Here is a 60,948-nt window from a genome sequence, read left to right as displayed (position 1 = left end):
GTGTGTGTGTGCACATGTGGGTGTGTGTGTGTGTGTGTGCACATGTGGGTGTGTGTGTGTGTGCGCACGCACATGTGGGTGTGTGTGTGTGTGTGCGCACATGTGGGTGTGTGTGTGTGCACACATGTGGGTGTGTGTGTGTGCGCACATGTGGGTGTGTGTGTGTGCGCACATGTGGGTGTGTGTGTTTGTGTGTGTGCGTGCACGTGTGGGTGTGTGTGTGTGTGCGTGCACGTGTGGGTGTGTGTGTGTGTGCATGTGTGGGTGTGTGTGTGCACATGTCGGTGTGTGTGTGGGTGTGTGTGTGTGCACATGTCGGTGTGTGTGTGGGTGTCTGTGTGTGCATGTGTAGGTGTGTGTGTGTGTGCGAACATGTGGGTGTGTGTGTTTGTGTGTGTGTATGCACATTGTGTGTGTGTGTGCACATGTGGGTGTGTGTGTGTGCACATGTGGGTGTGTGTGTGTTCACATATGGGTGTGTATGTGTGTGCGAACATGTGGGTGTGTGTGTGTGTGCGAACATGTGGGTGTGTGTGTGTGCACATGTGGGTGTGTGTGTGCACATGTGTGTGTGTGTGTGTGCACATGTGTGTGTGTGTGTGTGCACATGTGGGTGTGTATGTGTGCACGTGTGGGTGTGTATGTGTGCACATGTGGGTGTGTATGTGTGCACGTGTGGGTGTGTATGTGTGCACGTGTGGGTGTGTATGTGTGCACGTGTGGGTGTGTATGTGTGCACGTGTGGGTGGGTGTGTGAGTGTGCACATGTGGGTGTGTGTGTGCACATGTGGGTGTGTGTGTGTGCACACATGTGGGTGTGTGTGTGCGCACATGTGGGTGTGTGTGTGTGTGCGCACATGTGGGTGTGTGTGTGTGTGCACATGTGGGTGTGTGTGTGCACATGTGGGTGTGTGTGTGTGTGTGTGCACGTGTGTGTGTGTGTGTGCACATGTGTGTGTGTGTGTGTGCACATGTGGGTGTGTGTGTGTGCACATGTGGGTGTGCACATGTGGGTGTGTATGTGTGCACATGTGGGTGTGTATGTGTGTGTGCACGTGTGGGTGTGTATGTGTGTGTGCACGTGTGGGTGTGTATGTGTGTGTGCACGTGTGGGTGTGTATGTGTGTGTGCACGTGTGGCTGTATGAGGCGGGGAGAGGCGGGGAGTGTGCACGCATGTGTGTATGTGTTGGGGAGTGTCGGGGATTGTACACGCGTGTGTGTATGTGGTGGGGAGTGTGCACGCGTGTGTGTACGTGGTGGGGAGTGTGCACACGTGCGTGTATGAGGTGGGGAGTGTGCACACGTGCTTGTATGAGGTGGGGAGAGGTGGGGAGTGTGCACGCGTGTGTGTATGAGGCGGGGAGTGTGCACGCATGTGTGTATGAGGCGGGGAGAGGCGGGAAGTGTGCACGCGTGTGTGTATGTGGCGGGGAGTGTGCACGTGTGTGTGTATGAGGCGGGGAGTGTGCACGCGTGCGTGTATGAGGCGGGGAGTGTGCACACATGTGTGTATGAGGTGGGGAGAGGCGGGGAGTGTGCACGCGTGTGTGTATGAGGCGGGGAGTGTGCACGCGTGTGTGTATGAGGTGGGGAGTGTGCACGCGTGTGTGTATGAGGTGGGGAGTGTGCACGCGTGTGTGTATGAGGCGGGGAGTGTGCACGCGTGTGTGTATGAGGCGGGGAGTGTGCACGCGTGTGTGTATGAGGCTGGGAGTGTGCACGTGTGTGTGTACGAGGCGGGGAGTGTGCACACGTATGTGTATGTGTCGGGGAGAGGCGGGGAATGTGCACGCGTGTATGTACGAGGCGGGGAGTGTGCACGCGTGTGTGTACAAGGCGGGGAGTGTGCACGCGTGTGTGTACGAGGCGGGGAGTGTGCACACGTGTGTGTACGAGGCGTGGAGTGTGCACGCGCGTGTGTACGAGGTGGGGAGTGTGCATGCGTGTGTGTACGAGGTGGGGAGTGTGCACGCATGTGTGTACGAGGCGGGGAGCGTGCACGCGTGTGTGTACGAGGTGGGGAGTGTGCACGCGTGTGTGTACGAGGCGGGGAGTGTGTCGGTCACTCACTGACCGACCCTTTGCATTCCGTTCTGATATATTTAACATTGTGTCTCTCTCTATTTTCCAGAGATTGGCCTTGTAGAGGGACTAACCTTGGGCTCCACATGAGCTTCCTCGCTCAATAAACAACATTCCACGTTCCTTCACCCAGCCCGAAATAAGAATCACCAGTAAATATTAGGGAATAACTCAAGCGTGTGGAGAATGAGCAAGACTTGCATTCATATAGCGTCTGTCACCACTGCAGACGCCCCAAACACACTGAAGAGATAAGGAAGTATTATATCCCAGTGTGATCCCAGCATGATACAGCACTGATACTCCAACAGTCAATACTGTGGGAGAGCCGCACTGTCGGTGGGTCAGTGCTGAGGGAGAGCCGTACTGTCAGAGGGTCAGTGCTGAGGGAGAGCCGCACTGTCGGAGGGTCAGTACTGAGGGAGAGACGCACTGTCGGTGGGTCAGTGCTGAGGGAGAGCCGCACTGTCGGAGGGTCAGTACTGAGGGAGAGCCGCACTGTCGGAGCGTCAGTACTGAGGGAGAGCCGCACTGTCGGTGGGACAGTGCTGAGGGAGAGCCGCACTGTTGGAGGGTCAGTACTGAGGGATCGCCGTACTGTCAGAGGGTCAGTACTGAGGGAGCGCCGCACTGTCGGAGGGTCAGTGCTGAGGGAGAGCCGCACTGTCGGAGGGTCAGTACTGAGGGACAGCCGCACTGTCGGAGGGTCAGTGCTGAGGGACAGCCGCACTGTCGGAGGGTCAGTGCTGAGGGAGAGCCGCACTGTCGGAGGGTCAGTGCTGAGGGAGAGCCGCACTGTCGGAGGATCAGTCCTGAGGGAGAGCCGCACTGACAGAGGGTCAGTACTGAGGGAGCGCCGCACTGTCGGAGGGTCAGTGCTGAGGGAGAGCCGCACTGTCAGAGGGTCAGTACTGAGGGAGAGCCGTTCTGTTGGAGGGTCAGTGCTGAGGGAGAGCCACACTGTCGGAGGGTCAGTACTGAGGGAGAGCCGCACTCTCGGAGGGTCAGTACTGAGGGAGAGCCGCACTGTCGGAGGGTCAGTGCTGAGGGAGAGCCGCACTGTCGGAGGGTCAGTACTGTGGGAGAGCCACACTGTCGGAGGGTCAGTACTGAGGGAGAGACGCACTGTCAGAGGGTCAATGCTGAGGGAGAGCCGCACTGTCGGAGAGTCAGTACTGTGGGAGAGCCACACTGTCTGAGGGTCAGTGCTGAGGGAGAGCCGCACTGTCAGAGGGTCAGTGCTGAGGGAGAGCCGCACTGTCGGAGGGTCAGTACTGAGGGAGCGCCGCACTGTCGGAGGGTCAGTGCTGAGGGAGACCCGCACTGTCGGAGGGTCAGTACTGAGGGAGAGCCACACTGTCGGAGGGTCAGTGCTGAGGGAGACCCGCACTGTCGGAGGGTCAGTACTGAGGGAGAGCCGCACTGTCGGAGGGTCAGTACTGAGGGAGAGCCGCACTGTCGGAGGGTCAGTGCTGAGGGAGAGCCGCACTGTCGGAGGGTCAGTGTTCCAAAAAGCACCTCAGTGGACACCGCCTTCTCTGCCCCATGGTGACCAGTCCCGGCTCCTGCAGTCTCCCGACAGGAACCGCATTGCCTCCTCTGTGCTATCACATGGGCTGATCTCCCCCTGTGCAGACTCCGCTGTAAGGAGAATGGCAGTGTGTTTATGTGCCGGCGGTGACCCAGCCTTGCCTGAGTTCCGGCAGAAGTTGGTTATAAATGTAATAGTTATTTGATACATCTCAGCTGCGTCAAGGCAAGAAGCTAAGCTGCTGCGGTGAGTGGGAGAGGCTGTCCACCTTCGGTCCCTCTGTGTGTGTGTGTGTGTGTCTGTATGTGCGTGTGTGTCTCTGTCAGAGAGAGATGTGATTGCCAGTGGTTCGAAACGAGGACCTAGCTCGATTTTGACGGTAAGTAAGAAAGGCTGAGCCCTCCGGACCTCCAGTAGCCCGAGAGGGCACCGAGGGCGAGGTTGGCTGTTCCGCTGTGGAAGCCTGCACCCTGCTCCGACACACCGGCAGGCTCGGTTGGATGGAAGGGGTACTTGCCCAAGAGGGTGTTGGCCAGGTGACACCGGGAGGTCTTGCCAAAGGATGGGGGGGGGGTGGGGGGTGGAGAGCGAGTTCAGTTGATGACTTCATACTGACTGTCTCAATGTGTGGAGGGGTTAATGGACTGAGAGAGAGAGAGGGAGTAAGACAGCAACTGAGCAAGAGACCAAGGTAGAGAAAGAGAGAGAGAGAGAGATAAACAGAGGGAGACAGAGAGAGACAGAGAGAAACAGAGAGAGCCAGAGAGAGAGAGAGATCAAGACGAGAGACAGAGAGAGGGAGAGGAAAAGTGGGAGAGTGAGAGGGAGAGAGTGAGAGCTAGAAAGTGTGAGTGAGAGGAAGAGAGCGATAAAGAGAGCGATAGAGAGAGAGAGAGAGAGATAGAGAGTCAATCTAAAGATACATAAAGAAATAGCAACTAACGCTTGGTAGAGAAGTGAGAAAAGTCAAATCTAATCGAGGGGTTTGGGTTGGTTTATATATAGAATAACAGATACCCGGGAGTGAGTTACAGACTGGAATCTAATCGAGGGGTTCAGGTTGGTTTATATATAGAATAACAGATACCCGGGAGTGAGTTACAGACTGGAATATAATCGCTGGGTTTGGGGAGGTTTATATATACAATAACAGATACCCGGGAGTGAGTTACAGACCGGAATCTAATCGAGGGGTTCGGGTTGGTTTATATATAGAATAACAGATACCCCGGAGTGAGTTACAGGCTGGAATGTAATCGAGGGGTTCAGGGTGGTTTATATGTAGAATAGCAGAGACCCGGGAGTGAGTTACAGACTGGAATCTAATCGAGGGGTTCGGGTTGGTTTATATATAGAATAACACATTCCCGGGAGTGAGTTACAGACTGGAATCTAATCGAGGGTTTCGGGGTGGTTTATATATAGAATAACAGATACCCGGGAGTGAGTTACAGACTGGAATCTAATCGAGGGTTTCGGGGTGGTTTATATATAGAATAACAGATACCCAGGAGTGAGTTACAGACTGGAATCTAATCGAGGGGTTGGGGGTGGTTTATATATAGAATAACACATTCCCGGGAGTGAGTTACAGACTGGAATCTAATCGAGGGGTTCGGGGTGGTTTATATATAGAATAACAGATAACCGGGAGTGAGTTACAGACTGGAATCTAATCGAGGGGTTGGGGGTGGTTTATATATAGAATAACACATTCCCGGGAGTGAGTTACAGACTGGAATCTAATCGAGGGGTTCGGGGTGGTTTATATATAGAATAACAGATACCCGGGAGTGAGTTACAGGCTGGAATATATTTCGCTTGTTGTTTTGTTTTGGTAGGGCTGAGGGCACTGAGGTTGACCATCGCGATCATGACTTCTGATGAGTTTGATGTTGTGATTGAAGCATTGCTGGAGGCACCATACAAGAAAGAGGTAGGCGTTTGGTAACGCTATGGGCATCTGAGTTCCATCCTCTCTCTTTTCTTCCAAGTTCCCCAATGTTTCTCAGGGAGAAATAAATTTCATCACCTGGCTCCGAACATCAGACCCCTGAAATCCCCCGTCTCCACGTCTACCGTCTGGCCCGCGACTAGTCGTCACATCTTGGCTGTGACCATTTTGCCAGTGTAAATTTGCGATGTCAACACTTCCCATTGCAGATTTGCTATGTCAACCGTCACGTTGCACCTGCAGGGTCTGGCCACTGGATGGCGACGTTCTCAATCAATTAGCGACCGTAAACCGGTCAGAACGGGCCCCTGCATTGTTTACAATGTGAGTGGGATCCGTTTCCCGACACTTCAGAGGGTAGCTGTGGCCAGAACTTCATGTCCCATGAGAAAGATTCAACCTCTGAGAGTGCAGCACCCACTCAGTCCTGACAATCCAACAGTACGACTCTCCCTCAGTACTGACACTCTGACAGCGCGGCTCTCCCTCAACACTGACAATCCAACAGTACGACTCTCCCTCAGCGCAGACCCTCCGACAGTGCGGCTCTCCCTCAGCACTGACCCTCCGACAGTGCGGCTCTCCCTCAGCACTGACCCTCCGACAGTGCGGCTCTCCCTCAGTACTGACCCTCCGACAGTGCGGCTCTCCCTCAGTACAGGCCCTCCAACAGTGCGGCGCTCCATCAGCACTGACCCTCCAACAGTGCGGCTCTCCCTCAGCACTGACCCTCCGACACTGCGGCTCTCCCTCAGCACTGACCCTCCGACAGTGCGGCTCTCCCTCATTACTGACCCTCCGACAGTGCGGCTCTCCCTCAGTACTGACCCTCCGACAGTGCAGCTCTCCCTCAGTACTGACCCTCCGACAGTGCGGCTCTCCCTCAGCACTGACCCGCTGAGAGTGCGGCTCTCCCTCAGCACTGACCCTCCGACAGTGCGGCGCTCCCTCAGCACTGACCTTCCGACAGTGCGGTGCTCCCTCAGTACTGACTCTCCGACAGTGCGGCGCTCCCTCAGTACTGACCCTCTGACAGTGCAGTGCGTTGAGATTCTGATCTCCCCTTTGCATTAACTTGCCAAATTCCTACTCTTTCTACTGGTAGAATAAAGCCTGTTTATTGTGGACAAACACTTACAATGTACTTTTTCCTTCCTCCTGACTTAGGACAAAAAGTTCAAGACCAAAGGTTACAACAAGGAGAACAACAGGAGGTAGGTTCACTGTCCCCATCAAACACTCCCAGGACAGGTACTGCACGGGGTTAGATACAGAGTAAAGCTCTCTCTACACTGTCCCCATCAAACACTCCCAGGACAGTTACAACACGGGGTTAGATACAGAGTAAAGCTCCTTCACTGTAACCATCAAATACTCCCAGGACAGGTACAGCACGGGGTTAGATACAGAGTAAACCTCCCTCTACACTGCCAGCATCAAAAACTCCTATGGGAGAAACATCACGGGGTTAGATACAGAGTAAAACTCCCTCTACACTGTCCCCATCAAAAACTCCCAAGAAAGGTACAACACGGGGTTAGATACAGAGTAAATCTCCCTCTACACTGTCCCCATCAAACACTCCCAGGACAGGTACAGCACGGGGTTAGATACAGAGTAAAGCTCCCTCCACACAGTCCCCATCAAACACTCACAGGATAGGTACAGCACGGGTTTAGATGCAGCGTAAAGCTCCCCCTACACTGCCCCATATACAGGGAGGGTTGTAGGTGCTGGAGGAGGTTACAGAGATAGGGAGGGGGATAGGGGGCTGGAGGAGGTTACAGAGATAGGGAGGGGGATAGGGGGCTGGAGGCGATTACAGGAGTAGGGAGGGTTGGATGGAGTTGAAACTAGGTTGAGCATTTTCAACACGTACAGGTACGTGAGGCAGATTTTGGCTGCTGCGTATCGGTCCTGAGTCCGGAACCGGACATTTCCATCATTGGATGCAGAGATCGGAGGGAGTTACAGATGAGTGTTTGGTATTGGACAGTGCAATTGGTGACATTGGGGCTGTCTTGTTGAAATAGGGAAGAGTGTGGGCCTGACAAAATGCGCAACTCGGTGAATCAGTGTCAGATAAGCTGAGGTGCACGTGGCACCTGCAAATCTCGGACTTATTTGGATCTTCCTGTGCTTTCCAGTGTGACTCGGGAGGCCAGTGAGAGCAGGAGTCCAAGTCATGAAGACAGCAGCAGGTATGTCACTTCCTGACTCCATATCTCATTATTCAGTCCCCTCTCTCTCTCAAGGAAATACCTGTACACTGACTGGTGTCTCTCCGTCCCCTCGCTCTCTCTCAGGGAGATATCCGTACACTGACTGGTGTCTCTCAGTCCCCTCTCTCTCAGGGAGATATCTGTACACTGACTGGTGTCTCTCCGTCCCCTCTCTCTCAGGGAGATATCTGTACACTGACTGGTGTCTCTCAGTCCCTCACTCTCTCTCTCAGGGAGATATCTGTACACTGACTGGTGTCTCTCAGTCCCTCTCTCTCTCTCTCAGGGAGATATCTGTACACTGAATGGTGTCTCTCAGTCCCTCTCTCTCTCTCTCAGGGAGATATCTGTACACTGACTGGTGTCTCTCAGTCCCCTCTCTGTCAGGGAGATATCTGTACACTGACTGGTGTCTCTCAGTCCCCTCTCTCTCTCTCTCTCAGGGAGATATCTGTACACTGACTGGTGTCTCTCAGTCCCTCTCTCTCAGGGAGATATCTGTACACTGACTGGTGTCTCTCAGTCCCCTCTCTCTCAGGGAGATATCTGTACACTGAATGGTGTCTCTCAGTCCCTCTTTCTCTCAGGGAGATATCTGTACACTGACTGGTGTCTCTCAGTCCCTCTCTCTCTCTCTCAGGGAGATATCTGTACACTGACTGGTGTCTCTCCGTCCCCTCTCTCTCAGGGAGATATCTGTACACTGAATGGTGTCTCTCAGTCCCTCTCTCTCTCTCTCAGGGAGATATCTGTACACTGACTGGTGTCTCTCAGTCCCCTCTCTGTCAGGGAGATATCTGTACACTGACTGGTGTCTCTCAGTCCCCTCTCTCTCTCTCTCTCAGGGAGATATCTGTACACTGACTGGTGTCTCTCAGTCCCTCTCTCTCAGGGAGATATCTGTACACTGACTGGTGTCTCTCAGTCCCCTCTCTCTCAGGGAGATATCTGTACACTGAATGGTGTCTCTCAGTCCCTCTCTCTCTCTCTCAGGGAGATATCCGTACACTGACTGGTGTCTCTCAGTCCCCTCTCTCTCTCTCAGGGAGATACCTGTACACTGACTGGTGTCTCTCAGTCCCTCTCTCTCAGGGAGATATCTGTACACTGACTGGTGTCTCTCAGTCCCCTCTCTCTCAGGGAGATATCTGTACACTGACTGGTGTCTCTCAGTCCCCTCTCTCTCTCTCTCTCAGGGAGATATCTGTACACTGACTGGTGTCTCTCAGTCCCTCTCTCTCAGGGAGATATCTGTACACTGACTGGTGTCTCTCAGTCCTCCCTCTCTCTCAGGGAGATAGCTGTACACTGACTGGTGTCTCTCAGTCCCTCTCTCTCTCAGGGAGATATCTGTACACTGACTGGTGTCTCTCAGTACCTCTCTCTCTCAGGGAGATATCTGTACACTGACTGGTGTCTCTCAGTCCCTCTCTCTCAGGGAGATATCTGTACACTGACTGGTGTCTCTCAGTCTCTCTCTCTCTCAGGGAGATATCTGTACACTGACTTGTGTCTCTCAGTCCCTCTCTCTCTCAGGGAGATATCTGCACACTGACTGGTGTCTCTCAATCCCTCTCTCTCAGGGAGATATCTGTACACTGACTGGTGTCTCTCCGTCCCCTCTCTCTCTCAGGGAGATATCTGCACACTGACTGGTGTCTCTCAATCCCTCTCTCTCAGGGAGATATCTGCACACTGACTGGTGTCTCTCAGTCCCTCTCTCTCTCTCAGGGAGATATCTGTACACTGACTGGTGTCTCTCAGTCCCTCTCTCTCAGGGAGATATCTGTACACTGACTGGAGTCTCTCAGTCCCTCTCTCTCAGGGAGATATCTGTACACTGACTGGTGTCTCTCAGTCCCTCTCTCTCAGGGAGATATCTGTACACTGACTGGTGTCTCTCAGTCCCTCTCTGTCAGGGAGATATCTGTACACTGACTGGAGTCTCTCAGTCTCTCTCTCAGGGAGATATCTGTACACTGACAGGTGTCTCTCAGTCCCCTCTCTCTCTCTCAGGGAGATATCTGTACACTGACTGGTGTCCCTCAGTCCCTCTCTCTCAGGGAGATATCTGTACACTGACTGGTGTCTCTCAGTCCCCTCTCTCTCTCAGGGAGATATCTGTACACTGACTGGTGTCTCTCAGTCCCCTCTCTCTCTCTCTCTCAGGGAGATATCTGTACACTGACAGGTGTCTCTCAGTCCCCTGTCTCTCTCAGGGAGATATCTGTATACTGACTGGTGTGCCTCAGTCCCTCTCTCTCAGGGAGATATCTGTACACTAACTGGTGTCTCTCAGTCCCTCTCTCTCAGGGAGATATCTGTACACTGACTGGTATCTCTCAGTCCCCTCTCTCTCAGGGAGATATCTGTACACTGACTGGTGTCTCTCAGTCCCCTCTCTCTCTCAGGGAGATATCTGTACACTAACTGGTGTCTCTCAGTCCCCTCTCTCTCTCAGGGAGATATCTGTACACTGACTGGTGTCTCTCAGTCCTCCCTCTCTCTCAGGGAGATATCTGTACACTGACTGGTGTCTCTCAGTCCCTCTCTCTCAGGGAGATATCTGTACACTGACTGGTCTCCTCAGTCCCCTCTCTCTCAGGGAGATATCTGTACACTGACTAGTGTCTCTCAGTCCCTCTCTCTCTCAGGGAGATATCTGCACACTGACTGGTGTCTCTCAATCCCTCTCTCTCAGGGAGATATCTGTACACTGACTGGTGTCTCTCCGTCCCCTCTCTCTCTCAGGGAGATATCTGCACACTGACTGGTGTCTCTCAATCCCTCTCTCTCAGGGAGATATCTGCACACTGACTGGTGTCTCTCAGTCCCTCTCTCTCTCTCAGGGAGATATCTGTGCACTGACTGGTGTCTCTCAGTCCCTCTCTCTCAGGGAGATATCTGTACACTGACTGGAGTCTCTCAGTCCCTCTCTGTCAGGGAGATATCTGTACACTGACTGGTGTCTCTCAGTCCCTCTCTCTCAGGGAGATATCTGTACACTGACTGGAGTCTCTCAGTCTCTCTCTCAGGGAGATATCTGTACACTGACAGGTGTCTCTCAGTCCCCTCTCTCTCTTTCAGGGAGATATCTGTACACTGACTGGTGTCCCTCAGTCCCTCTCTCTCAGGGAGATATCTGTACACTGACTGGTGTCTCTCAGTCCCCTCTCTCTCTCAGGGAGATATCTGTACACTGACTGGTGTCTCTCAGTCCCCTCTCTCTCTCTCTCTCAGGGAGATATCTGTACACTGACAGGTGTCTCTCAGTCCCCTCTCTCTCAGGGAGATATCTGTATACTGACTGGTGTGCCTCAGTCCCTCTCTCTCAGGGAGATATCTGTACACTAACTGGTGTCTCTCACTCCCTCTCTCTCAGGGAGATATCTGTACACTGACTGGTATCTCTCAGTCCCCTCTCTCTCAGGGAGATATCTGTACACTGACTGGTGTCTCTCAGTCCCCTCTCTCTCAGGGAGATATCTGTACACTAACTGGTGTCTCTCAGTCCCCTCTCTCTCTCAGGGAGATATCTGTACGCTGACTGGTGTCTCTCAGTCCTCCCTCTCTCTCAGGGAGATATCTGTACACTGACTGGTGTCTCTCAGTCCCTCTCTCTCAGGGAGATATCTGTACACTGACTGGTGTCTCTCAGTCCCCTCTCTCTCAGGGAGATATCTGTACACTGACTGGTGTCTCTCAGTCCCTCTTTCTCTCAGGGAGATATCTGTACACTGATTGGTGTCTCTCAGTCCCTCTCTCTCTCTCTCAGGGAGATATCTGTACACTGACTGGTGTCTCTCAGTCCTCCCTCTCTCTCAGGGAGATATCTGTACACTGACTGGTGTCTCTCAGTCCCTCTCTCTCAGGGAGATATCTGTACACTGACTGGTGTCTCTCAGTCCCCTCTCTCTCAGGGAGATATCTGTACACTGACTGGTGTCTCTCAGTCCCTCACTCTCTCTCAGGGAGATATCTGTACACTGACTGGTGTCTCTCAGTCCCTCTCTCTCTCTCTCAGGGAGATATCTGTACACTGAATGGTGTCTCTCAGTCCCTCTTTCTCTCTCTCAGGGAGATATCTGTACACTGACTGGTGTCTCTCAGTCCCCTCTCTGTCAGGGAGATATCTGTACACTGACTGGTGTCTCTCAGTCCCCTCTCTCTCTCTCTCTCAGGGAGATATCTGTACACTGACTGGTGTCTCTCAGTCCCTCTCTCTCAGGGAGATATCTGTACACTGACTGGTGTCTCTCAGTCCCCTCTCTCTCAGGGAGATATCTGTACACTGAATGGTGTCTCTCAGTCCCTCTTTCTCTCAGGGAGATATCTGTACACTGACTGGTGTCTCTCAGTCCCTCTCTCTCTCTCTCAGGGAGATATCTGTACACTGACTGGTGTCTCTCCGTCCCCTCTCTCTCAGGGAGATATCTGTACACTGAATGGTGTCTCTCAGTCCCTCTCTCTCTCTCTCAGGGAGATATCTGTACACTGACTGGTGTCTCTCAGTCCCCTCTCTGTCAGGGAGATATCTGTACACTGACTGGTGTCTCTCAGTCCCCTCTCTCTCTCTCTCAGGGAGATATCTGTACACTGACTGGTGTCTCTCAGTCCCTCTCTCTCAGGGAGATATCTGTACACTGACTGGTGTCTCTCAGTCCCCTCTCTCTCAGGGAGATATCTGTACACTGAATGGTGTCTCTCAGTCCCTCTCTCTCTCTCTCAGGGAGATATCCGTACACTGACTGGTGTCTCTCAGTCCCCTCTCTCTCTCAGGGAGATACCTGTACACTGACTGGTGTCTCTCAGTCCCTCTCTCTCAGGGAGATATCTGTACACTGACTGGTGTCTCTCAGTCCCCTCTCTCTCAGGGAGATATCTGTACACTGACTGGTGTCTCTCAGTCCCCTCTCTCTCTCTCTCTCAGGGAGATATCTGTACACTGACTGGTGTCTCTCAGTCCTCCCTCTCTCTCAGGGAGATAGCTGTACACTGACTGGTGTCTCTCAGTCCCCTCTCTCTCAGGGAGATATCTGTACACTGACTGGTGTCTCTCAGTACCTCTCTCTCAGGGAGATATCTGTACACTGACTGGTGTCTCTCAGTCCCTCTCTCTCAGGGAGATATCTGTACACTGACTGGTGTCTCTCAGTCTCTCTCTCTCTCAGGGAGATATCTGTACACTGACTTGTGTCTCTCAGTCCCTCTCTCTCTCAGGGAGATATCTGCACACTGACTGGTGTCTCTCAATCCCTCTCTCTCAGGGAGATATCTGTACACTGACTGGTGTCTCTCCGTCCCCTCTCTCTCTCAGGGAGATATCTGCACACTGACTGGTGTCTCTCAATCCCTCTCTCTCAGGGAGATATCTGCACACTGACTGGTGTCTCTCAGTCTCTCTCTCTCTCAGGGAGATATCTGTACACTGACTGGTGTCTCTCAGTCCCTCTCTCTCAGGGAGATATCTGTACACTGACTGGAGTCTCTCAGTCCCTCTCTGTCAGGGAGATATCTGTACACTGACTGGTGTCTCTCAGTCCCTCTCTCTCAGGGAGATATCTGTACACTGACTGGTGTCTCTCAGTCCCTCTCTGTCAGGGAGATATCTGTACACTGACTGGAGTCTCTCAGTCTCTCTCTCAGGGAGATATCTGTACACTGACAGGTGTCTCTCAGTCCCCTCTCTCTCTCTCAGGGAGATATCTGTACACTGACTGGTGTCCCTCAGTCCCTCTCTCTCAGGGAGATATCTGTACACTGACTGGTGTCTCTCAGTCCCCTCTCTCTCTCAGGGAGATATCTGTACACTGACTGGTGTCTCTCAGTCCCCTCTCTCTCTCTCTCTCAGGGAGATATCTGTACACTGACAGGTGTCTCTCAGTCCCCTGTCTCTCTCAGGGAGATATCTGTATACTGACTGGTGTGCCTCAGTCCCTCTCTCTCAGGGAGATATCTGTACACTAACTGGTGTCTCTCAGTCCCTCTCTCTCAGGGAGATATCTGTACACTGACTGGTATCTCTCAGTCCCCTCTCTCTCAGGGAGATATCTGTACACTGACTGGTGTCTCTCAGTCCCCTCTCTCTCTCAGGGAGATATCTGTACACTAACTGGTGTCTCTCAGTCCCCTCTCTCTCTCAGGGAGATATCTGTACACTGACTGGTGTCTCTCAGTCCCCTCTCTCTCAGGGAGATATCTGTACACTGACTGGTGTCTCTCAGTCCCTCTCTCTCAGGGAGATATCTGTACACTGACTGGTGCCTCTCAGTCCACTCTCTATCGGGGAGATATCTGTACACTGACTGGTGTCTCTCAGTCCCTCTCTCTCTCAGGGAGATATTTGCACACTGACTGGTGTCTCTCAGTCCCCTCTCTCTCAGGGAGATATCTGTACACTAACTGGATTCTCTCAGTCCCCTCTCTCTCTCAGGGAGATATCTGCACACTGACTGGTGTCTCTCAATCCCTCTCTCTCAGGGAGATATCTGCACACTGACTGGTGTCTCTCAGTCCCTCTCTCTCTCTCAGGGAGATATCTGTGCACTGACTGGTGTCTCTCAGTCCCTCTCTCTCAGGGAGATATCTGTACACTGACTGGAGTCTCTCAGTCCCTCTCTGTCAGGGAGATATCTGTACACTGACTGGTGTCTCTCAGTCCCTCTCTCTCAGGGAGATATCTGTACACTGACTGGAGTCTCTCAGTCTCTCTCTCAGGGAGATATCTGTACACTGACAGGTGTCTCTCAGTCCCCTCTCTCTCTTTCAGGGAGATATCTGTACACTGACTGGTGTCCCTCAGTCCCTCTCTCTCAGGGAGATATCTGTACACTGACTGGTGTCTCTCAGTCCCCTCTCTCTCTCAGGGAGATATCTGTACACTGACTGGTGTCTCTCAGTCCCCTCTCTCTCTCTCTCTCAGGGAGATATCTGTACACTGACAGGTGTCTCTCAGTCCCCTGTCTCTCTCAGGGAGATATCTGTGCACTGACAGGTGTCTCTCAGTCCCCTCTCTCTCAGGGAGATATCTGTATACTGACTGGTGTCTCTCAGTCCCTCTTTCTCTCAGGGAGATATCTGTACCCTGACTGGTGTCACTCCGTCCCCTCTCTCTCAGGGAGATATCTGTACACTGAATGGTGTCTCTCAGTCCCTCTTTCTCTCAGGGAGATATCTGTACACTGACTGGTGTCTCTCAGTCCCGTCTCTCTCAGGGAGATATCTGTACACTGACTGGTGTCTCAGTCTCTCTCTCTCAGGGAGATATCTGTACACTGACTGGTGTCTCTCAGTCCCCTCTCTCTCAGGGAGATATCTGTACACTGACTGGTGTCTCTCAGTCCCTCTTTCTCTCAGGGAGATATCTGTACACTGACTGGTGTCTCTCAGTCCCTCTCTCTCTCTCTCAGGGAGATATCTGTACACTGACTGGTGTCTCTCAGTCCCTCTCTCTCTCAGGGAGATATCTGTACCCTGACTGGTGTCTCTCCGTCCCCTCTCTCTCAGGGAGATATCTGTACACTGACTGGTGTCTCTCAGTCCCTCTCTCTCTCAGGGAGCTATCTGTACCCTGACTGGTGTCTCTCAGTCCCTCTCTCTCTCAGGGAGATATCTGTACACTGACAGGTGTCTCTCAGTCCCCTCTCTCTCTCTCAGGGAGATATCTGTACACTAACTGGTGTCTCTCAGTCCCTCTCTCTCAGGGAGATATCTGTACACTGACTGGTATCTCTCAGTCCCCTCTCTCTCAGGGAGATATCTGTACACTGACTGGTGTCTCTCAGTCCCCTCTCTCTCTCAGGGAGATATCTGTACACTAACTGGTGTCTCTCAGTCCCCTCTCTCTCTCAGGGAGATATCTGTACACTGACTGGTGTCTCTCAGTCCTCCCTCTCTCTCAGGGAGATATCTGTACACTGACTGGTGTCTCTCAGTCCCTCTCTCTCAGGGAGATATCTGTACACTGACTGGTGTCTCTCAGTCCCCTCTCTCTCAGGGAGATATCTGTACACTGACTGGTGTCTCTCAGTCCCTCTTTCTCTCAGGGAGATATCTGTACACTGATTGGTGTCTCTCAGTCCCTCTCTCTCTCTCTCAGGGAGATTTCTGTACACTGACTGGTGTCTCTCAGTCCCTCTCTCTCTCTCTCAGGGAGATATCTGTACACTGACTGGTGTCTCTCCGTCCCCTCTCTCCCAGGGAGATATCTGTACACTGACAGGTGTCTCTCAGTCCTTCTTTCTCTCAGGGAGATATCTGTACCCTGACTGGTGTCTCTCCATCCCCTCTCTCTCAGGGAGATATCTGTACACTGAATGGTGTCTCTCAGTCCCTCTTTCTCTCAGGGAGATATCTGTACCCTGACTGGTGTCTCTCCGTCCCCTCTCTCTCAGGGAAATATCTGTACACTGAATGGTGTCTCTCAGTCCCTCTTTCTCTCAGGGAGATATCTGTACACTGACTGGTGTCTCTCAGTCCCTCTCTCTCTCTCTCAGGGAGATATCTGTACACTGACTGGTGTCTCTCCGTCCCCTCTCTCCCAGGGAGATATCTGTACACTGACAGGTGTCTCTCAGTCCTTCTTTCTCTCAGGGAGATATCTGTACCCTGACTGGTGTCTCTCCGTCCCCTCTCTCTCAGGGAGATATCTGTACACTGAATGGTGTCTCTCAGTCCCTCTTTCTCTCAGGGAGATATCTGTACCCTGACTGGTGTCACTCCGTCCCCTCTCTCTCAGGGAGATATCTGTACACTGAATGGTGTCTCTCAGTCCCTCTTTCTCTCAGGGAGATATCTGTACACTGACTGGTGTCTCTCAGTCCCCTCTCTCTCAGGGAGATATCTGTACACTGACTGGTGTCTCAGTCTCTCTCTCTCAGGGAGATATCTGTACACTGACTGGTGTCTCTCAGTCCCCTCTCTCTCAGGGAGATATCTGTACACTGACTGGTGTCTCTCAGTCCCTCTTTCTCTCAGGGAGATATCTGTACACTGACTGGTGTCTCTCAGTCCCTCTCTCTCTCTCTCAGGGAGATATCTGTACACTGACTGGTGTCTCTCAGTCCCTCTCTCTCTCAGGGAGATATCTGTACTCTGACTGGTGTCTCTCCGTCCCCTCTCTCTCAGGGAGATATCTGTACACTGACTGGTGTCTCTCAGTCCCTCTCTCTCTCAGGGAGATATCTGTACCCTGACTGGTGTCTCTCAGTCCCTCTCTCTCTCAGGGAGATATCTGTACACTGACTGGTGTCTCTCAGTCCCCTCTCTCTCTCTCAGGGAGATATTTGTACACTGACTGGTGTCTCTCAGTCCCTCTCTCTCTCAGGGAGATATCTGTACACTGACTGGTGTCTCTCAGTCCCCCCTCTCTCTCTCTCAGGGAGATATCTGTACACTGACTGGTGTCTCTCAGTCCCTTCTCTCTCTCTCAGGGAGATATCTGTACACTGACTGGTGTCTCTCAGTCCCCTCTCTCTCTCTCCTCCTCTTTCTCTCTCTCCCAGGGAGATATTTTTTCACTGACCCTTGTCTCTCATTACATTTCTCCCTCTCCTCACCCACTACCTCCAACGCTTCCTTTTTAATACCTTCTCTCGCCCCGCAGCACTGGTCACGAGAGGAAACAGGCAAAAGTCCACCACCGGCACCGGAGGAGAAGCCACGATCGAAGGAGACGGCACGCGCGGGGGAAGGCAAGGCACAGCCGGAGGGGGCACCACAGCCGGAGCAGGGGTCATCGTCACTCTCACCGTGGCAGCCACAGGTGCGGCAAGACGGCTGGGCATGCCATGAGCCACTCCACGTGATGGTCTCAGCCAGCGATTGCACTCTGACTGACCTCCTCCTTGCTCTTTTCCTCACCCAGCAATTTAACTCTGACTGGCCTCAGGTTCTGCAACTTTCACAAGCAGCAATTGCACTCTGACTGACCTCCTCCTTGCTCTTTTCCTCACCCAGCAATTATACTCTGACTGGCCTCAGGCTCTGCAGCTTTCACAAGCAGCAATTGAACTCTGACTGACCTCAACCTGTAGAGTTTGCTCGCTTAGCAAAACCACTTTGACTGCCCTCCCCTTGGGGAGTATATTACCCAGCGCTTGAACTGTGCCTGACCTTAGCCAGTGCATCTCTTTCACCAAACAGCTCAACTTTCACTGACTCCCACTGAAGTGTTTGTTCAGCGGGCAGTTGCGCTCTGACTGACCTCACTCTGCCAACTTTTTTCATCTCTTATTTTGATTCTGACTGACCCTGTGTAATTCTCTCATCAAAGTATTTCACTCTCGCTGACCTTGCCTAGCAGGGTTTATTCACCTAGCAATTACACTCTGGCTGACCGGACCTTGTGAAGTTTGCTCACTTTTGCTTCCCCAACTGGCCTCGCTTTTCAGATCTTGGTTACTAAGCAATTCCACTCTGACTAATCTCACCATGCAATTAAACTCTGACTGATCTCACCCTGTGCAATTTTCTCAACAATTGTTCTCTGTCTGACCTCATTCTGTGCCTCTCAATAGTTTGGTCTGAAGTCCTGATTGTTTCTTCATGCTGTGGAGTACTGTGGGAGGTGGGGGAAATTTGAAAAGGGCAGTCTGCCTGAATGAATATGACAAGGCAGCCTCCGGGAACTAGGGTCAAACTACAAGTTAGTCTTAACTGAACTTGGAAACAGTTTCCCCCTCACTGCCAGGCTGTCCTCAGATCTTCCAATCCGAAGATAGTCTTGATGCTGGCCCTGACATTAGCTTCACCATGCCATTGATCTCTTATTGCCCCCAAACTTGCTTAACTGTCTCATAAATCCATTGAGCTCTGATTGACCTCACAGCACACAAAACCCTTGTTTAAGCAGTGATTGACGGGTCTAGAATGCACTGCCTGGGAGGGTGGTGGAGACGGGTTGCCTCACATCCTTTAAAAAGTACCTGGGCGAGCACTTGGCATGTCATAACATTCAAAGCTATGGGGCTAAGTGCTGGTAAATGGGATTAGGTAGGTAGGTCAGGTGTTTCTCACGTGTCGGTGCATACTCGATGGGCTGAAGGGCCTCTTCTGCACCCTGTGATTCTGGGACCTCACACCGCAGATTTTCCTCTGACCTCACCCTGATCGTCTCACTCACTCAAGTCATTACAATCTGATTAACCTTTGCTTTGCACAGCTCTCACACGCAAACAATTGAACTCTGACTGACCTCTACTTGTACATGCTCCCACACCGAGACAATTAAACTCTGACTGACCTCAATCTGCACAGTTCCCTCACTCAATCAGTTAGCCAATCTGTGTTCGTGCTGTTGCCCTTACGCAAACAAACTCTGACTAACCCCTGCCTGCACACTTCCCAAACCCAATTAAAACTCTGACTAACCCCTGCCTGCATGGCTGCCACACCAAGGTGATTAAACATTGACTAACCCTGTCCTGTACAGCTCCCTCATTCAATCAACTAAACTCTCACTGACCCCACTCATTCAAACAATTGAACTCTGACTGAAGTACGTTTGCACTGGGTTGGTGTGTTACATTTCCTGGTTCCAAGCATTGGGCTGCCAGATAAACCTGATAAGGATGGGCATATTGAAAAGGTCCAGAAAAGGTGTGTTCCCATCTTGGGACCTCCAAAGATTATTAGTCTGGGGAGTTTAAGATGTGAGGTCTATCCTCAACTGTCAACCTAGGGACTTAATGCAACTCCATTTGTGTTTCAGGCATCGCCGATCCCATAGTAGGAGCCGGAGCCCATTCTTCAGGGATAGAAGTTTCAGCAGGTGAGGACTCAAAGAGGCACGAAGCCTCATCCTCTTCCCCCACCGCCCCCATTGTTAAAGACGTAGCCACTTTGATGGCAACATGGACAGTGAAAATGCTCATCGCAAGATGCAGCACTTGAACTCTGACTGACCACAGGCTGCACTGTTTCCTTACTCAAGAAGCAATTAAGGTTCTGCCTGACCTCATTGTGCACAGTCCCTTTGCTGAACAAGTGAACTCTGCTTGACCTCACTGTGCACAGTTTCTTAGCTGAACAAGTGAACTCTGACCTCACTGTGTGGTTTTCCTTCACTGAGTTATTGAACTCGGACTGACGTCACCCTGCGCACCTCGCTCGCTCAGCAGTTCAACATTGACATTTGACATAAACATTGTATTTGGCAATTTGAAAAGACAGAAAGCTAGAAAAAGGAGGTGGGGTAGCTCTGTTAATTAAGGATGTCATGAGTACAGTAGTGAGAGATGACCTTAACTTGAAAGAGCAAGATGTAGAATCAGTCGGGGTAGCGATATGAAATTGGAAAAGTAAGAGGTAATTTGTGGGAGTAGCTTATAGGCCCCCTAACAGCAGTTAGACTGTAAGACAGAGTACGCAGGAAGAAATAAATGGGGTAAGACCATAAGACATAGGAGCAGAAGAAGGCTATTTGGTTGATCAAGTATTCTCTACCATTCAGTGAGATCGTGGCTGATCTGATAATCCTCAACTCCACTTTCCTGCCCTTTCCCCAAAATCCTTGATTCCCTTACTGATTAAAAATCTGTCTATCTCAGCCTTGAATATACTTAACAACCCAGCCTCTACAGCCCTCTGCGGTAAAGAATTCCAAGATTCACTACCCCCAGAGAAGAAATTCCTCCTCATCTCTGTTTTAAATGGGTGACCCCCTTACTCTGAGATTATACCCTCTGGTCCTAGACTCTCCCACAAGGGGAAACAACCTCTCAGCATCTCCCCTGTCAAGCCCCCTAAGAATCTTATATGTTTCAATAAGGTGACCTCTCATTCTTCTAAACTCCTACGAGTACAGGCCCAGCCTATTCAACCTCTCCTCGTAAGAAAATCCCTCCATCCCCAGGGTCAACGTAGTGAACCTTCTCTGGACTGCCCTCAATGCCAGGATATCTTCCCTTAGATAAGGGGACCAAAACTGTTCACAGTATTCTACGTGTGGTCTAACCAGTGCCTTGTATAGTTTTAACGAGACTTCCCTATTTTTATACTCCATTCCCTTTGAAATAAAGGCCAACATTCCCTTTGCCTTCCCTATTACCTGCTGAACTTGTATGTTAGCTTTTTGTGATTCATGCACGAGGACCCCTAGATCCCTCTGTGCTGCAGCTTTCTGCAGTCTTTCTCCATTTAAATAATATTCAGCTCCTCTATTCTTCCTGCCAAAGTACATAACCTCACATTTTCCCACATTATATTCCACCTGCCAAGTTTTTTCCCCACTCACTTCACCTGTCTCTATCCCTCTGTAGACTCCTTGTGTCATCGTCACCACTTACCCTCCCACCTACTTGTGTGTCATCTGCAAACTTGGCGATAGTACATTCACTTCCCTCATCCAAGTTATTAATATATATTGTAAATAATTGTGGCCCCAGCACTGATCCCTGTGGCACTCCACTAGTTACAGGTTCCCATCCTGAAAATACCCCCCTTATTACAACTCTCTGTCTTCTATTAGTTAGCCAATCCTCTATCCATGTTAATATACTATCCCCAACACCATGGGATCTTATCTTATTAAATAGTTTTATCGAAAGCCTTTTGAAAACCCAAATATATTACATCTACTGGTTCCCCTTTATCTATCCTCCTTGTTGCCTCCTCAAAGAATTCTAATAAATTTGTGTAAGGAAGTTTACTGCAATAATCATGGGTGACTTTAATCTACATGTAGATTGGGTGAATGAGATTAGCAAAGAGATCCTAGAAAATGAGTTTATTGAGTGTATTCGGGACAATTTCTTAGAGTGGTACATTGCAGAGCCAACCAGGAAGCAGGTTATTCTAGATCTGGTGAGGAGAAATGAGACATGATTAATTGATAATCTCATGGGTCAAGGAGCCTCCAGGTGACAGTGATCATAACACGATAGAATGTCACATTCCAATTGGCACTTCTGGCTGAAGATTGTAGCAAGTGCTTCGGCCTTGTCTTTTGCACTGATGAGCTGGGCTCCTCCATCACTGAGGATGGGGATATTTGTGGAGCCTCCTCCCCCAGTGAGTTGTTTAACTGTCCACCACCATTCCCCGACTGGGTGTGGCAGGACTGCCAGGATTCGTCCAGGCAAGCGGGGAGTACTCCGTCACACTCCTGGCTTGTGCCTTGTAGATGGCGGACGGGCACTGGGGGGAGACAGGAGGGGAGTTACTCACCGCAGGATTCCCAGCCTTTGATCTGCTCTCCGTAGCCATCGTATTGGCAGAGCGAGGGAGGCTCCATGGAACTGTCACCATCACTGGGGAAGAGGAGCTGGGAAAACTGTGAGACCTAAAGGCTGAACAGTCCCCGGGACCTGACTGCCTGCATCTTAGAGCTTTAAAAAAGTGGCTGCAGAGAGAGTAGAGGCATTGGTTATAATCTTACACAATTCCGCAGCTTCTGGAGAGGTCCCAGTGGATTGGGAAATGGCAAATGCAACACCTTTATTCAGAAAAGGAGGGAGACGGGAAACAGGAGACTACAGCTTAACATCTGTCATGGAGAAAATACCTCAAATGCATTATTGAGGAGGATTTCGTCAGGATATCTGGAAAACCATAACGGGATCGGGCAGAGTCATCATGGTTTGGTGAAAGGGAAATCGTGTTTCACTAACTTGTTTGAGCCCTTTGAGGAAGTAACTAACGTCCTTGAGGGGAGGTTCCACTCATGTCCCTTAGGGAAGGTTCACCAATGTCCTTTAGGGAAGGAAATCTGTCGTCCTAACCTGGTCTGGCCTACATGTGATTCCAGATCCACAGCAATGTGGTTGGCTCTTAAACCCCCTCTGAACAAGGGCAATTAGGGATGGGCAGTAAATGCCGGCCACTAGCCAGTGATGCCCACGTCCCATGAATGTATTTTAAAAAAAAAAGGTGGATGAAGCGGAACCTGTAGATGTGGTGTACTTGGATTTCCAGAAAGCATTTGATAAGGCGCCACATCAAAGATTGCTCCACGAGATGGTGTAGCGGGTAACGTATTAGCCTGGTTAGAGGATTGGTTAGCGAACGGGAAGCGGAGAGTTGGCATAAATGGGTCTTTTTTTGGGGTCAGTAAGCTGTAACTAGTGGAGTGCCACATGGATTGGTGCTGGGGCCTCAAATTTACAAATTTACGGCTATTTACAATCTGCAGCCATGACTTGGATGAAGGCCGCTAAGTTTGCCGATGACACCAAGATAGGTAGGAAAGTGAGTTACAAAAAGGAGGCAGAAAAGGGATAGAGGCAGGTTAAGTGAGTGGGCAAAAAAATTGGCAGATGGAGTATAATGTGGGAAAATGTGAACTTATTCACTTTGGCAGGGAGAACAGGAAATGAGGGATATTATTTAAACGTGGGGGGGGGCGGGGGGGAGATTGCAGAACTGTGCGGTCCAGAGAGATCGGGGTATCCTGGTACACGAATGACAAAAAGTTAGTATGCAGACACAGCGAGTGATTAGGAAGGTAAATGGACTGTTGGCCTTTATTGTGAGGTGGGAGATGGAGTATAAAAACAGGGAAATTTTACTGCAGGGTTACAGGGCGTTGGTGAGACCACATCTGGAGTACCGTGCACAGTTTTGGTCTCCTTATTTGAAAAAAGAAAGATATCATTGCGTTAGAAGCAGTTCAGAGAAGGTTCGCTTGACTCATTCCTGGGATGAAGGACTTATCCTACTGGTGCTTAGAAGAAAGAGATATGATTGTGTTGAAACATATAAGATTCTGAGGGGGGAATCGGCAGGGTGGATACCCGGAGAATATTTCTTCTTATGGTGGAGACTAGAACTAGGGGACATGGTTAAAGAATAAGATGCCTGGCTTTCAAGATGGAGATGAGAGGAATTTGTTTTCTCCTCAAGAGAGCAGTGGAGGCTGGATCATTAAGTATTGACATGGCTGAGCCGGACGGCTATTTGATAGACAAGGGAACCAGGATTATGGGGTGGGGCAGACAGGTAAGTGGAGTTGAGACCACAACCGGATCAACCACGATCTTGTCGAATGGTGGAGTAGGCAAGAAGGGCCGGGCTGAATGGTTGCATCCTGATCTGAAGTCCTGTCTTCCTGAACTCTGACTCACCTCAATACGCATCACTCCCTCACTCAAACAATTCAACTCAGCTCGACTAAACCCTGTGCAATTTGCTTCTTCAAGCAATTGCACTCTGACTGACCTCAATACGCACCACTCCCTCACTCAAACAATTCAACTAAACTCGACTAAACCCTGTGCAACTTGCTTCTTCAAGCAATTGCCCTCTGACTGACCTCAATATGCACCACTCCCTCACTCAAACAATTCAACTCTGCACGTCTAAATCCTGTGTAACTTGCTTGTTAAAGCAATTGCACTCTGACTGACCTCAACTTGCAGTTAAGATAAGAAACAAAATTTTGCATTTACATGGCAACCTAATGCAGGAAAACGTTCCAAGACACTTCACAGGAGAGATTTTCAAAGACAATTGGGCACCAAAACAGACAAGATGTTAGGACCAGATGAACGAAACCTTGGTCGAAGAGGTTAGTTTTAAGGATCATTGAAAAGGAGGAGATGGAGAAGATGGAGAGTTTTAGGGAAGGAATTCTAGAGCCCGGGCTCTGGACTGCCAAAGGCACAGCCACCAATTGTATGTCGTAGAGGAAGGAGGAGGGTACAGAGATAGGGAGTGGTGTAGGGGCTGGAGGAGGTTACAGAGATAGCGAGAGTTGTAGGGTCTGGAGGAGGTTACAGAGATAAGGAGGGTTTTAGGGTCTGGAGGAGGTTACAGAGATAGGGAGGGGTGTAGGGGCTGGAGGAGGTTACGGAGATAGGGAGGGGTGTAGGGGGCTGGAGGAGGTTACAGAGATAGGGAGGGTTGTAGGGGCTGGAGGAGGTTACAGAGATAGGGAGGGGTTGTAGAGACTGGAGGAGATTACAGAGATAGGGAGGGGTGTAGGGGTTGGAAGAGGTTACAGAGATAGGGAGGGGTGTAGAGGCTGGAGGAGGTTACAGAGATAGGGAGGGTTGTAGAGGCTGGAGGAGGTTACAGAGATAGGGAGGGGTGTAGGGGTTGGGGGAGGTTACAGAGATAGGGAGGGGTGTAGGTGCTGGAGCAGGTTACAGAGATAGGGAGGGGTGTAGAGGCTGGAGGAGGTTACAGAGATAGGGAGGGGTGTAGAGGCTGGAGGAGGTTACAGAGATAGGGAGGGGTGTAGAGGCTGGAGGAGGTTACAGAGATAGGGAGGGGTGTAGAGGCTGGAGGAGGTCACAGAGACATGAGGGGATTTGGAAATCAGAATGCAAATTTGAAAATCGAGCCGTTGCTGGGTCAGGGAGAGTCGGGGTCAGGGAACACAGGGGCTGAACGGAATTTCTCTCACATACTGAGCCATCTCACGGCTGTCCATCCTTTACCCAGGGATCGCTCTTGGAATCGGAGCCCTGAAGAGAGGGACGCCTGTACGGTCTTGTGTCTGCAGTTCTCCGCACGCATCCGCCCCAGGGACCTTGCTGAATTCTTCTCAACTGTGGGGAAGGTAAGAGCAGATTGGTACTCGTTCCCTAATCTTTACTGTGTATCTAACCCCGTGCTGTACCTGTCCTGGGAGTGTTTGATGGGGACAGTGTAGAGGGAGCTTTACTCTGTATCTAACCCCGTGCTGTAGCTGTCCTGGGAGGGATTGATGGGGACAGTGTAGAGGGAGATTTACTCTGTATCTAACCCCGTGGGTAACTGTCCTAGGAGTGTTTGATGGGGACAGTGTAGAGGGAGATATACTCTGTATCTAACCCCGTGCTGTACCTGTCCTGGGAGTGTTTGATGGGGACAGTGTAGAGGGAGATATACTCTGTATCTAACCCCGTGCTGTAACAGTGTGCTGTACCTCAACAGGTTCGCGATGTGAAGATCATATCAGACAGGAGTTCGCGGAGGTCAAAAGGCATCGCTTATGTTGAATTTTACGAGATCGAATCTGTCGCTCTGGCAATCGGTCTCTCAGGACAGAGACTGTTGGGAGTTCCCATCATTGTCCAGGCCTCTCAGGTACATGGACTGTCGGAGGGTCAGTGCTGAGGGAGAGCCGCACTGTCGGAGGGTCAGTGCTGAGGGAGAGCCGCACTGTCGGAGGGTCAGTACTGAGGGAGAGCCGCACTGTCGGAGGGTCAGTGCTGAGGGAGAGCCGCACTGTCAGAGGGTCAGTACTGAGGGAGAGCCGCACTGTCGGAGGGTCAGTACTGAGGGAGAGCCGCACTGTCGGAGGGTCAGTACTGAGGGAGAGCCGCACTGTCGGAGGGTCAGTACTGAGGGAGGGCCGCACTGTCGGAGGGTCAGTACTGAGGGAGGGCCGCACTGTCGGAGGGTCAGTACTGAGGGAGAGCCGCACTGTCGGAGGGTCAGTGCTGAGGGAGCGCCGCACTGTCGGAGGGTCAGTCCTGAGGGAGCGCTGCACTGTCGGAGGGTCAGTACTGAGGGAGCGCCGCACTGTCGGAGGGTCAGTACTGAGGGAGAGCTGGACTGTCTGAGGGTCAGTGCTGAGGGAGCACCGCACTGTTGCAGGGTAGTAATGATGGATCATTATACTTCTGTTAAGTGAGTACTGCACTCTCTGTATGTCAGTAGTGAGGGGGAATCCTTTTAGTATGTTATGTGTAATGAGTTGTTCCCGAGGTAATTTTGAGACTCAGTGGGATTTCACTGAATCCAGGTTGATAATCTGAACTCCGTTCAAAACAACACAAGTCAAACTAATTCAGCACAACCCAACTCAACCCAGCTCAACCCTGCCCACCTCAACCCTGCCCACCTCAACCCAACCTAAACCAAATCAATGCAACTGGACTCAGCCTTATAAATACTATGGCTACAAGAGCAGGTTAGAGGCTGGGAATCCTGCGGAGAGTAACTCACCTCCTGATTCCCCCTCCCCAAAGCCTGTCCACCATCTACAAGGCACAAGTCAGGAGTGGGATGGGACACTCCCCACTTGCCTGGATGAGTTGCAGCTCCCACAACACTCGAGAAGCTCGACACCGTCCAGGACAAAGCAGCCCCCGCTTGATCGGCACCCCATCCACAAACATTCACTCCCTCCACCCACCGACGCACAGTAGCAGCAGTGTGTGTACCATCTACAAGATGCACTGCAGCAACTCGCCAAGGCTCCTTCGACAGCGCCGCCCAAACCCACGACCGCTACCATCTAGAAGGACAAGGACAGCAGATAGATGGGGAACACCCACCACCTGGAAGTTCCCCTCCGAGTCCCTCACCATCCCGACTTGGAAATATATCGGCCGTTCCTTCACTGTCGCTGGGTCAAAATCCTGGAACTCCCTCCCTAACAGCGCTGTGGGTGTACCTACACCACAGGGGACAAAATCCTGGAACTTCCTTTCTAACAGCGCTGTGGGTGTACCTACACCACAGGGGACAAAATCCTGGAACTCCCTCCCTAACAGCACTGTGGGTGTACCTACACCACAGGGACAAAATCCTGGGACTCCCTCCCTAACAGAGCTGTGGGTGTACCTACACCACACGGGACAAAATCCTGGAACTCCCTCCCTAACAGCACCGTGGGTGTACCTACACCACACGGACAAAATCCTGGGACTCCCTCCCTAACAGCGCTGTGGGTGTACCTACACCACACGGGACAAAACCCTGGAACTCCCTCCCTAACAGCGCCGTGGGTGTACCTACAACACAGGGACAAAATCCTGGAACTCCCTCCCTAACAGCATTGTGGGTGTACCTACACCACACAGGGGACAAAATCCTGGAACTCCCTCCCTAACAGCGCCGTGGGTGTACCTACACCACAGGGACAAAATCCTGGAACTCCCTCCCTAACAGCGCCGTGGGTGTACCTACACCACAGGGATAAAATCCTGGAACTCCCTCCCTAACAGCCCAGCCCTGCCCAGCGTGATGGTGTGGCGATAATGTCGCTGGACTCGTAATGCAGAGATCCAGGGTAAAGACCTAGGGATCCGTGTTCGAATCCGGTCACAGCGGATGGTGGAATTTGAATTCCATATAAATCTGGCATTCACAGTCTGACGAGGACCATTGTCGACTGTTGTAAAAAACAAAAACCCAGCTGGTTCACTCATACCCCTTTAGGGAGGGAAATCTGCTGACCTGACCTGGGTCTGGCCTACATGTGACTCCAGACCCACGGCGATGTGGTTGACTCTTAAATGCCCTCTGAACTAGGGCAACCAGGGATGGGCAATCGATTCTGGCCTGGCCAGTGACATCCATGAACGAATGAAAACGAACCCCCCCCCCCGCCGCCCCCCCATCTAACCCACTACTGGCTAAGTAGCTGGGGTAGGAGGAGGCCTTTCAGCCCTTCCTCAAGCCTGCTTCTCCATTCAACATGATCATGTCTCGACTTCCAATTCAACCCCCACCTATCCCTTAATTCTCAAACAAAAATCTATCAACCTCTGTCCTGAATATAGTCAAGGACTGATCGTCTACAGCCCCTTGAGTCAGAGAGTCCCACAGTTTAACAGTCCACGGAGTGAACAAAATTTCTTGTGATGACCCCCTCTTCGTGAGACGATATTCCCCATACCGTGGACTCTCTGGCCAGGACGAATGCAGACTCGCCGTGTCTACTCTCCGAAGCCTTCCAAACATTTCGCGTGTTTCGGTGAAGATTCTTCAGAGTCTCACGCTGCAGAAGAGGTCCCTCGGCCCATCGAGTCTGTGCATCCGACACCTTGAGAAACCCCTGACCTACCTACCCAGTCCCATTGACCAGCACTTGGCCCCCACAGCCTCGAGCGTTAGGAGGTGCCGAGCGCTCATCCAGGTACTTTTTAATGGGTGTGAGGCAAACCCACCTCCACCACCCTCCCAGACAGCGCATTCCACACCCTCACCACCCTCTGGGTAGAAACGTTTCTCCTCACATCCCCCCACTAAACCTCCTGCCCCTCGTCTTGGACTTATGTCCCCCTCATGACTGACCCTTCAACTAAGGGAAACAGCTGCTCCCTACCCACCCTGTCCATGCCCCTCATAATCTTGTACACCTCGATCAGGTCGCCCCTCAGTCTTCTCTGCTCCAATGAAAACAACCCAAGTCTATCCAAACCTCTCTCCATAACTTAAATGTTTCATCCCAGGCAACTTCCTGGTGAATCTCCGCTGCACCCCTTCCAGTACAATCACATCCTTCCTATAATGTGGCGACCAGAACTGCACCCAGTACTCCAGCTGTGGCCTCACCAAGGGTCTACACAACTCCAACATCACCTCCCTACTTTTGTAATCTGTGCCTCAATTGATAAAGGCAAGTGTCCCCTGTGCCTTTTTCACCACCCCCACTAACATGCCCCTCCGCCTTCAGAGATCTATGGACACACACACACGCCAAGGTCCCTTTGTACCTCAGAACCTCCTAGTGCCATGTCGTTCATTGAACACTTCCTTGTCCAATTACTCCTCCCAAAGTGTTATCACCCCACACGCTTTTCAGGGTTAAATTCCATCTCCCACTTATCTGCCCATTTGACCATCCCGTCTTCATCTTCCTGTAGCCCAAGACACACTGAACCTCACCGTTAACCACCCGGCCAATCTTTGTGCCATCCGCTACGTGCTATAACAGCGCACAGTACAGTACTCCAGGTGTGGTCAGACCCAAGCCCTTCAGGACAGTAACAAGCCTTCCTTGCGAGCGCCTTCGAATCTCACCGAGTGCCACCATCGCATAGTACCTCACCGGTTGCAAAATATTCTGCTTTCGTTACGACCAAAGTGAATAACTTCATACTCCCCGACCTGATACTCCATCTGCCATCTTCTTTCCCCGCTCAATTAACTTGCCTGTATCTCTTTGTGGCCCCTCGGTAGCCTCTAACCAACTTCCCTTCCCGACTCACTGTATATCATCAGCAAACGTAGATACTCTTCCCCCTGTTTCTTGATCTAAGTGGTCAGTATTAGATTGTAAATAGCGGAGGCTCCTGAGCTGCTATTTGCAGCACCCCATTAGTGACAGTCTTCCAACCCAAAAATGTCTCATTTATGCTTACTCTCCGTTTTCTGTCCATTAACCGATCCCTGATCGACGCTAATATATCCTCCCACCCTCACCCCCTCACTGTCACCTCCCCCCACCCCGAACAGGCAGAGAAGAATCGGCCAAACACGGTGGTCAGCAACCAACAGAAAGGGCTGGAGGGACCCATGAGGCTCTACGTGGGGTCACTCCACTCCAACATCACCGAGGAAATGCTCATGGGAATCTTTCAACCCTTCGGGAAGGTGGGTGTCCTCAGACTTCACTCATCCTCCCTCTACCCCACACATCCACTCTCCCTCTGCCTCGTTCCCTCCCTCTCTCTCTCTCTCTCTCTCTCCCTCTCTCCCTCTCTCCCTCTCTCCCTCTCTCCCTCTCTCCCTCTCTCCCTCTCTCTGCCTTTCTCCCTCTCTCTCTCTCTCTCTCTCTCTGCCTCTCTCTGTCTCTCTGCCTCTCTCTCTCTGCCTCTCTCTCTCTGCCTCTCTCTCTCTCTCTGCCTCTCTCCCTCTCTCTCTCTCTCTCTGCCTCTCCCTCTCTCTCTCTCTCTCTCTCTGCCTCTCTCTGTCTCTCTGCCTCTCTCTCTCTGCCTCTCTCTCTCTGCCTCTCTCTCTCTGCCTCTCTCCCTCTCTCCCTCTCTCCCTCTCTCCCTCTCTCCCTCTCTCTGCCTTTCTCCCTCTCTCTCATCCTCTCTCTCTCTCTCTCTCTCTGCCTCTCTCTGTCTCTCTGCCTCTCTCTCTCTCTGCCTCTCTCTCTCTCTGCCTCTCTGCCTCTCTCTCTCTGCCTCTCTCTCTCTGCCTCTCTCTCTCTGCCTCTCTCCCTCTCTGCCTCTCTCCCTCTCTGCCTCTCTCTCTCTCTCTGCCTCTCTCTCTCTCTGCCTCTCTGCCTCTCTCTCTCTGCCTCTCTCTCTCTGCCTCTCCCTCTCTGCCTCTCTCTCTCTCTCTGCCTCTCTCTCTCTCTCTCTGCCTCTCTCCCTCTCTGCCTCTCTCTCTCTCTCTGCCTCTGCCCCCCTCTCTCTCTCTCTGCCTCTCTCCCTCTCTCCCTCTCTCTCTGCCTCTCCCTCTCCCTCTCTCTCCCTTTCTCCCTCTCTCTCTCTCGCTCTCTCTCTGCCTCCCTCCCTCTCCCTCTCTCCCTCTCTTCCTCTCTCCCTCTCTCCCTCTCTCTGCCTTTCTCCCTCTCTCTCTCTCCCCCTCTCTCTCTCTCTCTCTCTCTCTCTGCCTCTCTGCCTCTCTCTGCCTCTCTGCCTCTCTCTGTCTCTCTCTCTCTCTCTCTCTGCCTCTCTCCCTCTCTCTGCCTCTCTCCCTCTCTCTGCCTCTCTCTCTGCCTTTCTCCCTCTCTCTCTCTCTGCCTCTCTCCCTCTCTCTCTCCCTCTCTCTCTCGCTCTCTCTCTCGCTCTCTCTCTCGCTCTCTCTCTGCCTCCCTCCCTCTCTCCGTCTCTCCCTCTCTTCGTCTCTCCCTCTCTCCATCTCTCCCTCTCTTCGTCTCTCCCTCTCTCCATCTCTCCATCTCTCCATCTCTCCATCTCTCTGCCTTTCTCCCTCTCTCTCTCTCTCTGCCTCTCTCCCTCTCTCTCTCTCTCCCTCTCTCTCTCTCTCTCACTCTCTCTCTCTCTCGCTCTCTCTCTCTCTGCCTCCCTCCCTCCCTCCCTCTCTCCCTCTCTCCCTCTCTCCCTCTCTCTGCCTTTCTCCCTCTCTCTCTCTCTCTGCCTCTCTCCCTCTCTCCCTCTCTCCCTCTCTCCCTCTCTCCCTCTCTCCATGTCTCCATCTCTCCATCTCTCCATCTCTCCATCTCTCCATCTCTCCATCTCTCTGCCTTTCTCCCTCTCTCTCTCTCTCTCTGCCTCTCTCCCTCTCTCTCTCTCCCTCTCCCTCTCTCTCTGCCTCCTTCTCTCTCTCTCTCTCTCTCTCTCTGCCTCTCTCTCTCTCTCTGCCTCTCTCTCCCTCTCTGCCTCTCTCTGCCTCGTTCACTCTCTCTTTCTCACTCTCTCTGCCTTTCTCCCTCTCTCTCTCTCTCTCTGCCCCTCTGCCTCTCTCTGTCTCTCTCTCTCTGCCTCTCTGCTTCTCTCCCTCTCTCTCTCTCTGCCTCTCTCCCTCTCCCTCCCTCTCTCTCTCTCTCCCTCTCTCTCTCTCCCTCTCTCTCCCTCTGCCTCTCTCTCTCTCTGCCTCTCTCCCTCTCTCTCTCTCTGCCTCTCTCCCTCTCTCTCTCTGCCTTTCTCCCTCTCTCTCTCTCTCTCTCTCTCTCTCTCTCTCTCTCTGCCTCTCTCCCTCTCTCTCTCTCTGCCTCTCTCCCTCTCTCTCTCTCTGCCTCTCTCCCTCTCTCTCTCTGCCTCTCTCCCTCTCTCTCTCTGCCTTTCTCCCTCTCTCTCTCTCTCTCTCTCTCTCTGCCTCTCTCCCTCTCTCTGCCTCTCTCCCTCTCTCTGCCTCTCTCCCTCTCTCCCTCTCTCTCTCTCTGCCTCTCTCCCTCTCTCTCTCTGCCTCTCTCCCTCTCTCTCTCTGCCTTTCTCCCTCTCTCTCTCTCTCTCTCTCTCTCTCTGCCTCTCTCCCTCTCTCTGCCTCTCTCCCTCTCTCTGCCTCTCTCCCTCTCTCTCTCTCTGCCTCGTTCACTCTCTCTATCTCTCTATCTCCATCTCCCCCCCTCTCTCTGTCTCCGCCTCTGTCTCCCTGTTTCTCTCTCTCTGACCTGCTCTCTCTGACCTGCTCTCTTTGTCTCTCCCTCCCCCTCTCTCCCTGTCTCTGTAGCTCCCTCTCCCTGTTTCTCTCAGGCCCCCTCTCTCTTGGACCTTCTCTCTCCCTGTCTCTCTCAGTCTGTCTGTCTCTCTCAGTCTCCATCTCTGGTTCCCTTTCTCCCTCTCTCTCTCCCTCTCACTCTCCCTTTCTCCCTCTCCCTCTCCCCCTCTCCCCCTCTCCCTGTCTCTGTCTCTCCCTGTCACTCTCCCTGTCACTCTCCCTGTCTCCCTCTCCCTGTCTCCCTCTCCCTGTCTCCCTCTCCCACTCTCCCTGTCACTCTCCTTGTCTCTCTCTCCCTGTCTCCCTCTCCCTGTCTCCCTCTCCCTGTCTCCCTCTCCCTGTCTCCCTCTCCCACTCTCCCTGTCACTCTCCTTGTCTCTCTCTCCCTGTCCCCCTCTCCCTGTCTCCCTCTCCCTGTCTTCCTCTCCCTGTCTTGTCTCTCTCTCACCGTCTCTCTCTCTCTCTCTCTCTTTCTCACCATCTCTCTCTCTCTCTTTCTCACTGTCTCTCTCCCTGTCTGTATATCTCTCTCCCTGCTTCTCTCTCTCGTCTTCGGTTCACTCAAACGAATGATCCTTTTCTCTCTCTCTCTTTCTCTCCCCCTCTCTTTCTCTCTCTCTCTCCTAGATTGACAGTCTACACGTGATCAAGGATCCGGACACGGGGATATCCAGAGGGTATGGATTCGTTGCGGTAAGTCAGCCCAGCCCCACACGCCAGAAATTCCCCATATGCCTCTCCGACTGGGAATACCGAGCCCCCGCGCCGGTGGGACTTCCAATGGCATCCACCGAAAACCTCAGCCTCCCCTCCCTCAGAGAGGCGGCGGTGAAGTGGGATTGTCACTGGACCGGTAGCTGGTCTGTAGCTGGTCCGGCCGGCACGTCGCTCCAGACCCCACACAGCGATGCTCTCGACGGTTAACTGACCCTCTGAACTGGCCGAGCGGGTCACTCAGTCCCAGGGCAACGAAGGAAGGGTCAAGGACCACCAGCGCCGACCCCCATCCCACGAAGGAATGAACGAGAGCTCCTGACCCCACCTCCGGAACATTCCCAGCCCCTCTCGGACCGGAACACGGACCCGGAGTCCTTCCCCGCTGGGAATTCTCCTGCCTCTCACAGCTCACAGGAAAACCCCAATCCCTGCAAAAAAAAAAACCCCTCTCCGCTCCCTACGGATTCAAATCCATCCACAGACTCGCAACCACTCCCTACCTCTGTAACCTCCTCCAGCCCCTACACCCCTCCCTACCTCTGTAACCTCCTCCAGGCTCTACACCCCTCCCTATCTCTGTAACCTCCTCTATCCCCTAGACCCCTCCCTATCTCTGTAACCTCCTCCAGCCCCTACACCCCTCCCTATCTCTGTAACCTCCTCTATCCCCTACACCCCTCCCTATCTCTGTAACCTCCTCCAGCCCCCTACACCCCTCCCTATCTCTGTAACCTCCTCCAGCCCCTACACCCCTCCCTATCTCTGTAACCTCCTCTATCCCCTACACCCCTCCCTATCTCTGTAACCTCCTCCAGCCCCTACGCCCCTCCCGTTCTCTGTAACCTCCTCCAGCCCCTACACCCCTCCGTATCTTTGTAACCTCCTCCAGCCCCTACACCCCTCCCTATCTCTGTAACCTCCTCCAGCCCCTACACCCCTCCCTATCTCTGTAACCTCCTCCAGCCCCTACGCCCCTCCTATCTCTGTAACCTCCTCCAGCCCCTACACCCCTCCCTATCTCTGTAACCTCCTCCAGCCCCTACGCCCCTCCTATCTCTGTAACCTCCTCCAGCCCCTACGCCCCTCCCGTTCTCTGTAACCTCCTCCAGCCCCTACACCACTCCCAAACTCTGTAACCTCCTCCAGCCCCTACACCCCTCCCTATCTCTGTAACGTCCTCTATCCCCTACACCCCTCCCTATCTCTGTAACCTCCTCCAGCCGCCTACACCCCTCCCTATCTCTGTAACGTCCTCTATCCCCTACACCCCTCCCTATCTCTGTAACCTCCTCCAGCCGCCTACACCCCTCCCTATCTCTGTAACGTCCTCTATCCCCTACACCCCTCCCTATCTCTGTAAACTCCTCCAGCCCCCTACACCCCTCCCTATCTCAGTAACCTCCTCCTGCCCCTACACCCCTCCTTATCTCTGTAACCTCCTCTATCCCCTACACCCCTCACTATCTCTGTATCCTCCTCCAGCCCCCTACACCCCTCCCTATCTCTGTAACCTCCTCCAACCCCCTACACCCCTCCCTATCTCTGTAACCTCCTCCAGTCCCTACACCCCTCCCTATCTCTGTAACCTCCTCCAGCCCCTACACCCCTCCCTATCTCTGTCACCTCCTCCAACCCCCTACACCCCTCCCTATCTCTGTAACCTCCTCCAGCCCCTACACCCCTCCCTATCTCTGTAACCTCCTCCAGCCCCTACACCCCTCCCTATCCGTGTAACCTCCTCCAGCACCTACACCCCTCCCTATCTCTGTTAACTCCTCCAGCCCCTACAACCCTCCCTATCTCTGTAACCTCATCCACCCCTACACCCCTCCCTATCTCTGTACCCTCCTCCAGCCCCTACAACCCTCCCTATCTCTGTAACCTCATCCACCCCTACACCCCTCCTTATCTCTGTAACCTCCTCCAGCCCCTACAACCCTACCTATCTCTGTAACCTCCTCCAGCCCCTACATCCCTCCCTGTCTCTGTAACCTCCTCCAGCCGCTACAACCCTCCCGTTCTCTGTAACCTCCTCCACCCCCTACACTCCTCCCCATCTCTGTAACCTCCTCCAGACCCTACGCCCCTCCCTATCTCTGTAACCTCCTCCAGCCCCTACACCCCTCCCCATCTCTGTAACCTCCTCCCCTCCCTACACCCAACCCTATCTCTGTAACCTCCTCCAGCCCCCTAAACCCCTCCCTATCTCTGTAACCTCCTCCAGCCCCCTACAACCCTCCCTATCTCAGTAATGTCCTCCAGCCCCCACATCCCTCCCTATCACTGTAACCTCCTCCAGCCCCCTACACCCCTCCCAATCTCTGTAACCTCCTCCAACCCTCCCTATCTCTGTAAACTCCTCCAACCCCTACACCCCTCCCTATCTCTGTAACCTCCTCCAGCCCCTACAACCCTCCCTATCTCTGTAACCTCCTCCAGCCCCTACAACCCTCCCTATCTCTGTAACCTCCTCCAACCCCCTACAACCATCCCTATCACTGTAACCTCATCCAACCCCCTACACCCCTACCTATCTCTGTAACCTCCTCCAGCCCCTACAACCCTCCCTATCTCTGTAACCTCCTCCAGCCCCTACAACCCCCCCTATCTCTGTAACCTCCTCCAACCCCCTACAACCATCCCTATCACTGTAACCTCATCCAACCCCCTACGCCCCTCCCTATCTCTGTAACCTCCTCCAGCCGCTACACCCCTCCCCATCTCTGTAATCTCCTCCAGCCCCTACAACCCTCCCTATCTCTGTAACCTCCTCCAGCCGCTACACCCCTCCCTATCCCTGTAACCTCCTCCAGCCGCAACACCCCTCCCTGTTTCTGTCACCTCCTCCAGCCGCTACACCCCTCCCTATCTCTAACTTCCTCCAGCCCCTACAACCTTCTCTATGTCTATGACTTCCTCCACTTGTCTGGGAGAGGCTAGAGCCTGTGTTTTCTCTCCTGGGCTTCTGTGAGAAGTGGCCTGAGAAGTTGCCCAAATGGAGCCTGTGCTATCACTCCTGATCCTTAGGGAGATACTAGGCCCAAGATGGAGCCTGGACCATCACTCCGTGTTGTCTGGGAGATGGTTGGTCTGAGATGGACCCTGTGTTATAGCTCCTGATCCACAGGGAGACAATAGGCCCAAGATGGAGCCTGGACCGTCGCTTCATGTTGTCTGGGAGATGGTAGGCCTGAGATGGAGCCTGTGTTATAGCTCCTGATCCTCAGGGAGACAATAGGCCCGAGATGGAGCCTTGGCCATTGCTCCGTGTTGTCTAGGAGATGGTAGGCCCGAGCTGGAGCCTGTGTTATCTCTCCTGATCCTCAGGAAGATAACAGGCCCAAGACGGAGCCTGGACCATCGCTCCGTGTTGTCTAGGAGATGGTAGGCCTGAAATGGAGCCTGTGTTATGGCTCCTGATCCACAGGGAGATAACAGGCCCGAAATGCAGCCTGTGTTATCGCTCCTGATCCTCAGGGAGATAACAGGCCCGAGATGGAGCCTGGACCATCGCTCCGCGTTGTCTGGGAGGTGGTAGGCCCGGGATGGAGCCTGCCTTATCGCTCCTGATGCGTAGGCAGACTAGGCCCGAGATGGAGCCTGGACCATCGCTCCGCGTTGTCTGGGAGGTGGTAGGCCCGGGATGGAGCCTGCCTTATCGCTCCTGATGCGTACGCAGACTAGGCCCGAGATGGAGCCTGGACCGTCGCTCCGCGTTGTCTGGGAGGTGGTAGGCCCGGGATGGAGCCTGCCTTATCGCTCCTGAAGCGTAGGCAGACTGGGCCCAAGATGGAGCCTGGACTTGAACTCCGGATCGGTCCTGCCTCTTTTCCCGAGCCCGGGTTCGAGGAACTTGATATTTTCTAACACATCCTCCTCTCCCCCACCACACCCACCCCCCCCTTGCCATCTGCCCCATCCCTCTCTCCTCTTTGTCGCCGGCGGAGCAGTTCTCCGACTCGGACAGTGCCCGGAGGGCGTTGGAACAGCTCCACGGCTTTGAACTAGCGGGACGTCCTCTGAAAGTTGGGCCGGTGTCGGATCGATCGGAACAGGACGGACAGATCTCCGTCATGGACAATGAGGAGGCAGATCGATCTGGAATTAGTCTGGGCCCCACCGGCCGTCTCCAGCTCATGGCGCGGTTGGCGGAAGGTAAGAATGTGAGGGTGTCTGGGTGTTTGGGTGCCAATCGAGGGGCTCAGGGAGGTGGGTGGGGGGTTTATATATAGAATAACGGAGACCCGGGAGTGAGTTACAGACTGGAATCTAATCGAGGGGTTCGGGTTGTTTTATATATAGAATAACAGGTACCCGGGAGTGAGTTACAGACTGGAATCTAATCGAAGGGTTCGGGGGGGTTTTATATATAGAATAACAGATACCCGGGAGTGAGTTACAGACTGTAATCTAATCGAGGGGTTTGGGGTGGTTTATATATAGAATAACAGATACCCGGCAGTGAGTTACAGACTGGAATATAATCGAGGGGTTCGGGGGGTGGGGTTTATATGTAGAGTAAGATATCCGGGAGTGAGTTACAGACTGGAATCTAATCGAGGGGTTCGGGGTGGTTTATATATTGGATAACAGATACCCGGGAGTGAGTTACAGACTGGAATCTAATCGAGGGGTTTGCGGTGTTTTATATCTAGAATAACAGATACCCGGGAGTGAGTTACAGACTGGAATCTAATTGAGGGGTTCGGGGTGGTTTATATCTAGAATAGCAGATACCCGGGAGTGAGTTACAGACTGGAATCTAATCGAGGGGTTCGGGGTGGTTTATATATAGAATAACAGATACCCGGGATTGAGTTACAGACTGGAATATAATCGAGGTGTTCGGGGTGGTTTATATATAGAATAATAGATACCCGGGAGTGAGTTACAGACTGGAATCTAATCGAGGGGTTCGGGGTGGTTTATATATAGAATAACAGATACCCGGCAGTGAGTTACAGACTGGAATCTAATCGAGGGGTTCGGGGTGGTTTATATATAGAATAACAGATACCCGGGTGTGAGTTACAGACTGGAATCTAATCGAGGGGTTCGGGGGGGGTTTATATATAGAATAGCAGATACCCGGGAGAGAGTTACAGACCGGAATCTAATCGAGGGGTTCGGGGGGGGTTTATATATAGAATAGCAGATACCCGGCAGTGAGTTACAGACTGGAATCTAATCGAGGGGTTCGGGGTGGTTTATATATAGAATAGCAGATACCCAGGAGTGAGTTACAGACTGGAATCTAATCGAGGGGTTTGGGGGGGTTTATATATAGAATAACAGATACCCGGGAGTGAGTTACAGACTGGAATCTAATTGAGGGGTTCGGGGTGGTTTATATATAGAATAGCAGATACCCGGGTGTGAGTTACAGACTGGAATCTATCAAGGGGTTCGGGGTGGTTTATATCTAGAATAACAGATACCCGGGAGTGAGTTACAGACTGGAATCTAATCGAGGGGTTCGGGGTGGTTTATATATAGAATAGCAGATACCCAGGAGAGAGTTACAGACTGGAATCTATCAAGGGGTTCGGGGTGGTTTATATCTAGAATAGCAGATACCTGGGTGTGAGTTACAGACCGAATTCTTGCATAATAATCTGGTTTGAATCGGGGTTCTGTCATGGTTGAGTGAAGCCATTGACTAGCCCAGAAGCTCGGGAAGGCTGCCGTGTCGATGTTATCCTTCTGTTATCCCCGGCAGGATCGGGGATCGAGATTCCGGCTGTGACTCAGGCTGCCCTGCAGCTCCACTCCGTCTTCCCTTTCGGGGTTCTGATGCCTCCAATCACAGGTAATTCCGAGGGCCAGGAGTGGGGTCCGGGTTTCAGGGGGGGAGGCAGGGGGGGGGCGCGGTGTCTGGCCTGCGCACAGACCTTCGGAGCTTGAAGGGCAGGGGAGAGGGAATTGAGGAGTGGGGGAGGGGGATTGAGGAGTGGGGGAGGGGGATTGAGGAGTGGGGGAGGTGGGCTTGAGGAGTGGGGGAGGTGGGCTTGAGGAGTGGGGGAGGGTGACTGAAGAGGGGGCGAGGGTGACTGAAGAGCGGGCGATGGGGATTGAGGAGCAGGCGAGGGGGATTGAGGAGCAGGCGAGGGGGATTGAGGAGCAGGCGAGGGGGATTGAGGAGCAGGCGAGGGGGATTGAGGAGCGGGGAGGGGGTTTGAAGAGCGGGGAGCGGGGTGGTTTGAAGGACAGGGAGGGGCCTGAAGGCTGGAGGAGGCGTTAGAAGGATTGGAGAGGGGATATGAAGCATTGGGGTTTTTTTTGAAGGGTATGGAAGGGGTCTTGAGGAGTGGGGGGAGGGATTAGAAGAATTGGGGTGAGGTATGAAGAGTAGCGGAGGGTGTTTGAGGAGTAGGGCGCTGGTTTAAAGAATTGGGGAGGGGCATGAAGGGTGAGGGAGGCGTTTTGTAGTTGGGAGGAAGGGGGTTTGAATGGTGGGGGGGCAGGTGTTTTAAGGGTGGGGGAAGGGGTTAGAATGATTGGGAAGGGAATCTGAGGGCTGGGGAAGGGTCTGAAGGGTGGGGTCGGTTTGCAGAGAGGAATTTGGAGTGAGGGTATCAATGGTGGAGGAGGGGGTTTGAAAGTAGGGGAGGGGTTTGATTGGTAGGGGTGGAGTTTTGAAGGTGTGGGAGGAGTTTGATGGGTGGGAGAAGGGTTGTATGGGTGGGGGAGAGGTTTGATTGGTGGGGGTGGGGTTTTGAAGGGTAAGGGAGGGGTTTAATTTGTAGTGTGGGGTTTTGAAAGGGAAGGGGAGAAGCTTCAAGGGTTGGGGGTGGAATTGAAGGTTGCTGGATGGTCATTGAAGGGTGGGGGAAGGGTTTGAAGAGTTGGTCGGGTATTAAGACAGGGGAGGTGGGTCAGTGCAGGGGTGGGGATGTTTAACAGGCCCTTTATTCTTACTGTCCATCTTTCTCTCACCAGGGACTCTACCAAAGGCCCAGATCCCATCAACAGCCCCTCTCCCGGATCCCATTCCATCACTTCAGACCCCCAAGACCCCCAGGTAAACAGTCTGTGCTCCAGGAGTTTTGAAGGGGAGGTTGGAAACTCAGTAACCTCATCAACAAGATCTTGAATCTACTGGGGTAGCTAGGATTACACAGGCCATTCAGTCCATTGTGCCCCATACTCTCTCCCTCCCTCCAACCCCCCCCAATATCCCATCTCCAGCCATTGCACTTGAGGCCATGAAAACTGTGGTAACCAAGCAGCAGGGAGAACAGGCTTTGTGGGTCACTTAGAGGCCAATTGCAAATTGGACAATCCCCGGGTCACCTAGAGAGTAATTGTAAAGCAGCTAAAATTGGGGTCATGCAGAGACTAATTGTAAGTTGTGAAGTCTTAGAGTCACTTCAAGACAAATTGTAAATAGACCAAAATTGGGTTTACTTAGGGCAGAATTTAACCTTGGCTCACTGGTGGGTTTGTAGGTGGGGCTGGGGGGGTGGTGGTGGTGGGGCTGGGGGGGGCGGTGGTGGTGGTGGGCCTGGGGGGGGGGGGAGCGGTGGGGACACCTCCATCAGCAGCCTCCGTTTAACATTGGTTACCACCCAACCCCCTCCACAAAAGAGGTCTAACCCCTGCAGTAGCCCATTGTCCGCCCAGCCTCTCGACTGACACCCCAGTGCCCTGTCCACCTCCCCACCCTGTACTGAAACCACCAAAACTTACCTGGTCCTGGACTCCAGTGACTTGGGCTTTGGGGACTGCATACAGTCCCAGTCCTGTCCACTGCAGCATCTGGTGCTGTAAGGACTAGAGAACTGGGGTCACTTAGAGACTAATTGTAAATAGGGAAATCCAGGGATTACTTCAAGACCAATTGTAAAGAGGCTAAAATTGGGATAACTTGGAGAATAATTGTAGATAATGAAATCTTAGGGTCAGTTTGAGATAAATTCTAAATACGCAAAAATTAAAGGTCACTTAGAGACTAATTGTAAATAGGGAAATCCAGGGGCTATTTCAAGAGCAATTGCAAAGAGGTTAAAATTGGGATCACTTAATCCTTAATAGAGAAATCCGAGTGTCACTTGGAGACCAATTATGAAGTCTGAGGGTCACTTTGAGATCGAATGCAAATGGACTAAAATCAGGGGTCAATTAGAGACTAATTGTAGGGAAATCCAGGGATCACGTCCAGACCAATTGTAAAGAGGCTAAAATTGGGATCAGTTGGAGAATAATTGTAAACAGTAAAATATAGGATCACTTTGAGGCCAACTGTAAATAGGCTAAAGTTGAGGGTCACTTAGAGACTAATTGTAAATGGTGTAGTCCGAGGTTCAGAATGTGTGTGGGCTGCAATACACTGAGCCAGCTGTGAGATCAGGCCTCCTCTGCTCTGCACGGTGGGGGGGTATTAAACTGAAAGGAGTTCTTTTTGCCTCCTTCAGCAGAGACATCGACCCCAGCATGAGCCAAAAGTTAACGGATGCTGTGACTGCAGAGAAATCCTAGCCCAAGGAGCGAAGGACTCATCTGAGGATTTCAAAAGAGATGGAAACACCTCCTGATTCAGAGAAAAACGAAGAGTGCAAAACAGGTTGAGGACACGTGACTAAAGCCTTTGAATTGTTGGATGAGGACACAAATTAATTCTGGACAATATGCCTTCAGAGTGTGCATCACAACCTCCTCCCTTGCTCTGTACCTAACCCCGTGCTGTACCTGCCCTGTGAGTGTTTAATGGGGACGGTGTAGAGGGAGCTTTACTCTGTACCTAACCCCGTGCTGTACCTGTCCTGGGAGTGTTTGATGGAGACAGTGTAGAGGGAGATTTACTCTGTATCTAACCCTGTGCTGCACCTGTCCTGGGAGTGTTTGATGGGGACATTGTAGAGGGAGATTTACTCTGTATCTAACCCTGTGCTGTACCTGTCCTGGGAGTGTTTGATGGGGACTGTGTAGAGGGAGATTTACTCTGTGTCTAACCCCGTGCTGTACCTGTCCTGGGAGTGTTTGATGGGGACAGTGTAGAGGGAGATTTACTCTGTATCTAACCCCGTGCTGTACCTGTCCTGGGAGTGTTTGATGGGGACATTGTAGAGGGAGATTTATTCTGTATCTAACCCCGTGCTGCACCTGTCCTGGGAGTGTTTGATGGGGACAGTGAAGAGAGAGATTTATTCGGTATCTAACCCTATGCTGTATCTCTCCTGGGAGTGTTTGATGGGGACAGTGTAGAGGGAGCTTTACTCTGTATCTAACCCCGCGCTGTACCTGTCCTGGGAGTGTTTGATGGGGATAGTGTAGAGGGAGCTTTACTTTGTATCTAACCCCGTGCTGTACCTGTCCTGGGAGTGTTTGATGGGGACAGTGTAGAGGGAGATTTACGCTGTGTCTAACCCCGTGCTGTACCTGTTCTGGGAGTGCTTGATGGGGACAGCGTCCGGGGAGGTCCCTGCGTGGTTTATTTGTCTTCGATGCTGGTTCCTGTGCTTTGATTCCTGGTCCCTGTCCAATGACTGTCTCCACAGAGGCTGCCCTGAATTGAATTCTGTTCCATCCGACTAATTGGATATCCGGGCTTCCCAAAACTGGACGTGACTCTGCGGACTCGGCGTTAATCCCGCGCGCTCTCCCTCAGCCCAGCACTCGTTTTTCTGTCCAGGATTTGAGAGGTTTTGGCAGGCAGAGGGTTGCAGGGTTCTCTCGGCGATGGAGGAGACTATTTAACCTCTGCCGGGACCTCGCTCCGGTTCATTAAAAAGTTCCAAAGGTGGATGCTTTCCGACTGATCATTATTCCTGGGATCACGTCCTGACTGGGAGGTGAAAAACATGAACATTTTTTTTCACCCACGTCTCTCACTCTCTCTCTCTCACTGTCACTCTCTGTCTATCTTCCCCCTCCCTCCCTCTCTCCATCCCTCTCCCTCTGCCTCCCCCGCTCGCTCCCTCCCTCCCTCTCTCCATCCCTCTCCCTCTGCCTCCCCCGCTCGCCCCCTCCCTCCCTCTCTCCATCCCTCTCCCTCTGCCTCCCCCGCTCGCTCCCTCCCTCCCTCTCTCCATCCCTCTCCCTCTGCCTCCCCCGCTCGCTCCCTCCCTCCCTCTCTCCATCCCTCTCCCTCTGCCTCCCCTGCTCGCTCCCTCCCTCCCTCTCTCCATCCCTCTCCCTCTGCCTCGCCTGCTCGCTCCCTCCCTCTGTTCACATCGTTGTGCCAAGCTTTCACGCTGTCTCTCTTTGCCTGTCTCCCTCCCTCCCTCACACTCTCTCTCTCTCTCTCTGTCACTCTGTCTCTGTCTCTCTGTCTCTGTCTCTCTCTCTGTCACTGTCTCTCTCTCTCGCTCTCTGCCTCTACATCCTCTCTCTCTGTGTGTTTGTTTCCCTATCTCTCCCTTTCTTTGTGTGTTTTTCTCTCTCTCTCTCTCTCCCTCTGGCTCTGTCTCTCTGTCTCTGTCTCTCTGTCTGTCTGTCTCTCTGTCTCTCTCTGTCTCTCTCTCTCTGTCACTCTGTCTCTCTCTCTCTGTCTCTGTCTTTGTCTCTCTGTCTCTGTCTCTCTGTCTCTGTCTCTCTCTCTCTGTCACTCTGTCTCTCTATCTCTATCACTCTGTCTCTCTCTCTCTATCACTCTGTCTCTCTCTCTCTGTCACTCTGTCTCTCTCTCTCTGTCACTCTGTCTCTCTCTCTCTATCACTCTGTCTCTCTCTCTATCACTCTGTCTCTCTATCTCTGTCACTCTGTCTCTCTATCTCTATCACTCTGTCTCTCTCTCTCTGTCACTCTGTCTCTCTATCTCTATCACTCTGTCTCTCCCTCTCCCTCTCTCTCTCTCCCTCTGTCTGTCTCTCTCTCTCTCTCCCTCTGACTGTCTCTCTCTCTCTCCCTCTCTCTCTCCCTCTCTCTCTCTGTCTTTCTCTCCCTCTGTCTCTCCCTCTGTCCCTCTCTCTCTCTCACTCTGTCTCTCTCTCTCTCACTCTGTCTCTCTCTCTCTCTCTCTCCCTCTGTCTCTCTCTCCCTCTGTCTCTCTCTCTCTCCCTCTGTCTCTCTCTCTCTCCCTCTGTCTCTCTCTCTGTCTCTCTCTCTCCCTCTGTCTCTCTCTCCCTCTGTCACTCTGTCTCTGTCACTCTGTCTCTCTATCTCTCTCCCTCTGTCTCTCTCTCTCTCTCTCACTCTGTCTCTCTCTCTCTGTGTAACTCTATTGGTTGCTTCTTGTGTCTCCCTATCTCTCTCTCTCTCTCTCCCCCTCACTTGCTCTATGCCCCTCTATCGCTCTCTCAATGTCTCCCTCTCTCTCTCTTCATCTCTCTCACTCTCCTCTCTCTCTGTCTCTCATTCTCTACAGGTCTCTCTATGTGTCCCCATAACTCTCTCCCTCTCTCTCTCTCCAGGTCTCTCTCGCTATGTCTCTGTCTGCGTCTCGATATCCCTCTCCCCCTCGTTCTCTCTCTCTCTCTCTCTCTGTCTACCCCTCTCCCTTTCTCCCTTTCTCCCTTTCTCCGTCACACACTCACTCTCTCAGTCTCCAACCTACCTGCCTGTATAACAGTTTCACCTTGTCTTGAACTCTCTGCCTCTCCCTCTCTGTCTCTCCCTGCCTTCCTGCCTCTCTCTTTGTCTTTGACTGGCTCTCTTACAGTCCCCTCACTTTCTGCCTGTCTCTGCCTCCACCGATCCCTCTCTCTCTGTCGCTATCTCTCACCCCTCTATCTCTGTCTCTGCTTATCGCTCTCTCTCTCACTCCCTCTCTCAATCTCTCTGCCTGCCTGCATCTATCTCTCTCCCTCACTCTCTGTCTCTTGACCTCTGCCTCGCTGCATGTCAAGAAAATGATGATGTTCTGGTGAGCAACGGAACAATAATTTATCCAGACACCTGACATAACGAGGAAGTGAGTGTGGCAGAAAAAGACAAAAGCTATCGGAAAGTGCCAAATAATCATCACAACTTCTAAACTGAAGTGGGTGGTGACTCAGAGTACCTGCAACAGGATGAGTCAGACTTATATAACGTGGCATTACAACCAGTTAGTATATAACATACAGACTGTTACATCCAGTACCACACGGTCGGTTATTATATAATATACACTGCGTTATACCCAGTAACGCACGGTGTGTTATTATATAATATATACAGCGTTACACCCAGTAACGCACGGTGTGTTATTATATAATATACACAGCGTTATACCCAGTAACGCACGGTGTGTTATTATATAATATACACAGCGTTACACCCAGTAACGCACGGTGTTATTATATAATATACACAGCGTTACACCCAGTAACGCACGGTGTGTTATTATATAATATATACAGCGTTATACCCAGTAACGCACGGTGTGTTATTATATAATATACACAGCGTTATACCCAGTAACGCACGGTGTGTTATTATATAATATACACAGCGTTATACCCAGTAACGCACGGTGTGTTATTATACAATATACACAGCGTTATACCCAGTAACGCACGGTGTGTTATTATATAATATACACAGCGTTATACCCAGTAACGCACGGTGTGTTATTATATAATATACACAGCGTTATACCCAGTAACGCACGGTGTGTTATTATATAATATACACAGCGTTATACCCAGTAACGCACGGTGTGTTATTATATAATATACACAGCGTTATACCCAGTAACGCACGGTGTGTTATTATATAATATACACAGCGTTATACCCAGTAACGCACGGTGTGTTATTATATAATATACACAGCGTTATACCCAGTAACGCACGGTGTGTGATTATATAACATACACAGCGTTATACCCAGTACCGCACGGTGTGTTATTATATAATATACACAGCGTTATACCCAGTAACGCACGGTGTGTTATTATATAATATACACAGCGTTATACCCAGTAACGCACGGTGTGTTATTATATAATATATACAGCGTTATACCCAGTAACGCACGGTGTGTTATTATATAATATATACAGTGTTATACCCAGTAACGCACGGTGTGTTATTATATAATATACACAGTGTTATACCCAGTAACGCACGGTGTGTTATATAACATATACAGCGTTATACCCAGTAACGTTCGGTGTGTTATTATTTCATACATACAGGGTGTTATACCCAGTATTGTTTAGCTTGTTGGAGATTGACAAGGTGGGCGTGATTGTGACTGTGAACTCTCTGCTCGCCGGGGTTCCCCTGCTCTGTCAGGTCAGCCAGTAACATTCCCTGAAGCCCATCGTGCGGTTTCCCGATGCTGTGAACCCAGTTTGCGATCGGCCACTCCTCCCACCCTTTGCTGATCTCCCTTCCCTGTCAGTGTATCATTCAGAGAGCAGCCCACCAGACTCATTAGCCCCCCCTCCCTCCCTCCCTCCACCCCCCCCACTCTCCGCCCTGCACTCTGCACTAACAGGGGGCTAGAATTAGCAAGTCATGAGCCTTTTCTATTGAGGCGTTTGAAGCATCTGCTTGTTGAGCACATGTCGAGAGGGAGAGAAAGCTTAAGGTGATCAGGATAAGGCTCTGTCAAAGGGTGAGAAACTGTTAGGAGTGTGAAACAGGGAAGGAGCCCTGTGAGGTGTTGCGCTGTCTAGCCAGTGAGAAGAGGGTGCTGCTCGTTGCTGTACTGGAAGGAGAGGCGAGGGTGTGTTTGGAATCAGAATGTTGTTATTGTAGGCCGTGGTCCTTGGCGTGATTATAGCGATGGAGGGTTGTTCGCCTACCTTGCTATGGTCAGCCCTCATGGTCCACAGCGCAAGGCTTCACACCCAATGCCACAACGCTTTTAGGGTGCCTTGCTGGCATGTCTCTACCCACCAGATCGTCCGTAAGGTAGAGGCTGCAGGGCGAGGGCTGTAGCGGGGTAGGTAGGGTATCGCGGTATATGTATGTGTGTGTGTTTGGGAGGGTTGGGGGGGGTGGTGGGGGAGGGAACATGTTGATCCAGACTAGGGCTTGCTTGGGGAAGTCGAGGGGGGGAAGCGACCTCTGGCTAAGGGGAGAGGCTGCAGGGCGAGGGCTGTAGCGGGGAGGTGGGGTATCGCGGTATGTGTTTGTGTGGGGGGTGGGGGAGGGTACATGTTAATCTAGTGCGAGTGGCCTCAAGAGGGTGAGGGCTGAGGAGGCAGAGGGGATGGACATGTGAGGGTGTGTGTGTGTGAGGATGGGCAATGATGCCCCTTGTGCTGGCAGTGAGTGAGATGCCAGCGAACGTGCGATGGGCTGATGAGCGAGCAAGTCTCAAGTGACAAGATGGCTGCCTTACCCTGGAGGCACGGATGAGATCATTCATCCCCCATCTGCACTGGATGGCCGACCTCTTGTGTGCAGGTGTTGGCGCTGATCACCTCCGCCATTGGCTACCAAGCCAGTGTGGTAACGTGGCTGCCCCTCCTGTTCGCAGAGCAGGGGAGTAGATGACATCTCAGTGGAGTGCGCGTTGCCCAGAAAGGCACTCGAGGGGCTGTGGTCTCCGAGTCCTTTCGGGGCCATGTCTCTTTTTAGCCGCAGACCTGGGCTGGAGGCATTGAATGTGGCTGGACCTTCAATGTGGCGTCTGGGGGGGTGGGGGCATGGGTGGTGACAGAATGGAGGGTGAATTGGAATCCCCTTCCCCCCTCCCCCCACACCCTCCACCAGCCGCAGACATGGCCTGTGTCCCGGCAGCGAGGCAGGCTTCAGGAGGCACAGTGTGGAAAGCCCACCATCGCAAACGCCAGGGACATCGCCGCTCTTCCCGCCCGCTACCGCGCTCAGTGCCGATTCCTGGAGGATCATGCCCAGGTGCGACAGAGAGAGAGATTCCCCCGGCAGAGGGAACAGGAAGCAGGGAGGGCAAGTTAATGAGAGGAGAGAGAAAGATGGACAGAGAGAGAGAGTGAGAGACAGAGAGATGGAGAGAGATGGAGAGAGATGGAGAGAGATGGAGAAATGGAGAGAGAGAGAGAAATGGAGAAATGGAGAGAGAGAGAGAAATGGAGAAATGGAGAGAGAGAGAGATGGAGAAATGGAGAGAGAGAGAGATGGAGAAATGGAGAGAGAGAGAGATGGAGAAATGGAGAGAGAGAGAGATGGAGAAATGGAGAGAGAGACAGAGAAGTGGAGAGAGAGAGAGACAGAGAAATGGAGAGAGAGAGAGAGAGAGAGAGAGATGGAGAAATGGAAAGAGAGAGAGATGGAGAAATGGAGAGAGAGAGAGATGGAGAAATGGAGAGAGAGAGAGATGGAGAAATGGAGAGAGAGAGATGGAGAAATGGAGAGAGAGAGACAGAGAAGTGGAGAGAGAGAGAGACAGAGAAATGGAGAGAGAGAGAGAGAGAGATGGAGAAATGGAGAGAGAGAGAGATGGAGAAATGGAGAGAGAGAGAGATGGAGAAATGGAGAGAGAGAGAGAGATGGAGAAATGGAGAGAGAGAGAGATGGAGAAATGGAGAGAGAGAGAGATGGAGAAATGGAGAGAGAGAGAGAGATGGAGAAATGGAGAGAGAGAGAGAGAGAAATGGAGAGAGAGAGAGAGAGAGATGGAGAAGTGGAGAGAGAGAGAGATGGAGAAATGGAGAGAGAGAGAGATGGAGAAATGGAGAGAGAGAGAGAGATGGAGAAATGGAGAGAGAGAGAGAGATGGAGAAATGGAGAGAGAGAGACAGAGAAGTGGAGAGAGAGAGAGACAGAGAAATGGAGAGAGAGAGACAGAGAAAGGGAGAGAGAGAGAGAGACAGAGAAATGGAGAGAGAGAGAGCCAGAGAAATGAAGAGAGAGAGAGAGGGAGAAATGGAGAAAGAGAGAGATGGAGAAATGGAGAGAGAGAGATGGAGAAATGGAGAGAGAGAGAGATGGAGAAATGGAGAGAGAGAGAGATGGAGAAATGGAGAGAGAGAGAGAGATGGAGAAATGGAGCGAGAGAGAGAGATGGAGAAATGGAGAGAGAGAGAGAGATGGAGAAATGGAGAGAGAGAGAGAGATGGAGAAATGGAGAGAGAGAGAGAGATGGAGAAATGGAGAGAGAGAGAGACAGAGAAGTGGAGAGAGAGAGAGACAGAGAAATGGAGAGAGAGAGAGAGACAGAGAAATGGAGAGAGAGAGAGAGAGAGACAGAGAAATGGAGAGAGAGAGAGCCAGAGAAATGAAGAGAGAGAGAGAGGGAGAAATGGAGAAAGAGAGAGATGGAGAAATGGAGAGAGAGAGATGGAGAAATGGAGAGAGAGAGAGATGGAGAAATGGAGAGAGAGAGAGATGGAGAAATGGAGAGAGAGAGAGAGATGGAGAAATGGAGCGAGAGAGAGAGATGGAGAAATGGAGAGAGAGAGAGAGAGATGGAGAAATGGAGAGAGAGAGAGAGAGATGGAGAAATGGAGAGAGAAAGAGAGATGGAGAAATGGAGAGAGAAAGAGAGATGGAGAAATGGAGAGAGAGAGAGAGAAAGATGGAGAAATGGAGAGAGAGAGAAAGATGGAGAAATGGAGAGAGAGAAATGGAGAGAGATGGAGATGAGAGAGAATGGAGAGAGAGAGAGAGATGGAGAAATGGAGAGAGAGAGATGGAGAAGTGGAGAGAGAGAGATGGAGAAATGGAGAGAGAGAGAGAGAGATGGAGAAATGGAGAGAGAGAGACAGACAAGTGGAGAGAGAGAGAGACAGAGAAGTGGAGAGAGAGAGAGACAGAGAAATGGAGAGAGAGAGACAGAGAAATGGAGAGAGAGAGAGAGACAGAGAAATGGAGAGAGAGACAGACAGAGAAATGAAGAGAGAGAGGGAGAAATGGAGAAAGAGAGAGATGGAGAAATGGAGAGAGAGATGGAGAAATGAAGAGAGAGAGAGGAGAATGGAGAGAGATGGAGAATGGAGAGAGATGGAGAATGGAGAGAGAGATGGAGAAATGGAGAGAGAGAGATGGAGAAATGGAGAGAGAGAGAGAGATGGAGAAATGGAGAGAGAGAGAGAGAGATGGAGAAATGGAGAGAGAGAGAGATGGAGAAATGGAGAGAGAAAGAGAGATGGAGAAATGGAGAGAGAGCGAAAGATGGAGAAATGGAGAGAGAGAAATGGAGAGAGAGAGATGGAGAAATGGAAAGAGAGAGATGGAGAAATGGAGAGAGAGAGATGGAGAAATGGAAAGAGAGAGAGAGATGGAGAAATGGAGAGAGAGAGAGATGGAGAAATGGAGAGAGAGAGAGATGGAGAAATGGAGAGAGAGAGAGAGATGGAGAAATGGAGAGAGAGAGAGATGGAGAAATGGAGAGAGAGAGAGATGGAGAAATGGAGAGAGAGAGAGATGGAGAAATGGAGAGAGAGAGAGACAGAAATGGAGAGAGAGAGAGAGATGGAGAAATGGAGAGAGAGAGAGATGGAGAAATGGAGAGAGAGAGAGATGGAGAAATGGAGAGAGAGAGCGAGATGGAGAAATGGAGAGAGAGAGAGAGATGGAGAAAAGGAGAGAGAGAGAGAGATGGAGAAATGGAGAGAGAGAGACAGAGAAGTGGAGAGAGAGAGAGACAGAGAAATGGAGAGAGAGAGACAGAGAAATGGAGAGAGAGAGAGAGACAGAGAAATGGAGAGAGAGCCAGAGAAATGAAGAGAGAGAGAGAGGGAGAAATGGAGAAGAGAGAGATGGAGAAATGGAGAGAGAGAGATGGAGAAATGGAGAGAGAGAGAGATGGAGAAATGGAGAGAGAGAGAGATGGAGAAATGGAGAGAGAGAGAGAGATGGAGAAATGGAGCGAGAGAGAGAGATGGAGAAATGGAGAGAGAGAGAGATGGAGAAATGGAGAGAGAGAGAGAGATGGAGAAATGGAGAGAGAGAGAGAGATGGAGAAATGGAGAGAGAGAGACAGAGAAGTGGAGAGAGAGAGAGACAGAGAAATGGAGAGAGAGAGAGAGACAGAGAAATGGAGAGAGAGAGAGCCAGAGAAATGAAGAGAGAGAGAGAGGGAGAAATGGAGAAAGAGAGAGATGGAGAAATGGAGAGAGAGAGATGGAGAAATGGAGAGAGAGAGAGATGGAGAAATGGAGAGAGAGAGAGATGGAGAAATGGAGAGAGAGAGAGAGATGGAGAAATGGAGCGAGAGAGAGAGATGGAGAAATGGAGAGAGAGAGAGAGAGATGGAGAAATGGAGAGAGAGAGAGAGAGATGGAGAAATGGAGAGAGAAAGAGAGATGGAGAAATGGAGAGAGAAAGAGAGATGGAGAAATGGATAGAGAGAGAGAGAAAGATGGAGAAATGGAGAGAGATAGAAAGATGGAGAAATGGAGAGAGAGAAATGGAGAGAGAGAGATGGAGAAATGGAGAGAGAGAGAGAGATGGAGAAATGGAGAGAGAGAGATGGAGAAGTGGAGAGAGAGAGATGGAGAAATGGAGAGAGAGAGAGAGAGATGGAGAAATGAAGAGAGAGAGACAGACAAGTGGAGAGAGAGAGAGACAGAGAAGTGGAGAGAGAGAGAGACAGAGAAATGGAGAGAGAGAGACAGAGAAATGGAGAGAGAGAGAGAGACAGAGAAATGGAGAGAAAGACAGACAGAGAAATGAAGAGAGAGAGGGAGAAATGGAGAAAGAGAGAGATGGAGAAATGGAGAGAGAGATGGAGAAATGAAGAGAGAGAGAGGGAGAAATGGAGAAAGAGAGAGATGGAGAAATAGAGAGAGAGATGGAGAAATGGAGAGAGAGAGATGGAGAAATGGAGAGAGAGAGAGAGATGGAGAAATGGAGAGAGAGAGAGAGAGATGGAGAAATGGAGAGAGAGAGAGATGGAGAAATGGAGAGAGAAAGAGAGATGGAGAAATGGAGAGAGAGCGAAAGATGGAGAAATGGAGAGAGAGAAATGGAGAGAGAGAGATGGAGAAATGGAAAGAGAGAGATGGAGAAATGGAGAGAGAGAGATGGTGAAATGGAAAGAGAGAGAGAGATGGAGAAATGGAGAGAGAGAGAGAGATGGAGAAATGGAGAGAGAGAGAGAGATGGAGAAATGGAGAGAGAGAGACAGAGAAGTGGAGAGAGAGAGAGACAGAGAAGTGGAGAGAGAGAGAGACAGAGAAATGGAGAGAGAGAGAGAGACAGAGAAATGGAGAGAGAGAGAGAGAGACAGAGAAATGGAGAGAGAGACAGACAGAGAAATGAGAGAGAGAGAGAGCAGGAGAAATGGAGAAGAGAGAGAGACTGGAGAAATGGATAGAGAGACTGAGAGAAATGAAGAGAGAGAGAGAGGGAGAAATGGAGAAAGAGAGAGATGGAGAAATGGAGAGAGAGAGATGGAGAAATGGAGAGAGATATGGAGAAATGGAGAGAGAGAGATGGAGAAATGGAGAGAGAGAGAGATGGAGAAATGGAGAGAGAGAGAGATGGAGAAATGGAGAGAGAGAGAGAGATGGAGAAATAGAGAGAGAGATGGAGAAATGGAGAGAGAGAGAGAGATGGAGAAATGGAGAAAGAGAGAGAGATGGAGAAATGGAGAGAGAGAGAGATGGAGAAATGGAGAGAGAGAGAGAGATGGAGAAATGGAGAGAGAGAGATGGAGAAATGGAGAGAGAGAGAGAGATGGAGAAATGGAGAGAGAGAGACAGAGAAGTGGAGAGAGAGAGAGACAGAGAAGTGGAGAGAGAGAGAGACAGAGAAATGGAGAGAGAGAGAGAGACAGAGAAATGGAGAGAGAGACAGACAGAGAAATGAAGAGAGAGAGAGAGGGAGAAATGGAGAAAGAGAGAGATGGAGAAATGGATAGAGAGATGGAGAAATGAAGAGAGAGAGAGAGGGAGAAATGGAGAAAGAGAGAGATGGAGAAATGGAGAGAGAGAGATGGAGAAATGGAGAGAGATATGGAGAAATGGAGAGAGAGAGATGGAGAAATGGAGAGAGAGAGAGATGGAGAAATGGAGAGAGAGAGAGATGGAGAAATGGAGAGAGAGAGAGATGGAGAAATAGAGAGAGAGAGATGGAGAAATGGAGAGAGAGAGAGATGGAGAAATGGAGAGAGAGAGAGATGGAGAAATGGAGACAGAGAGGGAGATGGAGAAATGGAGACAGAGAGGGAGATGGAGAAATGGAGAGAGAGAGATGGAGAAATGGAGAGAGAGAGATGGAGAAATGGAGAGAGAGAGACGGAGAAATGGGGAGAGAGAGAGATAGAGAAATGGAGAGAGAGAGAGAGACAGAGAAATGGAGAGAGACGGAGAAATGGAGAGAGAGAGAGCGAAATGGAGAGAGAGAGAGCGAAATGGAGAGAGTGAGAGCGAAATGGAGAGAGAGAGAAAGAAATGGAGAGAAAGAGAGGGAGAGAAATGGAGAGAGATATAGAGAGACGGAGAAATGGAGAGAGAGAGAGAGATAGAGAGACGGAGAAATGGAAAGAGAGAGAGAGAGATAGAGAGACGGAGAAATGGAGAGAGAGAGATAGAGAGATGGAGAAATGGAGAGAGAGAGAGATGGAGAAATGGAGAGAGAGAGAGAGACGGAGAAATGGAGAGAGAGACGGAGAGGTGGAGAGAGCGAGAACGAAATGGAGAGAGAGAGAGCGAAATGGAGAGAGAGAGAAATGGAGAGAGAGATAGAGAGACGGAGAAATGGAGAGAGGGAGAGAGATAGAAAGACGGAGAAATGGAGAGAGAGAGAGATAGAGAGAGACGGAAAAATGGAGAGAGTGAGAGAGATGGAGAAATGGAGCGAGAGAGATAGACGGAGAAATGGAAAGAGAGAGAGAGAGACAGAGAAATGGAGAGAGAGACAGAGAAATGGAGAGAGACGGAGAATGGAGAGAGAGAGACGGAGAAATGAAGAGAGAAAGAGACAGAGAAATGGAGAGAGAGAGACAGAGAAGTGGAGAGAGAGAGAGACAGAGAAGTGGAGAGAGAGAGAGACAGAGAAATGGAGAGAGAGAGAGATGGAGAAATGGAGAGAGAGAGAGAGATGGAGAAATGGAGAGAGAGAGAGATGGAGAAATGGAGAGAGAGAGAGATGGAGAAATGGAGAGAGAGAGAGAGATGGAGAAATGGAGAGAGAGAGAGACAGAAATGGAGAGAGAGAGAGAGAGAGATGGAGAAATGGAGAGAGAGAGAGATGGAGAAATGGAGAGAGAGAGATGGAGAAATGGAGAGAGAGAGCGAGATGGAGAAATGGAGAGAGAGACAGAGATGGAGAAATGGAGAGAGAGAGAGAGATGGAGAAATGGAGAGAGAGAGACAGAGAAGTGGAGAGAGAGAGAGACAGAGAAATGGAGAGAGAGAGACAGAGAAAGGGAGAGAGATAGAGAGACAGAGAAATGGAGAGAGAGAGAGCCAGAGAAATGAAGAGAGAGAGAGAGGGAGAAATGGAGAAAGAGAGAGATGGAGAAATGGAGAGAGAGAGATGGAGAAATGGAGAGAGAGAGAGATGGAGAAATGGAGAGAGAGAGAGATGGAGAAATGGAGAGAGAGAGAGAGATGGAGAAATGGAGAGAGAGAGAGAGATGGAGAAATGGAGAGAGAGAGAGAGACAGAGAAATGGAGAGAGAGAGAGACAGAGAAATGGAGAGAGAGAGAGCCAGAGAAATGAAGAGAGAGAGAGAGGGAGAAATGGAGAAAGAGAGAGATGGAGAAATGGACAGAGAGAGATGGAGAAATGGAGAGAGAGAGAGATGGAGAAATGGAGAGAGAGAGAGATGGAGAAATGGAGAGAGAGAGAGAGATGGAGAAATGGAGCGAGAGAGAGAGATGGAGAAATGGAGAGAGAGAGAGAGAGATGGAGAAATGGAGAGAGAGAGAGAGATGGAGAAATGGAGAGAGAAAGAGAGATGGAGAAACGGAGAGAGAAAGAGAGATGGAGAAATGGAGAGAGAGAGAGAGAAAGATGGAGAAATGGAGAGAGAGAGAAAGATGGAGAAATGGAGAGAGAGAAATGGAGAGAGAGAGATGGAGAAATGGAGAGAGAGAGAGAGATGGAGAAATGGAGAGAGAGAGATGGAGAAGTGGAGAGAGAGAGATGGAGAAATGGAGAGAGAGAGAGAGACAAGTGGAGAGAGAGAGAGACAGAGAAGTGGAGAGAGAGAGAGACAGAGAAATGGAGAGAGAGAGACAGAGAAATGGAGAGAGAGAGAGAGACAGAGAAATGGAGAGAGAGACAGACAGAGAAATGAAGAGAGAGAGGGAGAAATGGAGAAAGAGAGAGATGGAGAAATGGAGAGAGAGATGGAGAAATGAAGAGAGAGAGAGGGAGAAATGGAGAAAGAGAGAGATGGAGAAATGGAGAGAGAGAGATGGAGAAATGGAGAGAGAGATGGAGAAATGGAGAGAGAGAGATGGAGAAATGGAGAGAGAGAGAGAGATGGAGAAATGGAGAGAGAGAGAGAGAGATGGAGAAATGGAGAGAGAGAGAGATGGAGAAATGGAGAGAGAAAGAGAGATGGAGAAATGGAGAGAGAGCGAAAGATGGAGAAATGGAGAGAGAGAAATGGAGAGAGAGAGATGGAGAAATGGAGAGAGAGAGATGGAGAAATGGAAAGAGAGAGAGAGATGGAGAAATGGAGAGAGAGAGAGTGACAGAGAAATGGAGAGAGAGACAGACAGAGAAATGAAGAGAGAGAGGGAGAAATGGAGAAAGAGAGAGATGGAGAAATGGAGAGAGAGATGGAGAAATGAAGAGAGAGAGAGGGAGATATGGAGAAAGAGAGAGATGGAGAAATGGAGAGAGAGAGATGGAGAAATGGAGAGAGAGATGGAGAAATGGAGAGAGAGAGATGGAGAAATGGAGAGAGAGAGAGAGATGGAGAAATGGAGAGAGAGAGAGAGAGATGGAGAAATGGAGAGAGAGAGAGATGGAGAAATGGAGAGAGAAAGAGAGATGGAGAAATGGAGAGAGAGCGAAAGATGGAGAAATGGAGAGAGAGAAATGGAGAGAGAGAGATGGAGAAATGGAGAGAGAGAGATGGAGAAATGGAAAGAGAGAGAGAGATGGAGAAATGGAGAGAGCGAGAGATGGAGAAATGGAGAGAGAGAGAGATGGAGAAATGGAGAGAGAGAGAGAGATGGAGAAATGGAGAGAGAGAGAGATGGAGAAATGGAGAGAGAGAGAGATGGAGAAATGGAGAGAGAGAGAGATGGAGAAATGGAGAGAGAGAGAGACAGAAATGGAGAGAGAAAGAGAGATGGAGAAATGGAGAGAGAGCGAAAGATGGAGAAATGGAGAGAGAGAAATGGAGAGAGAGAGATGGAGAAATGGAGAGAGAGAGATGGAGAAATGGAAAGAGAGAGAGAGATGGAGAAATGGAGAGAGAGAGAGATGGAGAAATGGAGAGAGAGAGAGATGGAGAAATGGAGAGAGAGAGAGAGATGGAGAAATGGAGAGAGAGAGAGATGGAGAAATGGAGAGAGAGAGAGATGGAGAAATGGAGAGAGAGAGAGATGGAGAAATGGAGAGAGAGAGAGACAGAAATGGAGAGAGAGAGAGAGAGAGATGGAGAAATGGAGAGAGAGAGAGATGGAGAAATGGAGAGAGAGAGAGATGGAGAAATGGAGAGAGAGAGAGAGATGGAGAAATGGAGAGAGAGAGAGAGATGGAGAAATGGAGAGAGAGAGAGAGAGTGAGAAATGGAGACAGAGAGACAGAGAAGTGGAGAGAGAGAGAGACAGAGAAATGGAGAGAGAGAGACAGAGAAATGGAGAGAGAGAGAGAGACAGAGAAATGAAGAGAGAGAGAGAGGGAGAAATGGAGAAAGAGAGAGATGGAGAAATGGAGAGAGAGAGATGGAGAAATGGAGAGAGAGAGAGATGGAGAAATGGAGAGAGAGAGAGATGGAGAAATGGAGAGAGAGAGAGAGATGGAGAAATGGAGCGAGAGAGAGAGATGGAGAAATGGAGAGAGAGAGAGAGATGGAGAAATGGAGAGAGAGAGAGAGATGGAGAAATGGAGAGAGAGAGACAGAGAAGTGGAGAGAGAGAGAGACAGAGAAATGGAGAGAGAGAGAGAGACAGAGAAATGGAGAGAGAGAGAGACAGAAATGGAGAGAGAGAGAGACAGAGAATGAAGAGAGAGAGAGAGGGAGAAATGGAGAAGAGAGAGATGGAGAAATGGAGAGAGAGAGATGGAGAAATGGAGAGAGAGAGAGATGGGGAAATGGAGAGAGAGAGAGATGGAGAAATGGAGAGAGAGAGAGAGATGGAGAAATGGAGCGAGAGAGAGATGGAGAAATGGAGAGAGAGAGAGAGAGATGGAGAAATGGAGAGAGAGAGAGAGAGATGGAGAAATGGAGAGAGAAAGAGAGATGGAGAAATGGAGAGAGAAAGAGAGATGGAGAAATGGAGAGAGAGAGAGAGAAAGATGGAGAAATGGAGAGAGATAGAAAGATGGAGAAATGGAGAGAGAGAAATGGAGAGAGAGAGATGGAGAAATGGAGAGAGAGAGAGAGATGGAGAAATGGAGAGAGAGAGATGGAGAAGTGGAGAGACAGAGATGGAGAAATGGAGAGAGAGAGAGAGAGATGGAGAAATGAAGAGAGAGAGACAGACAAGTGGAGAGAGAGAGAGACAGAGAAGTGGAGAGAGAGAGAGACAGAGAAATGGAGAGAGAGAGACAGAGAAATGGAGAGAGAGAGAGAGACAGAGAAATGGAGAGAAAGACAGACAGAGAAATGAAGAGAGAGAGGGAGAAATGGAGAAAGAGAGAGATGGAGAAATGGAGAGAGAGATGGAGAAATGAAGAGAGAGAGAGGGAGAAATGGAGAAAGAGAGAGATGGAGAAATGGAGAGAGAGATGGAGAAATGGAGAGAGAGAGATGGAGAAATGGAGAGAGAGATGGAGAAATGGAGAGAGAGAGATGGAGAAATGGAGAGAGAGAGAGAGATGGAGAAATGGAGAGAGAGAGAGAGATGGAGAAATGGAGAGAGAGAGATGGAGAAATGGAGAGAGAGAGAGAGATGGAGAAATGGAGAGAGAGAGAGATGGAGAAATGGAGAGAGAAAGAGAGATGGAGAAATGGAGAGAGAGCGAAAGATGGAGAAATGGAGAGAGAGAAATGGAGAGAGAGAGATGGAGAAATGGAGAGAGAGAGATGGAGAAATGGAAAGAGAGAGAGAGATGGAGAAATGGAGAGAGAGAGAGATGGAGAAATGGAGAGAGAGAGAGATGGAGAAATGGAGAGAGAGAGAGAGATGGAGAAATGGAGAGAGAGAGAGATGGAGAAATGGAGAGAGAGAGAGATGGAGAAATGGAGAGAGAGAGAGATGGAGAAATGGAGAGAGAGAGAGACAGAAATGGAGAGAGAGAGAGAGAGAGATGGAGAAATGGAGAGAGAGAGAGATGGAGAAATGGAGAGAGAGAGAGATGGAGAAATGGAGAGAGAGAGCGAGATGGAGAAATGGAGAGAGAGAGAGAGATGGAGAAATGGAGAGAGAGAGAGAGAGGGAGAAATGGAGACAGAGAGACAGAGAAGTGGAGAGAGAGAGAGACAGAGAAATGGAGAGAGAGAGACAGAGAAATGGAGAGAGAGAGAGAGACAGAGAAATGAAGAGAGAGAGAGAGAGGGAGAAATGGAGAAAGAGAGAGATGGAGAAATGGAGAGAGAGAGATGGAGAAATGGAGAGAGAGAGAGATGGAGAAATGGAGAGAGAGAGAGATGGAGAAATGGAGAGAGAGAGAGATCGAGAAATGGAGAGAGAGAGATGGAGAAATGGAGAGAGAGAGAGAGATGGAGAAATGGAGAGAGAGAGAGAGATGGAGAAATGGAGAGAGAGAGACAGAGAAGTGGAGAGAGAGAGAGACAGAGAAATGGAGAGAGAGAGAGAGACAGAGAAATGGAGAGAGAGAGAGAGACAGAGAAATGGAGAGAGAGAGAGTCAGAGAAATGAAGAGAGAGAGAGAGGGAGAAATGGAGAAAGAGAGAGATGGAGAAATGGAGAGAGAGAGATGGAGAAATGGAGAGAGAGAGAGATGGGGAAATGGAGAGAGAGAGAGATGGAGAAATGGAGAGAGAGAGAGAGATGGAGAAATGGAGCGAGAGAGAGATGGAGAAATGGAGAGAGAGAGAGAGAGATGGAGAAATGGAGAGAGAGAGAGAGAGATGGAGAAATGGAGAGAGAAAGAGAGATGGAGAAATGGAGAGAGAAAGAGAGATGGAGAAATGGAGAGAGAGAGAGAGAAAGATGGAGAAATGGAGAGAGATAGAAAGATGGAGAAATGGAGAGAGAGAAATGGAGAGAGAGAGATGGAGAAATGGAGAGAGAGAGAGAGATGGAGAAATGGAGAGAGAGAGATGGAGAAGTGGAGAGACAGAGATGGAGAAATGGAGAGAGAGAGAGAGAGAGATGGAGAAATGAAGAGAGAGAGACAGACAAGTGGAGAGAGAGAGAGACAGAGAAGTGGAGAGAGAGAGAGACAGAGAAATGGAGAGAGAGAGACAGAGAAATGGAGAGAGAGAGAGAGACAGAGAAATGGAGAGAAAGACAGACAGAGAAATGAAGAGAGAGGGAGAAATGGAGAAAGAGAGAGATGGAGAAATGGAGAGAGAGATGGAGAAATGAAGAGAGAGAGAGGGAGAAATGGAGAAAGAGAGAGATGGAGAAATGGAGAGAGAGAGTTGGAGAAATGGAGAGAGAGAGATGGAGAAATGGAGAGAGAGAGAGATGGAGAAATGGAGAGAGAGAGAGAGATGGAGAAATGGAGAGAGAGAGAGAGAGATGGAGAAATGGAGAGAGAGAGAGATGGAGAAATGGAGAGAGAGCGAAAGATGGAGAAATGGAGAGAGAGAAATGGAGAGAGAGAGATGGAGAAATGGAAAGAGAGAGATGGAGAAATGGAGAGAGAGAGATGGAGAAATGGAAAGAGAGAGAGAGATGGAGAAATGGAGAGAGAGAGAGATGGAGAAATGGAGAGAGAGAGAGAGATGGAGAAATGGAGAGAGAGAGACAGAGAAGTGGAGAGAGAGAGAGACAGAGAAGTGGAGAGAGAGAGAGACAGAGAAATGGAGAGAGAGAGAGAGAGAGATGGAGAAATGGAGAGAGAGAGAGATGGAGAAATGGAGAGAGAGAGAGATGGAGAAATGGAGAGAGAGAGAGAGATGGAGAAATGGAGAGAGAGAGAGAGATGGAGAAATGGAGAGAGAGAGAGAGAGGGAGAAATGGAGACAGAGAGACAGAGAAGTGGAGAGAGAGAGAGACAGAGAAATGGAGAGAGAGAGACAGAGAAATGGAGAGAGAGAGAGAGACAGAGAAATGAAGAGAGAGAGAGAGAGGGAGAAATGGAGAAAGAGAGAGATGGAGAAATGGAGAGAGAGAGATGGAGAAATGGAGAGAGAGAGAGATGGAGAAATGGAGAGAGAGAGAGATGGAGAAATGGAGAGAGAGAGAGAGATGGAGAAATGGAGAGAGAGAGAGATGGAGAAATGGAGAGAGAGAGAGAGATGGAGAAATGGAGAGAGAGAGAGAGATGGAGAAATGGAGAGAGAGAGACAGAGAAGTGGAGAGAGAGAGAGACAGAGAAATGGAGAGAGAGAGAGAGACAGAGAAATGGAGAGAGAGAGAGAGACAGAGAAATGGAGAGAGAGAGAGTCAGAGAAATGAAGAGAGAGAGAGAGGGAGAAATGGAGAAAGAGAGAGATGGAGAAATGGAGAGAGAGAGATGGAGAAATGGAGAGAGAGAGAGATGGGGAAATGGAGAGAGAGAGAGATGGAGAAATGGAGAGAGAGAGAGAGATGGAGAAATGGAGCGAGAGAGAGATGGAGAAATGGAGAGAGAGGGAGAGAGATGGAGAAATGGAGAGAGAGAGAGAGAGATGGAGAAATGGAGAGAGAAAGAGAGATGGAGAAAT

At 50.9% G+C, this 60,948-nt stretch overlaps 1 protein-coding gene across 1 annotated transcript; it reads left to right on the top strand.

The window, feature by feature from the left end:
• The first annotated feature begins 5,488 nt into the window (after positions 1-5,488).
• Positions 5,489-41,715, top strand: LOC121270114 (RNA-binding protein 39-like). The gene is made up of 13 exons (XM_041175429.1): positions 5,489-5,551; positions 6,737-6,783; positions 7,717-7,770; positions 17,396-17,554; positions 19,502-19,561; positions 25,174-25,291; positions 25,648-25,800; positions 29,905-30,042; positions 33,148-33,213; positions 37,188-37,392; positions 38,957-39,046; positions 40,177-40,258; positions 41,655-41,715. Exons 1-13 carry the CDS (start codon positions 5,489-5,491, stop codon positions 41,713-41,715), a joined length of 1,296 nt encoding a protein of 431 aa, XP_041031363.1.
• The last annotated feature ends 19,233 nt before the right edge of the window (positions 41,716-60,948 follow it).

Source organism: Carcharodon carcharias, chromosome 27 (genome assembly GCF_017639515.1).
Source record: "Carcharodon carcharias isolate sCarCar2 chromosome 27, sCarCar2.pri, whole genome shotgun sequence".
Lineage (NCBI taxonomy): Eukaryota > Metazoa > Chordata > Chondrichthyes > Lamniformes > Lamnidae > Carcharodon > Carcharodon carcharias.
Note: the sequence above shows the minus strand (reverse complement) of the source record. Positions and strands in the feature narration are given on the sequence as shown.

Excerpts from the sequence above, each read along its gene's own strand:
- LOC121270114 (XM_041175429.1), top strand. The coding sequence starts at position 5,489 with ATGACTTCTGATGAGTTTGATGTTGTGATTGAAGCATTGCTGGAGGCA. Across the intron at positions 17,555-19,501 it reads TCTCACCGTGGCAGCCACAG|GCATCGCCGATCCCATAGTA; the intron begins GTGCGGCAAGAC and ends TTTGTGTTTCAG. Across the intron at positions 39,047-40,176 it reads TCTGATGCCTCCAATCACAG|GGACTCTACCAAAGGCCCAG; the intron begins GTAATTCCGAGG and ends TTCTCTCACCAG.